General features: G+C 42.0%; 3 protein-coding genes across 3 annotated transcripts in view; 1 reads left to right on the top strand and 2 right to left on the bottom strand.

Annotated features, from left to right (window-relative positions):
• LOC133818953 (15-cis-zeta-carotene isomerase, chloroplastic) overlaps nucleotides 1-1254 on the top strand; it is a 2995-nt gene extending 1741 nt beyond the window's left edge. The window contains exons 2-4 of the mRNA XM_062252082.1: nucleotides 1-21; nucleotides 196-405; nucleotides 839-1254. The exon at nucleotides 1-21 is cut by the window's left edge and continues 126 nt beyond it. Coding sequence (XP_062108066.1) covers nucleotides 1-21; nucleotides 196-405; nucleotides 839-1174 — 567 coding nt within the window. The 3' untranslated portion in view covers nucleotides 1175-1254. The remainder of the gene's footprint in view (nucleotides 22-195; nucleotides 406-838) is intronic.
• Nucleotides 1255-1846: 592 nt separating this feature from the next.
• LOC133818954 (DNA replication complex GINS protein PSF2) lies at nucleotides 1847-5049 on the bottom strand. Its single transcript, XM_062252083.1, has 9 exons — nucleotides 4594-5049; nucleotides 4114-4192; nucleotides 3927-4001; nucleotides 3722-3836; nucleotides 3398-3497; nucleotides 3236-3266; nucleotides 3047-3142; nucleotides 2274-2438; nucleotides 1847-2180 (listed from the first exon to the last, which is right to left on the bottom strand). Exons 2-9 carry the CDS (start codon nucleotides 4159-4161, stop codon nucleotides 2160-2162), a joined length of 651 nt encoding a protein of 216 aa, XP_062108067.1. The 5' UTR covers nucleotides 4162-4192; nucleotides 4594-5049; the 3' UTR covers nucleotides 1847-2159.
• Nucleotides 5050-30036: 24987 nt separating this feature from the next.
• Nucleotides 30037-33138, bottom strand: LOC133816525 (amino acid transporter AVT1H). The gene is made up of 3 exons (XM_062248975.1): nucleotides 32783-33138; nucleotides 32022-32632; nucleotides 30037-30798 (listed from the first exon to the last, which is right to left on the bottom strand). Exons 1-3 carry the CDS (start codon nucleotides 33087-33089, stop codon nucleotides 30256-30258), a joined length of 1461 nt encoding a protein of 486 aa, XP_062104959.1. The 5' UTR covers nucleotides 33090-33138; the 3' UTR covers nucleotides 30037-30255.
• Nucleotides 33139-72089: the final 38951 nt, after the last annotated feature.

Genomic DNA, 72089 nt, shown 5'->3' with positions numbered 1-72089 from the left:
CCATTGGCTGTCAGTACTGTTGTGAGTACATGTTGCTCTATCATGAAACACCAGTATTTTTTTTTATAGAACGTCTTTGCTCAAGCTAACTTAGTGCCTTTCTATCATTCGTTCTTTGAATTATATTGTTCAATTTAGTGTGCAAACAAAGTTTATTTGAACTGACTTGTTGACTTTTAAGTGTTTGTAATTCAGGTGTACTTTATTAACCACAGATATGATGGGCAACAACTATGGCAGCTCCAGGGTGTTCCCGGGCTCCATCAGTTTCTATGGCTTTCTTCTTTTGTTTCCTTCCTCTTCCTCTATCCATCCACTTTTAATCTACTAGAGGTGGCAGCAGTTGACAAGCCCAAAATGCATCTTTGGGAAACTGGGGTAATGAGAATCACAAGGCATCCTCAGGTACAGAATTTATTTTCTATTTCTGTCAAAGTAGTAGCACTCTTATTGAACTCATTGACTAACTGCTTGAAGGATTTCTGGATATTTAGAATGAAACAATGCACGTACTGAATTTGGCAGTCATGCAACCAAGTACCCTAAATTAACTCATTGCCACTAAATCCATTTCACCTCTCCATGCAATTTGTTTCGAGGATCCTTGATCTCAACACAAAACTTTATAGTGCGTGAACAGTGAGATCATTTAAGAAACAGGGATTGCTAGTTGTTGAGCAAAATTGCCAAGGAACTTTAGATAAACTGATGGAAGTTTCCATTGTTGAAAAGACATGTCATGATTTTCACTAACTAAATCAAGTTACTCCTGTAAATTCTCTTCCCCTGCTTCCTTGTCCTCCAAATCCATTCAGCTAAGTTTTGTATTTCTTCTTAGATGGTTGGACAGGTTATTTGGTGCATTGCTCACACGATATGGATAGGGAACACTGTGGCAGTGGCAGCCTCAGTTGGCTTAATTGGACATCATCTTTTTGGTGTTTGGAATGGTGACAGAAGATTAGCCATAAGATATGGGGACAATTTTGAGGCTGTGAAGAGAAGAACTAGTGTCGTACCCTTTGCAGCCATTCTTGACGGGCGACAAAAGTTGCCGAAAGATTATTATAAGGAATTTCTTCGGTTACCATATGTAGCCATCACTGCAGTAACGATAGGTGCATATCTTGCACATCCTCTAATGCAGGCAGGCAGTTTTGGACTTCATTGGTAGGGTGACTGATTTTATTTTGTAACTAAAAGATGAACAAGATATGATTTACAATAAAATTAAGCATATAATTGTCTTCTTTACTTGGTTCGAGTCTCTGTTCTTTAATTTTTTACTTTAGGGGACCACAGTATAAAAGGTAAGTGGTCATGCCTGTGTTTATATATTTGACATTCACATAATTTCATCTTAAGCTACACAGCCGTATATACTTCAGTAGAGGCTACGAATCACGGTAATGTAATGTACGTCTTTTAAGTTAGCTGAGTATATCATATATGTACTGATCATTGGCAATTTGGCATAGTAACTATTATGTAATTAAGATCAAAAGGAACCCAATGAAGAAAAGGCAATTAAGACCTGAGCTGTTGGCACTTGGCAGTAACAATATTTTTAAGGGTTTTCAGCCGAGTATGTTTAAATTTAGAACATGTTAATCACACAAGAGTTTAGACCATCCAAAAGATAACGAGTATATGTTACTACATTCGTTTTCAAAAATATGTACATAAATTTATAGACAGATAGCAAGCAATCAACCACGTACTACACAAGGATAATCACATCGTGTGAAACAAGAAAGATTTGCTATCAGACACCGCAAGGGTAGGCCATCAACGCCTAAAAATTAGTCACGGAGAGATCAATTGTGGCAACGGAGATGCATTGTCCTGAGGTGAAGGCAGTAGTGTATTAATCATATTTGTTCTGTAAACATCATATACATTATGTTAAAAATTAAATTATCTCGGCCATGTTATCAGCATCCGAACCCCACTTAATTAATACAACAAATGAACAAATACCATCACCCTCTCAGGACCCAAGCCAGAACAGTTGCTATAACTACCAATGTTATGAAACGATTCCATTAATAAAGCCAAAGAAGACACAAGCATCTTTCTCATTAGGCATGCTGAGATTAGTGTTCCCACTTGCTTGGATGTGATTTGCGAAGATAACTCATCATCGCTACAGAACCCTTCTACCTTTTCCGAAGAGGACGCTGAGAAAGGGGAAGAAAAAAAAAACAGGAAATTAATGTCAAATTAGCAGCAAATAACCTTTTCCAACCACAATGTTCGAGTTTATAACATACTCTTTGTCCATGATCAGCTGGTGCTGGTTGTTGCCATCTGTTAGAGTTAGACATTCTCTCTGGATTTGGAATCAGATCTGGACTACCATGCTTATAGAATACCTGTAGTGCTCGCCCAACGAATGGGCGAACTATATTCACTTCCATAGCAGATAAATTCTTTATCTGTAATTTTCATGACAATAAAACCTTAGGATACATGGATAACAGAAGTCACATAGCGAGGGAATAATTGGAAATGCAAGCACGGGAAAAGAATTGGACATTGCTCTCCCTCATAAACAAGAAACATTTCATGAGTAAATCCACGTACCCAGAATACCAATGCAGAATGAGATAATCATTACTGAAACTATGCATACATGCGGGTTTGCATGGCTACTTGATCAGTATCATTAATTCACAAAACAGCTCTGGGTTAGTAGCTAGACTATTCACATGAATCCTCATTACTATTTACCTGAATTACCTTTATTCTTGTATATCAACACTTACTCAGCGCAAGGAAGTCTGACAATTGAGAGATAGTACACTATAATACTACCAAGAGAAAATACTACAAATGCAACATAATTGCCATTTAGTCTTGTTACTATGGGTAGTGTAATAGATAGTTGGATTTTGACTTGGAGAGAATGGCATACACACAAAGATTGTCAGTTCAAGAATATTAAACTTTTCTTTCTTCAATGACAACAAAGTCATGCGAATAAAAAAAACACTTGAAAAGACATAAGACAAACAAACAATAATCAGTTTCAAAGAATTCATACCCTCACAGCAGAAGAGCGAGCATCCTCAAAGGATTCTAAGCTGGTCTCAACTTTATGAAATCTTACATCTCTGATGTCCTCAATGAGAGATCTTACCTGAAGGTTATGTTTCATGGTAAAAGTTAAAGTGATAATTCAGTCAAATTATAAAATGTTAGGAAGAAAGAATGTTGAAAAATGAATACTCACCATATATATGTCAGGAATGTCATCGCGTGCACTATCATCAACAACATTAAAGCCGACATCAATATATATAAATATATGTATGTACTTAAATTTAATAGAATCATCTTTCAATACTTATGTACTTAAATTTAATAGAATCATCTTTCAATACTTAGCACTTACTGATCAAAAAGAAGTCTTGAGATTTCCACATAATGGAAAGGCAAGACTTGGAACGCTTCTTGAGACTCCCGCTCTGATTCCAAAATCTGAGTCAAGCTTTCTGTTCAAAAGTTCCAACAAAATTGTCAGAACGCAAAGGTATTCTAAGTTTCTATAAATCACATAAAGACATGACTACTATACAAAACAAACACTGTACAGTGCACAATTACATTATTTAGAAACTAAAAACAACATAAATGGGTTTCATGAAGCAGATGGGTCTAAGAAAAAGCCATGGTTGGTGCGTTTTTGCAAAACAATTTCTCAACAAGCTAAACTCACCAATTGACATCCATGAAGGAGGTCGAATTGCACATTTCCCTCTCTTCTTTAAAGCAATTGCAAGCCAAAGGGGTACCTGGGTAACCATCTGCGGAAAGAATGGACCGTAATCCCCCTGCAAAAATGCAAATTTGCAAAACAATCAAAATCTAACAAGTTACTTGATAAAATTACTTATAACGAAAATGACGATGGAGAAACATACCGAAATTAAATTAAGAGGTTCCATTCTCATATTGGGCACAATCTCGATCATTTCATCCTCGCCCATGAACTCAATCTTAGCATTCAACCAAAAAAAAATCAAAATCAACAAATATATGATATATTTATTTGTATCAAAAACTCCAATCAAACTAAACAGAGAGAGGGGGAGAGAGAGAGAGGGACACCTCCTCTGCAGAAAAGAGAGAAGGGTGAGGATCCGATTGACCAGCCATCTCAATCAAGTGTTTATGATTTTTAATAAACCTAATAGCAGGGAAAAAGTAAGTATAAATGTCAGTAGGAAAAAACTACATAGCATACAGAATTACAGAACCCAAATCTAATAAATCGCTACCCTAAGTATACAAACAGAATAAAGAATCGCTAAGCCCAAACAAAGAACAAGTTCCAAATTAAAGAATTCATTCACAAATATACATTATTAGCTATCAATTAGATTCTATGTTGACTCTATATTCCACCATGTGTAAATCTTGGAATAATTTTTCACCTTACATCTAATTTTAGTATCAAGGACAAAGTTCAATGAAGGAGAATTCTTCTCACCAACATTAGATTGTGATTTTCACATCTACGACACAAAAGCCCTAGATTCAGACCCAAACTCACAATTGTGCACACAAGTTCATAATAATAATAATAACCTTTGATATGGCGAGCAAGCTTTGGTGGGTCCAGGAGGCGATGTTGGCCGACGAGCAGCTGAGTACCGCAGTCTAATGTGAGAATGGAAGAGTGGAGGCGGTTTGTGAAAAAAGTTTTCCTTTTTTTGTTTTTTTTGTTGTTGTAAAAATTAAAATATTGGAGGGAAGACGTGAGGGGAGTGCCTAAAAACAAAAGTAACTTTTACTAGTGAGTGAGTGTTTTTGTCAAAAGAGGGAATATTGGTACATACATGCCACGAGCCTAGAAGCCAAGGCACACTGTTTGTTAGTGCTGCTGAACCGGGTCTGTTGGGTTTAGTTGAAGAATGCTCCACTTCGCCGGATCTGATTTGTCATCACAGATTTCACACACACGCCCGACGAGCGGTTCTCAGTCACTGATTAGGCCCCTCTCTCTTTGGCTCTTGCTTGCTCACCATTTCCAGCTCCCGGAATGAATTTTAAAATAGCAAACTGACAAAAGAAGTGAAAAAGAACGCTAACAGTTTGGTATTAGCTTTGGAATTAGTACTTGATTGAGAATAGAATTAAATACAAGAGAAATGGGGGAAAATAGTTTATTTGCATTCCGGCTTACTTTTTGATAATCTTTTGCAAAATGGCATCTGTCTAAAATTTGATTACAGTTATCTAAAATTTTCGATCACCTATCTAAATTTTTCGACCACCTGTCTAAATTTTCGACCACCTATCTAAATTATAAGACTATTTTGCAAAGAATTATTAAAACTAGGTTAGAGAACAAAATGACTTTAAAAAATAGGTCATTTTGCCAAGAAACCCTAAATACAATTTGTATTATTTTAATTTGACTGTCCAAACTTTTATAAATGAATTTTTTTATTAAAATACTATTATTTTTTAATGTTGGTTTTGATTTAACAAATTACTATTTTTATTTTAGAATCAAATTATCTCATATTAAGGATTATACAAATAATTAATTTATTACACAACTAATATTTTGTAATGAATATATATATATATGTTGATCATCGATTTGACCAACGACACGGAGTCAGAAATTCGACAATAAATTAGATGATAGTCAAGAATATAATCAAATGGTAAAGAAATGACACAGATGATTTATAGTGGTTCGGCCCCAATGAATGGTAATGCCCTACGTCTACTTAGTGTTATTATTGATATTGAATCCAAAAGTCGTAATCAAAGAACTAGGGTTCTTGAGTTTCACGAACCTTAGGAGAGTTACAACAAAACGATAGATAATCACATTTTCACTCTCCCTATGAGTCTATCGAAAATTGGTTCAAAAGTCCATTCCTTAAGCCCTCTCATGCATATTTATAGGCTCAAAGGGGAGTTACATGGGCCAATGGGCCTTAATTATCCTTAATATCCGCGTATTAAGGAAATAAAAAAGAAATAATCAATGTAGTTATTATAAAATTACAATCTTTTAAGGAAATAAACCGAAGCATACGACCAGTCTGGTCGCATCTAATCATGAGGTTTAATGAAGCAACAGGGAGTTGGTCGATAGGCGAACAACACTTCTTCCTTTTGACGCTGCCACGTGTCAACCATGTGTGAGAAATTCTTGCCATGTCATCAACAGCCTTCTTTGGTGCTCGATCCTCCACACTCATCATCTCAATGTCCTAGTCGTGGCGTAGGGTTCGAGCGTATCGTTCCCTGGCCTTCCCACTGTCTCCTGCAAGGTGTGGGCCACCATAGATGGTGAGTAACGTGCCTGCCACCGGAGCTGGCTGTAAAGGTGGCGAGCGTTGGCGTGCAGGCGCCTGCTCGTTGCCACCCTGAGCCTCTCGCTGAGACCCTCCTGTGGCCCGTACATATCTCTCCTCAAATATCCCTGTCTGATCAGGAACTCAATTTCGTCCTTCAACTGGTTACATTCATTAGTGTCATGTCCGTAGTCGTTGTGAAAACGACAGAATTTTGTTGTATCTCTCTTGGAGATATCCTTCCTTATAGGCGTGGGTCGCTTATAAGGCACACTAGAGCTGGTCGCCTGGTAGACCTCCGCTCGACTTTCGACAATGGTCGTATAGTTGGTGAATCTCGGCTCATATCTATTGCCTTTGGGGCGTTTATTTTCATATGCTGACGGCTCATTGCTCGCCTGTTTTCCACCATTTCTGCCATTTCTGTTCCCATTGCCCTTGCTGTTGCCATTGGATTTCTCCGACCCGTTGGCGGCCTTGGCGGGTTCTTCCTTTGGCCCCTTGTCCTTCGTGGGCGATTTACCCTCATTGGCAATCGCGTCCTCGAGCTTAATATATCGATCAGCTCGATCCAAAAACTCCTGGGTACTTTTTACCCCATTCTTTCTTAGGCTACTCTAGAAGGGAGAATGGCGTCTAACCCCAGCAGTTAGGGCCATCATTTTTCCCTCGTCCCCCATTGTCTTGGCTCCAGCTGCTGCTCGCATGAAGCACTGGACATACTCTTTTAGGGGCTCTCCCTCCTTTTGGCATATCTCGACCAGCTAGTTGGCCTTAGTGGGGTGTACGCGACTCGCATAAAACTGTCCATAAAATTCCTTCACGAACATTTCCCAAGATACTATATTAGTAGGAGGGAACTTAAAGAACCACTCCTGGGCGGTATCAGATTGTGTAGCGGGGAAGATCCTGCAACGGGCATCGTCCGACACCTTCTGAATGTCCATTTGTATCTCAAATTTGTTGACATGAAATACTGGGTCTCCGTACCCATCAAAGTTTGGTAGTGTTGGCATTTTGAATTTGCTGGGGGTTTCTGTCACAACAATCCTTTGCACAAACGGAGTGCCCCTCCTCTGATCGTACTCTATGTGGGACGTTCGACTCCCAACTAGTTGTTGCACTACTTAGTTCAGGGCATCAATCTGTGCCTGAACCGCGTCTGGGATCGCTGGGGTGACTGGCACCGGGGGAGCGTACTCATCATGCCTCTCACGACGGTCGTTAAGTATGCCCCTCAAATCTTCATCCCTATGCCTCTACTCGCTAACTCCTAGCCGATCAAAAACGTTGTTTTGTTGGGGTTTCCCCCCAGCATTATGGCTTGTCGGCCTATTTTCTCTAGGCGGGGGGTTTCTGTCTCCACCTCTTTCTTCATTCTTCTGACCAGAATTTCTCTTGCCAGAATTGGCCTCATTATAGTCATGCCCGTCTCTAAACTGTGGCCGACTATGGCGCGATCGGCTATTCACGTTGTTCCCTCCTCAGGCTGGCATCTCCCGAGCGTTAGGAGGAGGCCTGCGCTGGTCGTTGGGTCCTCATGCATTATTATGTCGTGGGGGGGCCTCTAACTGCAGAGCCTGACTCGTTGTTCCTTCTGTTAGCAAAAGGACGTTGCTCCCTGCTCGGCGGATTCAGCTCTTCGTCCCCTGGGCGTCTAGGGCTGTGGGGCGGTTGCCCGGCTCTATTCTGCCTTTGGCGTTGGGGATTGCCTCGACCAGCTTGAGATGGAGGCTGCTGCTCAAGATCCGGAATTGGGACATCATCCTGAGCCACAGGTGGCTACTCCAGTTTTTGGGGGCTTGCTGGCTGGAGTGGAGGACTTGGATTGGGAGCCTACTGTGGTGGCGCGCTCGGTGGCTGATCCGATTGAGAGGCCGACATAGCCTGTCCTCGAGCCAATTGAACGACTGCTTCAAGAGCGGCCATGGCATCCCTCTACTGACGGTCCATGTCCGCCTGCCGCCCATTTAGCTCCTGACGCTGACTTTCAATTTCTCTGTGCTGCAACGCCATTGTTTCCGTTGCGTTCTCCTGATTGGCCAACTCATCTTGCAACACCATCAGTGTTGCCCTCAGTGTTTCCGTATCCAACTCCTCCTCTTCGAACTCTAAATGTGGTTCATTCTCCGCCACATTTGGAGGAGGAGGTTGAGATGATGCAGCGCCAGCGGCCGATCCAGCTTTCTTAGATGTCTTTGCCATTTGATTTTCTTACAGCTTCTTGATCAAAGCTCTCAATGAAAGTACTAGAATGTTGACCCTCGATTTGGCCAACGACACGGAGTCAGAAATACGACAATAAATGAGATGATAGTCAAGAATGTAATCAAATGGTAAAGAAATGATACAAATGATTTATAGTGGTTCGACCACAATGAATGGTAATGACCTACGTCCACTTATAGCTATTATTGATGTTGAATCCAAAAGTCGTGATCAAAGAACTAGGGTTCTTGAGTTTCACGAACCTTAGGAGAGTTACAACAAAATGATGGATAATCACATTTTCTGTAAAGACTAAGAAAAAAAGAAGATATATATATATATATTTTAATGGGTGGGACCCACTTAAGTGAAAAGAGTCAATGGACTCTTCTTCTTTTTTTCTTTCTTTTCTTTCTCTTTCCTTGACTGCCCTCTCTCTCTCTTCTCTTTCTTTTCTCTTATCTTCTTTCTCTCTTCTCTCCACGGCAACACACCACCACCACCACTAAGACCCAACCTCCGGCAACCACCATTTTTGACATGCGGCGGCTCACTGGATTCGCCTTGCTCCGGGGACCTCAACCACCAAGCGGCACCACCCAACTCGCCGTAAGTTGTTCGGAATAGTCAGTCAAAGTTTTGGTCCGTCAACTTTGACTGTGTTTTCCGACCAAATCCGACCACCACTCGGCAAGTGGTTGGTACCTTTGGAACCAGCGTGAAGAGAGGAACAAAACCTACTAAACCATTCCAGTCAACTCGCTGTTTTTCTCCGACGAGATTTTGGGTATCTCCGCCCCTTTGGAAGCATTTTCCGGCGACACCGGAGGTCATTTGGGCGAAGGAGTTGTACTTTCATGATGTACTCATCGAGAGGATCGTTTTGATATATGCCATGCATATATTCGTCGATGTTTCCGGTATCGCCACCAATCGCTATTGTGCACCGCTTGGGTGAGGTTCCGGAACTTGAAATTTTAAATATGGTCATATTATATGTCATTGGACACGATTTTGAATAAGGAATGCTATGATGATAATCGTTTGCTCATTTGGTGCACGTAGGAAAAACGTGATATTAAAATCGGACTAAATCATTCTAGATCATCGTTAAGCTTAGGAGCGTCGCTTTGGGTTCGAATTAAATTCTAAGGAGGTATCTAAAGAGGTAGGGATTCAACTGGACTATTGGACTTATTTTACTCGTATTAAATTACATTCAACATATTCCCATTTTGAGATTTATAAAATGTTTGAAAAATTGAAACCTTAACCTGCATGTTTTCTGATCTGTTCTGAGGGCACTGAGTGCCAAATATATATATTTTTGTTCACTTATTTATGCAGATTATGATTTTTGGGTTTATTCAAAGGCAGCTGTTATGCTGCCCAATTTTCTAAAATATAAAGGGAATATGTTTCTTTCTTTTCATGTTTACCTGCATTTGGTTATACCGATGAGACCCACAATGATCATGATTGGTGCACGTTGTTGTTTCATGACCTAGTCTCTATGTCATCATAGGTAGATCAGGTGTTCACTCACCTGTAGGTGTAAAGACCTAGCATCTGTATACAGGAAGTGTTCTGAGCCTCCCCCTTGTGGTGGTTATCAGGTCCAGCTACCCAGTTTAGGATGTCAGATTTTCTATGGTGGGTAACGAGAACTAGGGATATAGTGGACGGTGTGATGTGCACTTGTAGCTATGCTCTTATGATTATTTGTGGTTTCTCTATTTTGGTTTATACATGATGATGTATGTTTTGTTTTCAAAGCTAACCATGCAGGGGTTGTATTAAACTTTTGGGTCTTATGTTATTAGTTGTTTTCCTACTGGGATTTATAAGCTCACCCCTATCTCTCCCATTCCAGGAGCCTAGTGACGCGAACGTGGAAAAGATGAATTATCGATGGGGCCAATGTGTTTAGCCTATTTCTATTTCATGTTATTGTCTTATCTGTTGAGCATTATATATGTATTCGACTTCAACTCTAATGATCGGTATATCTGAATGAGCTATGAAATAGTTAGGGATGAGGAATGGTGGATGCTAAGTATTATTTTGGGTGTTTATGACTTATTAAATTTAACTATTTGGTGATTACATAACTGTGGGAATAATATTATTTTATGTATAATGATAAATTATCATACTTTTATTACTAATATTTTTATATCTAATTATAAGAGTTATTTCATTATTTTAACTTATAATTATAGTACGATTTAATATAAATTAAATGATCATTTATAAAGACTATTTTTCAACGAGGGTCAAAGTTTGACCTTTGACCACCCAAGTTATGGATATTACAAATCTGCCACGGCCTAGGGCTCGGGTCGTGACAGAAAAATGGTATCAGAGCACCGGGTTCAAATACCTCGGAGTGTGTCACCAAATAGATTAAATTTATTTTAAAATAAAGTATTTTGATCAATAAAAGGCGTATGTATATAGATAGCATCCATTCCTCACTAACTGGTTAGCTTTTGATTTACTGACCTAAGAAAATGCCTCTGAAAGGAAGGACAACAAGGAGAAGGCCTGCAGATGATGTCCTTGAGGCTGAGGTTCCTTCTTCACCAGTTGCATTCCCTATGAACGCCATTCTTGAGGCTTTAAGAGGCATTCCTGCCAAACAGATGGATCCAGCTGCCCGACAGAGCAATCACTTCTAGATCTTCCATCAAATTCAAATGCCTAAGTCTAAAAGTGGAAAGGATTCCATGGTTGCTGAAAGATGGTCGAGGCATATAAAGAAGAGTTTAAACATTATGGGAACACCTAAGGAGTATCATGTTAATATTAATGTGCCCAAGTTGGAAATGAGCGCACCGGACTAGTAGGAAGCCTTAAGTAGGATGAGTGGAATTGATGGGATGACTTGAGGAAATTTTGAGATGGGTTTTCGAAGAACAACATTTTAACCCATCTCATAGGAGGACTTGATTGGATCATTTGATTGCTTAAGATCAATGACAGGTTGATGAGATCACAGAATGATTAGATAATGATGGATGTGAGTGAATGAATTCTACATGAAGTTTGTAGAGTTATCTTCCTATGTTTATGTTGGTATGGCCGATCAACCTCTTTTAATTGAGCAGTTCCTCCGTCCCTTACTCCCTTCAATGTTGGGTCCACTTGCTCTATGACCTTTGGAAATTTGAATGAGTGTGTGACAGCAGCCTTACGGACTGAGGCTCATCGAGAAGGAATCGAAAGAAAGATTGCCCACACGACAACAGAGGTTCCAACCATCCCATGGAGGACCCATCGGGAGTTATGCAAGGTCTACTCCTTTCACAGGACAACCTAAGAGTAACCAGTCTGAGACTTCATCCTATGGTTTCACACCCACACTAGGGCAACAATCCCAATATCAACATCAGTTCTAGCCCCAAGGTTCAGGATTCAAGCAGGGGTACTCGCAGAGTTTTCAAACTCCTATTTTTGCTAGAAGTTAGAGAGGGTTCAATCCCGAAGGAGGCTCTAGTGCAAGCACAAGCCATCCTGGTCAAGGAAAAGGGAAAGCAAAGGGAAAAGCCTCTGGTCAAGCCTATGCTCTTGGTGGTGATGATGTACAAGGAGGAGCTTGCCAGGGAGTTGTGGATGGTGTGATTCTTTTCTCACACTCTTGGGCTCATGTATTATTTGATACTGGTGCATCTCATTCTTTTATATCATTAATATTTGCTAGCATGTTGGGTTTGAGTTGGGAAACTTTTAGTCCTACATTGCAGTTGAGTGTACCTATGGGAGGGCATGGTGAAGTATCAACCATCTGCAAATCGGTTGTATTGTGTTTGAATGGCATAATTTATTAGGAAGCTTGATGGTGTTACCTATGTGACAAGCTGATGTGATTCTTGGTCTGGATTGGTTGTCTAAGTACCAAGCCATTGTTGATTGCTCACGCAAAAGGGTGACTCTTTTAACTCCAAGTGGAGATTTCATTGTATATCGAGCCAACATGAATGCAGTAAGGCAGGATCCTATCCTTAAGGCATGTTTAGGTGGGAAAAGAAACTTAGAGTGTTATGGGAGTCTGTTTGCAATTGAGGATGATTCTAGGCCTCTAGAAAAGTTTCCTTGGATATCAGTGGTTAGTGGCTTTCCAGATGTGTTTCCTGAGGATTTGCCAGGACTACCACCTGATAGAGAGATCAAGTTTTGCATTGATTTGATCCCCGGGACTCAACCAGTTTCTACTACCCCTTATCGCATGGCACCTACAGAGTTGGATGAATTGAAAAAGCAATTGGGAGAGCTAATGGATAAGGTACATCAGGAACAGTACTTCCCCATGGGGAGCACCAGTTTTGTTTGCCAAGAAATCTGATAGAAACTTGTGCTTGTGCGTCGATTATAAGAAATTAATTTAGATGGCCATTAAGAACAAGTATCCATTGCCAATGATATATGAGTTGTTTGATCAACTCATATGTTCAAAGTGTTTTTCCAAGATTGACTTAAGGTCAGGCTATCATCAATTGATGATTTAGGAAGAGGATATTCCTAAAACTAATTTCAGAACGCGTTATGGACACTGTGCGCCCTGGTTTTCCCACGGGCTGATTAGAAGGCCGGGCTACGGACTAATCATGATTAGTCCGTGAACATCCCCATGACCGGAGCTCCCATTTTGAGGTCGTATCTTATTAGCTCGAGCTATCCCTGAGGACTCGCCAAGGTCGCCCAGGACTGGGTGAAGGAATCCGAAGGCCGAAGGTCGGGTCAAGGGAGCAGATCGTGGCACGAGCTATGTATGGAGCTCTGACCCTCTGAAAAGTCAACACACGCAAGATAAACGTGCATATATCTGACATCACGTGTTCGATATCTCCCTGACTTCTCGGACACGCAGCAGGAACGTGCGTGTTCAGATATCCACGGCTGGGTTGGGCCGTGCGGCCCATTATCTCCTTACCTATCGATTTGACCATACTTATGTGTCAGGTTTAGGAATTAATCATGAATGTCACAGAGTTGATATGACAAATAATAAGGTCACGGGATGACCTCCTTACCAACTTCCAGGTGCCTTCTCCTATAAATATGGAGAACTTGGGAGTTGATAGGGGTTGGGAAAAATAGTATCTGAATAGATATATGCTTTGTAACCAAATACCCAGAATATATCAATAATATTGACTAGTGGAGTAGAGGGATTTTCAACCTTCGAACCACTTAAAAACGTGTCTTGGGTCACCTAGTTCCTACTCTAAGATTCTGTATCTGCGACGGTTCTATATTCAGCACTAATCCCTTTCTCTTCTTCTCTAAATTACCTGTTGCCGAAAAACCGCGTCAATTGTTTGGTGCTTTCATTGAGAGCAAGTTCGATTAGTGCTGCTGCAAACATCCAACTATGGTGACCACTCGGTCCAGGCATGGCAACGAAACATAGCAGCATGATGGGCAGGAGGTGCATCATATTGCCATCCCTGACGAACAAATTCCTAAAGTCCAACAGAGGCCAGGAAAGCAACCGGCAGGCCAGGACGATACAGGTAGTTCGGCGCCCCGGCCACCTAATCCGAACCCATGTTATTATACTGCGGTGGAGATGGAGAATGCTCAACTGAGGAGCCAGTTAGCAGCAGCCGGTCAGCAAATCCAGGATATTCTGGCCCGAATACCCCCTCTCACAACCAACGTTAACGTTGGAGAGAGGCAAGGTGAGGCTCCAAAGTCTCACCGGGGTAATCGGTCCAGGCATAGCCGTTCGGATAGACTTCTGGCAGCCAACTCCACCCCTTCATCACACCATCGAGAGGCCAGCTTCAGGGGAATGCCTGGGACCGGACAACAGCAATACAGCCGTTCGGTTAGGACGTCGACTCCTAGCTCTCAACCATCCTCGAAGACGCCCAGTAGAGCTCGAGGAAGTTCCCGGAGGAGATCCGGGGAGGGCCCACGACGTCAGCCCGTCTCCGAAGAACGTCCTGCACCTCGTCCAGATCGCTCGGCTCGGGACCAGCAAGTTGGCAGGGCTGAAAGGCCCCCACCAAATTTGATCCGTCCAGACGGAACCAGGATCGCTTCTCCAGTCAGGCATCCTCCATCTCCGATCAGATATCTGTCTCCTCCTCGGCCCGTCCGAGACATCCCAGCTTACGGAAGTAGTAGGAGAAACCCACCATCAGCGGGACCTTCCCGGCGTAGCAGGGCGCCCGAAGAAAGCTCAGGTCCTCACCACCAAAGGCAGACTCCAAGCCTATCCGGCAGGAGTCATTGGACCGGCAGTCGCCGGAGTGATCTCTCTGGAGGAGACCTACGCCAGCGGCTAAGTTCGGCACAAAGCCACCGGACCGCCCAGGGAGACGACCTTCGAGATCACCTCAACTCTCACAGAGAGGACCGAGCTAGAGATGGTAGCCAGGCTCGCTCGGGGGGGGGGGGGTCCGATCCGAAGTACATAACGGAGGGAATGTCCCAAATAACCTATCTCAAGATAGGAGGGGCAATAACCCACCTAATATGTACAATGGGTCCGGAGCTGTTGAGCAGCCCCGGAATGACCCAGGATCTCAGGACCAAACCCTCGAGCGCCTAACTCAGATGGAGGAACTGATGAGGAAACTCCTATCAGAAAAAGAAAAAGACGAATATGATTCGGGAGACGAGATGGAACTTTTCGCCCCCAACATAGCAGCGACGGCATACCCATCTGGTTTTCGTATGCCTCACTTGTCAAAGTTCAACGGGGACGGAGATCCGTCGGACCATTTGGGGATGTTCAACACCCTAATGATGGCCCATAACATCGGTCCGGAGCTGCGTTTCTTGATCTTCCCTTCCACACTGATTGGACCTGCCAGGCAGTGGTTCAAGCAGAGTAAAAGACAGTCAATCAGCTCCTGGAAGACCTTCTCTGCTGATTTCAAAAGGGCGTTCCGCGCCTCTCAGGCCGCCCGTGTTCAGGCCGACTCCCTAGCCAACGTAAGGCAACAGCCCGGTGAGATGCTGAAAGCCTACTTGAGCAGATTCGCAAATGTCGCTGCTCGAGCCAGGGACGCAGATGATAGCTCCAAGCTCATGGACATGAGAACCAGAATCCTGGTCGGGGGAGACCTGTGGAAAGACATTCAGAGGAAGGGAGTCAGCTCGGTTAACGAATTCCTTAACAGAGCCCAAGAGTGGATAAACTTGGAAGAAGCTGAAGCTTCAGCCGCGGGGACCAGCCAGGTTCCCGAGAAGCTCGCTGGAACGGGGACGGAGATCGTGATGGCGACCCTCGACGTCGCACAGAACAACCAGCCCGGTGGTGGCAAAAGAAAGGGGAATGGTGAAAACAGTCAGCACGGTCAAAAGAAGAATAAGTCCGTGGATAAGTTCAAGCCCATGTTCACAGCGTATACCGAGCTCACCCAGTCCAGGGAAAGTATCTTCCTGGCCAACTCTACTCGGGTCCCCTGGAAAAGGCCAGAACCATTGAAACACCACAAGGGAAAGAGAGACACTTCCAAATTCTGCCGTTTTCACAACGACGTCGCCCACAATACCGACGATTGCAGGCATCTAAAAGATGAGATCGAGACTCTCATCCGAGCAGGCCCCTTGGCGCAGTACTCACGAAACAGGGTCCCAACGAGTCGACCCGCTCCAGAAGTCCCAGCCAGTCAGCCCGGGCCTCGTGTAGATCAGGACATCCCTCCTCCCGTGATCGAAGGAGAGATATCCACCATCTCTGGTGGACCGCACATGGCTGGAACGAGTAGAGGCACCCAGAAGAGATATGTGAATGAATTAAAGACCCACAACGGAACGGAGTTCGTCCCAGAGCAACGTCAGTCGAAACAGCAGCGGTTAGAAAAGCAACCGATCACTTTTACGGAGGAAGACGCAGGTCATGTCCAGTTCCCTCATAATGATCCCTTGGTCGTAGCAGTCCAGCTCGCCAATCGGAGAGTAAGGAGAGTGTTGGTGGACAACGGAAGCTCGGTAAATCTCCTATTCCGATCCAGTTTAGAAAAGATGGGATTGACTGTCGCCGAGCTAAAGGCGACCTCCATGATGCTGTATGGCTTTTCGGGAGAAGGGTCGGCAGCGATAGGGACGATCGAGCTGGTGATCACCCTAGGAGAAGAATCTCGAACAGTCTCCAAGCTACTTGAGTTCGTGGTCATTAACTGCTCCGCTGCTTACAACGCCATTTTAGGCCGGCCTACCCTCATAACTTTCGAGGCTATCACTTCCATTCGACACCTCGCCATGAAGTTCCCTACTTCAACCGAAATCTGTACTATAAATGGCGATCAGCTCGCTGCCAGGGAATGCTACAGCATTTCCATGAAGGGAAAGTCTAAACCCCGGCAGCTGGCGATGGCCATTCAGGGCGAAGAGGAATCTCAGGGACCCTTGGTGGATCCTGATATTGAAAAACCTCAGAGCGCCGAAGAGGAAAAGGTCGCCTTGAGTGAAGACATTGACCCACGTGTAGGCGAAGACAGATCCGGGCTCCAGGCCATTGAGGAGCTCGAGGAGGTGAACCTCGATCCGCAAATTCCGTCACGGATGGTCAAGCTCGGGAAAAACCTATGTGGCAAGAGGAAGACGGAGCTGGTCACGTTTCTCCGGGCTAATTTAGATGTATTTGCCTGGTCCCACGAGGATATGGTAGGAATTAGCCCGAATGTCATCATGCACACGCTTCATCTGGATAAAAGCGTTCCTGCCAAGTCTCAAAAGCAAAGGCGTTTAGGGACAACCCGAGCTGAAGCCCTAGAAGAAGAGGTAGCCCGACTAAAAAAATGTGGCTTTATCCGGGAGGCCAAATTTCCAATTTGGGTCGCCAATCCCGTGCTAGTTCCGAAGCCCAACGGGAAATGGCGGACTTGCATTGACTTCTCCGATCTGAATAAGGCCTGCCCCAAGGATTGTTTTCCATTGCCAAGGATCGACCAGCTGATGGACGCCACGGCGGGGCACGAGCTCATGTCCTTTATGGACGCGTACTCAGGCTACAACCAGATCGCGATGAATTCGGCGGATCAGGAACACACTAGCTTCATGACCCCGACTAATGTCTATTGCTACAAGGTCATGCCGTTCGGTCTGAAGAACGCCGGAGCTACCTACCAAAAGCTAGTGAACAGAATGTTCGCGGACCAGATCGGAAAGAACATGGAAGTATATGTTGATGACATGCTCGTCAACTCAAAGACTGCCGACAACCATGTTTCTGACCTGGAAGAATGTTTTAAAATACTACAGAAATACGAAATGAGGCTCAATCCCCAGAAGTGCACTTTCAGTGTCGCGTCCGGGAAATTCCTGGGGTTCATAGTTAATACCCGAGGAATCGAGGCAAACCCCGACAAGATCAGGTCACCGCTCGAGCTTCCTTCCCCCAGGTCGCGGAAAGATGTCCAAGGCCTCACAGGAAGGGTAGCAGCGCTCAACTGGTTCATTTCCAAGTCAACCGATAAATGTTTGCCCTTCTACAACTTGCTCCGGGGAAACAAGAAGTTTGAATGGACAGTAGAGTGCGAAAGCGCATTCCTCGACCTGAAGGCACATCTGGCCGAACCACCTGTGCTATCCAAGCCCAAGGCAGGAGAGTCTCTCTTCCTCTACTTGGCCGTCACTAAAGACGCAGCCAGCGTCGTACTAGTACGAGAGGAAGACCAAGTTCAGAAGCCAGTTTATTACATCAGCAAGAGACTCCTCGGAGCAGAATCACGGTACCCACTGATGGAAAAATTGGCGTTCTGCCTAATCACGACCTCGCGAAAGCTCAGACCATACTTCCAGTCCCACTCGGTACACGTCATGACCGATCAGCCTCTAAGGCAGGTTTTGCAAAAACCTGAAGCATCGGGACGTTTGTTAAAGTGGGCGGTCGAACTCAGTCAGTTCGAGATTTTCTATACTCCACGAACTTCCATAAAAAGTCAGGCCTTGGCCGACTTCGTGGCAGAGTGCACGGGATTCCAGGAGGATCCATCAGAAGGCTCATCTCAGCTCACCTCGCCCGAGTCGTTGTGGGAGATCTTTGTGGATGGTTCATCCAACGAGAACGGTTCCGGGGCCGGAATCATTCTGATCTCCCCCGAGGGACATAGGTTCCACTCGGCGCTAAGGTTCGGGTTCAAGGCCTCCAACAACGAGGCGGAATACGAAGCTTTGTTAGCCGAGTTGAGGATAGCCAATGAGTTAAAAGCGAGCTCCGTCCAGTGCTTCAGTGACTCCCAGCTCGTGGTAAACCAGGTTCTGGGCGAATATCAGGCACGGGCACCCAAGATGGCCACCTATTTGGCAAAGGTAAAAGCCGAGCTGTCCGCATTTGAGCAAGGATCGATCGAACAGATACCTCGAGAACAGAACGCTAATGCGGATGCCCTTGCCAAACTCGCCACCTCGGGAGAGACGGAGACTCTGGGGTTGGTGCCAATAGAATTCTTGGAAAAACCAAGTATAGACGAAGATTGGGCAGAGGTCGAGATGATTGATGCTCGACCGACCTGGATGACCCCCATTCTTGAATATCTCGTCGAGGGCAAGCTGCCTGAAGGACGTAACGACGCGCGGCGAGTCCTATATCAAGTCCCTAGATATACAATAGTTGATGGGTTATTGTACCGACGTGGGCACTCCCTACCTCTCCTCCGATGCGTTCTTCCAGGTGAGGTGAAGGCCATCCTGCAGGAAATTCATGAAGGATTCTGCGGAGACCACACTGGGGGACAAAGCTTGGCCTTAAAGGTTCTCAGGCAAGGTTATTACTGGCCAACTCTGTCCAAATACGCGATCTCATACGTGAAGAAGTGCGACAAATGCTAGTGATTCGCTGCAGTTTCCCGAGCTCCTCCAGTCGAGCTGAGAATGATCTCGGCCCCTTGGCCGTTTGCTGTTTGGGGAATAGACCTAGTGGGTGCTCTGCCCACTGGAAAGGGCGGAGTCCGTTACGCCGTGGTAGCCATAGACTACTTCACTAAGTGGGCCGAGGCAGAGCCGTTGGCAACAATAACATCGAAGAAGGTACTCGACTTCGTAGTTAAAAGCATCATCTGTCGATTTGGTCTACCGAAGAAAATCGTCTCCGACAATGGCACTCAGTTCGATAGCGACCTGTTCACCGAGTTTTGTGAAAGGCACGGGATTGTAAAAAGCTTCTCCTCCGTGGCCTATCCTCAGGCGAACGGCCAGGTCAAGGCTGTCAACAAGACTCTAAAGGCGAGCCTCAAGAAGAGATTAGATGAGGCAAAGGGGGTCTGGCCAGAACAGCTCCCCCAGGTCCTATGGGCATACCAGACCTCGCATCGGACTCCTACGGGTCATACTCCTTTCTCCTTAACCTTTGGGAGTGAAGCAGTCCTCCCCGTAGAAGTTGAGGTTCTGTCACATAGAGTCCAGTCTTACGACCAAGATCGGAACCATGAGCTCCCGTGCCATTCCCTCGATCTAATTGATGAAAGGCGAGAGGATTCGCAACTCCAGCTCGCCCATTATCAGCAGAAGATCACTCGATACTTCAACTCTAAAGTCAAAAGGCGCACCTTTAACGTTGGCGACTTGGTCCTAAGGAGAGTTTTCCTGGCCGGGAAAGATCCCAAGGATGGAGTCTTGGGACCGAACTGGGAAGGACCATACCAGGTCATCGAAATCATCAAGGAAGGAACTTATAAGTTAGCACGACTTGATGGAGGAACCGTACCACGGACCTGGAACGCCATCCACTTAAAGAAATATTATCAATGATCCACTTGTAAGGTCTGGAAGGCCACTTTCTATATATTAATAAAAATCAGCTTTTTACGCACATTTGCAATTGTAATCTTAAAGTAACCACGAAAGACCCTTTCCCAGTTACTTGGGGGGCATATGGTACCTGGATATAACTAGGTCTCCTTAATGACTTAGATGTTGATTTTTATCTATGGATCGTTGCTCTTCTTAAAGAGCTCGAGACACGGATAAGGGTTAACGCCAACTAAGTCCTATCCTGGTTTTAACTAGGTCGTAAAACTTAGAAGTTAACTTAAATTTATGGATCGTGGTTCTTCTTAAAGAACTCAAGATATCGATAAAAGTTAACACGAACTAAGTTTTCAAAATAAGTTCCTGGTTTTAACTAGGTCGTAAAACTTAGAAGTTAACTTAAATTTATGGATCGTGGTTCTTCTTAAAGAACTCGAGATATCGATAAAAGTTAACACGAACTAAGTTTTCAAAATAAGTTCCTGGTTTTAACTAGGTCGTAAAACTTAGAAGTTAACTTAAATTTATTGATCGTGGTTCTTCTTAAAGAACTCGAGATATGGATAAAAGTTAACACGAACTAAGTTTTCAAAATAAGTTCCTGGTTTTAACTAGGTCGTAAAACTTAGAAGTTAACTTAAATTTATTGATCGTGGTTCTTCTTAAAGAACTCGAGACATGGATAAAAGTTAACATGAACTAAGTTTTCAAAATAAGTTCCTGGTTTTAACTAGGTCGTAAAACTTGGAAGTTAATTTAAATCTATTTATTGTTGTTCTTCTTAATGAGTTCAAGATATGGATAAAAATTAACTCGAGCTAAGTTTATCAAAAAAAAAAAAAAAGAGTTAAAAGCGCAAGGCAAATTGTCTCGAGGTAAGGACACCTCATGCAAAAGTTACAAAAAATACTTCAAAATATAAAAAGAGAAAAAGAGAAGAGCGCCCTAAGCTCCGTCAGTCGGCCCTTTGGAGGTCGTCGTTTCATCTTGCTCCGCCGCACCAGAGGCTTCCCCAGTCTCCGAAGGTGGCGCCTCTTTGTCGAAGCGAGCTTGGAACTTCACCAACAAGCGCACCCAGAAATTCGGTGGCATGAAAGAGAAGTCAGCCTCCGGATTATGGAGCCAACAATGGTAGAACAGATCCTGCATGGACTGCTCCGAGATGGTCTTCTCTTCCTCCAGGGCGGCCTGGACTTCTGTCCTCGCTGCCTCAAGGTCCGCCTGCGAGGTGGCAAGGGATGTCTCGAGCTCCTGGACCTTCGAACGAGTCTTCTCCAGGTCGACCTGGGCCCTCTCCAACTCGCCCTTCGAGGTCGCCAGGGCATCCTTGGCCGCCTTAACCTCCTGAAGGGTGGCCTGGTGCTCGGTCCTCATGTCACCGAGCTGAGTCCTGGCCCTGATGATGCTTCGGTGAAGGGCGACGACACCCTGCGAGGAAGGAAAAATAAACTGACTCAGAAAAAATTAGGCAAAGTGTAATGGTAAAAGCTTTAAAAGAATAGGGCAGCTTACCGTTTGGGTCATGCTCATGGAAGAATCCATGACGTCAACCGGGCTCATCGTCTCAATAGTCCGGAGTTCCTTCTCGGTGAACTTGTAGATATGGTTAACGGCGTAGCTCGCCGATTCGTACACCGTTCCCCGAAAGACCTATGGGATCTTCTCCAGGTCCTGGGGATTGACCGGGATGCGTACATCGAGGCCACCACAGGCGGAGTCCTGAGCTCCATCCCTGCGTCCTGGGTGACGGTTGGAGTTCGCTGAGGTGGCGGAGGCATTTGGCCTGCTCCGGCAGCAAGAAGAATCGCTCCCGCGTTCTGGGCTGGCGGGGCTTTCTCCTTCTCCTTTGCAAGAGATTTAGTGGAGACCCCGGCAGAGCTCTTGGAACCCCGGAGCCTTTTTCGTTCTTGGCCCGGCAGGGGGGTTCCCCCCAAAGACTATGCCTCGCAAGCTGTCCTCGGACTGAGACATCTCTTCTGTCGAAAAAAAAAAAATACATGGTTATTACAAGTTAGCAATCATACAAAGATAAAGACAAAAGGTTAAAGCTAAAATAAAAAAACACTTAAAAGGCGATCTAAGATCAGGGATTACTTACGAGGACGATTGAAATAGTGGTGGTCGCAGTTCCGGAACCCAGTTGCCATGAAGAATTGGTCCTTGAAGTCATTTGGGTGGCTGGGCAGCTCGATCATCGCCGCCGTATTGGGAAAACGGGTTAAATAGTAAAACCCGTCACCTCGCCCCCGCTGATCCGGGCTGGCTTTGAGGCAAAAGAAATATAAAATATCAGCAGGAGTAGGGACCTCCCACTCCTGCTTCTTGAATAAATACCTCAACCCTGCCAGCAGACGGTAGGAGTTGGGGGGGAGCTGAAAAGGGGCCAACCCCACGTAGTTCAGGAAATCAGCGAAGTACTGATCCAGGGGGAGGAAGGCCCCTGCCTTGAAGTGTTCACCGCTCCAGGCCGCGAACGATTCATCGAGCGGCGTGCAGCTCCGCTCGCCATCCGCGGCAGGTCGGGCAATAACGGAGGCTTTCCCCAGTGGAATGTTGTGAGTGAGGAAGAGTTTGTTGATCTTCGCCTGGTCGGTTACCTTTGAGACGATTCTCTCCGCCTCAAAGAAGGCGTCGGGGGCCACCTCGACCTCCTTCTTCACGGCCGGCCCGAAGCGGGGGATCGGGGAGCTAGGCATCACCGCCTTTCCTTTTTCCTGCTGGGAGGCCGAGCTTCCAACGTTCTTCTGACGGAGGTTCTTTTTTGGAGCCATTTAGTCGCCTAGCGAGCAAAAGAAAACACTTTAGAAAAGGCGACCCAAGCAGGAGGGAGAAGCAGTTATTATTTGCACGAGCTGAGGTAAGCCCAGCTCGTGGAGAGTGGAACCACGCGGTTCAGTGAACACGCGCGTATGCTCCCAACAGATCCCAGATTACTCAGAATTCGCGTGTCAGGGAGTTCAGAATAGAATTTTCCTTGGGGGGAAAGTTGCAATAGACAGAAAATTACAAAACCGCTTATGAGGCGTGTTCCCTAAGCTACCCGGTTTTGCACCCAAAAATTCCTAAAACTCCTACCCCGAAATTTGTCCAGAAAAAGCACCCTGAAACCCATACGCTAAAGCGATTTCTTACAACAAATGTGCTCTAACCTAAAAAGGGCTGTCACCCTCCATATCCACACAACCCAGAAAACCCTTGCATGCGACTACAGTGAAAATTTTTCCTAGGCTACAGTAGCATGTTTTCAAAGTGAACAGGGTCAGGAAACTTACAGTGTATGGCTAGGAGGTAGACGAGGGCGTTGCGTTGGTAAGAGCTTCGTCGGTGTAGTAGCTTCCAAAGCTTCGGAGAGATCCGTGCGCCTAAGCTTCGTGGACAATGAAAATGGCAGCAACAGGGTTGAGGGTTTCGTTCTTCTGAAATATGGAGAAGGAAGAGGAAAGGAGATTTGGAAAATTTTGAATGAAAGGGTGGCCCGTGCGTGGGGTGGCCACCCCCTTTTTATATACGTGAAGGATCACGTGTAGAAGGCACTTGGGTGGCCCTGGTGAGGGATCCGAGGCCTTCCACTCGAAATACGAAACGACGGCTGGGCATAGGCTAGGCCATTAAATGCGGTTCTCGTAAAACGTACCGTCACCACCCACAACGTTCCACGTATCAGACGCCTGCGTAGAGAGTGGAATGCGAAGAGTTTATGGGGAAGTCTAAAAGCCCCCACTGTGGTCTTATATGCGACGTCATATACCACGAGCAGGAGCTTGGGGGGCAGATGTGCGCCCTGGTTTTCCCACGGGCTGATTAGAAGGCCGGGCTACAGACTAATCACGATTAGTCCGTGAACATCCCCATGACCGGAGGTCCCGTTTTGAGGTCGTATCTTATTAGCTCGAGCTATCCCTGAGGACTCGCCAAGGTCGCCCAGGACTGGGTGAAGGAATCCGAAGGCCGAAGGTCGGGTCAAGGGAGCAGATCGTGGCACAAGCTATGTATGGAGCTCTGACCCTCTGAAAAGTCAACACACGCAAGATAAACGTGCATATATCTGACATCACGTGTCCGATATCTCCCTGACTTCTCGGACACGCAGCAGGAACGTGCATGTTCAGATATCCACGGCTGGGTTGGGCCGTGCGGCCAATTATCTCCTTACCTATCTATTTGACCATACTTATGTGTTAGGTTTAGGAATTAATCATGAATGTCACAGAGTTGATATGACAAATAATAAGGTCACGGGATGACCTCCTTACCAACTTCCAGGTGCCTTCTCCTATAAATATGGAGAACCTGGGAGTTGATAGGGGTTGGGAAAAATAGTATCTGAATAGATATATGCTTTGTAACCAAATACCCATAATATATCAATAATATTGACTAGTGGAGTAGAGGGATTTTCAACCTTCGAACCACTTAAAAGCGTGTCTTGGGTCACCTAGTTCCTACTCTAAGATTCTGTATCTGCGACGGTTCTATATTCAGCACTAATCCCTTTCTCTTCTTCTCTTAATTATCTGTTGCCGAAGAACCGCGTCAACAGACACTTTGAGTTTTTTTTGGTGATGCCATTTGGATTGACGAATGCACCTGCAATATTTATGGACCTTATAAATAGAATCTTTAGACCTTATTTGGATAAGTTTGTGGTTGTTTTTATTGATGAAATTTTGGTGTATTCCAAGACATCTGAGGATCATACAAACCATTAGACAGTTGTGTTGCAAACTTTGAGGGACCATCAATTATATGCTAAGAAAGAAAAATGTGACTTCTGGAGGACTGAGGTCAAATTCTTAGGGCATGTAAAATATCAAGAGGACATTGCTGTGAATTCATGTGAAGATAGATTCTATCTTACAGTGGGAAAAATCAAAGAACGTTACTAAGATTCGAAGTTTTCTTGGGTTAGTAGGTTACTATCGTCACTTTGTGGAGAATTTTTCTCGAATTGCTATGCCTTTGAAAAAGCTAACAAGAAAGGATTTAAAGTTCGTGTGGGATGACAGTTGTGAAGAAGCTTTCAGAGAACTTAAGCCAAGATTATCTACGGCGACTATTCTCGCCGTGCCTAATAGTGATGAACTGTTTGTGGTATTTATTGATGCTTCTGGTACTGGTTTAGCTGGAGTTCTCATGTCAAATGGCAAGGTTGTTGCCTATGTTTCACGCCAATTGCAGACACATGAGAAGAACTACCCCACACATGACTTGGAACTTGCAGCAGTGATTTTTGCCTTGAAAATGTGGAGATGTTACTTATATGGGGAAAAGTTTGAATTATAATCTGATCATAAGAGTTTAAGGTATCTCTTTACTCAAAGAGACTTGAATTTGAGGAAAAGAAGAAGGGTCGAGTACAGGGCAAATTATGATTTCACTTTGAAATATCCTCATGGAAAAGAAAATGTGGTTGCTACACAGTGCTACTTCAACAAGTTAAGCAATGTCAGTGGCAAGATGAGAAATTGAGACTTATCTAGAATCGAATCCAAAACGGTGAGCAATTAGATGGATGGACAGTAAATGCTGAAGGATTCTTATACCATAAGGGAAGATTAGTCGTTGCAAAAATCCCTGATCTTAGAGAGTCTGTTATGATTGAGGCCATAGGTCTAAGTTTGTTGTACATCCTGGAAGCACAAAGATGTACCAAGATTTGAAAAGACAATATTGGTGGGAAGGTATGAAGAGAGACGTGACTAACTTTGTAGCTAAGTGTATGGTTTGCCAACAGGTTAAAGCTGAGCACCAGAGACCTTCAGGGTTGCTTCAACCTTTACCTATACCAGAATGGAAGTGAGACAAGATCACGATGGACTTTGTGACAGGATTACCGTTAACACCATTAAAGCATGACATTGTCTGGGTGATTGTTGATCATTTGACCAAATCTGCTCATTTCATTCCTATTAGGAAGGACTATAAGATTTCTAAACTAGCTCAACTTTATGTGGGTAATATACTTCGACTGCATGGGTTTCCCTTCCAGTATTGTTTCTGAGAGAGATCCTCGATTTACATCAAAGTTTTGGCGAGCATTGCAAGAAGCTTTAGGAACTGCACTTAACTTGAGCACCACTCACCACCCTCAAACAGATGGACAGTCTGAGAGGACTATCCAAAACTTTGGAGGACATGCTTCATTCTTGTATTTTGGATTTTGGGGGTAGCTGGGGACAACACTTGTCATTGGTGGAATTCACTTATAATAATAGCTACTAGGCCAGTATAGGCATGACTCCTTATGATGCCTTATATGAGAGACCATGCAGATCACCTTGTGTTGGGCAGAACCAGATTAGCATGTCACAATTGGATCTCAAATTGCTAGTACTACTGGGAAGATCAAAGTATTTTTTTCCAAGCGAGACTTAAGGTTGTTCAAAGTCATCAGAAGAGTTATGCCGATCTCCTCCGATGAGAAGTTGAGTTTGAGGTTGGTGACTATGTCTTCTTGAAAGTTACTCCCATGCTTGGTGTATCGAGATTTGGAGTGAAGGGTAAGCTAGCCCCGAGGTATATTGGACCTTTCGAGGTTATCGAGAGGGATGGAGAGGTCGCTTATCGATTGAACTTACCAGCGCAGTTGGGGCATGTTCACAATGTGTTCCATGTGTCGATGCTGAGGAAGTATACTTCAAACCCATCGCACATCATTGAGTATGAGGCTATCCCTATTCAAGAGGACGTGACATATGAAGAACAACCTATCAGAATTCTAGCGAGAGAGTTAAAGGTGCTAAGGAATAGAGAGATTCCCGTAGTCAAGGTCTTATGGCGGAACCAAAGAGAAGACGAGGCTATTGGAGAGTCAGAGTCGGAGATGTATGAGATGTATCCTCATTTGTTTAATTTTCAGCTTGAGGTTGTACCTTGAAAATTTCGGGACGAAATTTCTTTAAGGAGGGAAGAATGTAAAGACTGAGAAAAAAAAAAGATATATATATATATTTTAATGGGTGGGACCCACTTAAGTGAAAAGAGTCAATGGACTCTTCCTTTTATTTTTCTTTTCCTTTTCTTTCTTTTCTTTCTCTTTCCTCGACTGCCCTCTCTCTCTTCTCTTTCTTTTCTCTTCTCTTCTTTCTCTCTTCTCTCCACGGCAACACACCACCACCACCACTAAGACCCAACCTCCGGCAACCACCATTTTTGACATGCGGCGGCTCATTGGATTCGCCTTGCTCCGGGGACCTCAACCACCAAGCGGCACTGCCCAACTCGCCATAAGTTTTTCGGAATAGTCAGTCAAAGTTTTGGTCCGTCAACTTTGACTGTGTTTTCCGGCCAACTCCGACCACCACTCGGCAAGTGGTTGGTACCTTTGGAACCACCGGAGGTCATTTCGGCGAAGGAGCTATACTTTCGTGATGTACTCATCGAGAGGATTGTTTTGATATATGCCATGCATATATTCGTCGACGTTTCCGGTACCGCCACCAACCGCTATTGTGCACCGCTTGGGTGAGGTTCCGGAACTTGAAATTTTAAATATGGTCATATTATATGTCATTGGACACGATTTTGAATAAGGAATGCTATGATGATAATCGTTTGCTCATTTAGTGCACGTAGGAAAAACGTGATATTAAAATCGAACTAAATCATTCTAGATCATCGTTAAGCTTAGGAGCGTCGTTTTGGGCTAGGATTAAATTCTAAGGAGGTATCTAAAGAGGTAGGGACTCAACTAGACTATTGGACTTATTTTACTCATATTAAATTACATTCAACATATTCCCATTTTGAGATTTATAAAATGTTTGAAAAATTGAAAACTTAACCTGCATGTTTTCTGATCTGTTCTGAGGGCACTGAGTGCCAAATATATATAGTTTTGTTCACTTATTTATGCAGGTTATGATTTTTGGGTTTATTCAAAGGTAGCTGTTATGCTGCCCAATTTTCTAAAATATAAAGGGAATATGTTTCTTTCTTTTCATGTTTACCTGCATTCGGTTATCCCGATGAGAGCCACAATGATCATGATTGGTGCACGTTGTTGTTTCACGATCTAGTCTCTGTGTCATCATAGGTAGATCAGGTGTTCACTCACCTATAGGTGTAAAGACTTAGCATCTGTATACAGGAAGTGTTCTGAGCCTCCCCCTAGTGGTGGTTATCAGGTCCGGCTACCCGATTTAGGATGTCGGATTTTCTATGGTGGGTAACGGGAACTAGGGATCTAGTGGACGGTGTGATGTGCACTTGTAGCTATGCTCTTATGATTATTTGTGGTTTCTCTATTTTGGTTTATACATGATGATGTATGTTTTGTTTTCAAAGCTAACCATGCAAGGGTTGTATTAAACTCTTGGGTCCTATGTTATTAGTTGTTTTCCTACTGGGCTTTATAAGCTCACCTCTTTCTCTCCCATTCCAGGAGCCTAGTGACGCGAACGTGGAAAAGATAAATTATCGATGGGGCCAATGTGTTTAGCCTATTTCTATTTCATGTCATTGTCTTATTTGTTGAGCATTATATATGTATTCGACTTCGACTCTAATGATCGGTATATTTGAATGAGCTATGAAATAGTTAGGGATGAGGAAATGGTGGATGCTAAGTATTATTTTGGGTGTTTATGACTTATTAAATTTAACTATTTGGAGATTACATAACTGTGGGAATATTATTATTTTATGTATAATGATAAATGATCATACTTTTATTACTAATATTTTTATATCTAATTATAGGAGTTATTTCATTATTTTAACTTATAATTATAGTACGATTTAATATAAATTAAATGATCATTTATAAAGACTATTTTTCAACGAGGGTCAAAGTTTGACCTTTGACCACCCAAGTTATGGATATTACAAATCTGCCACGGCCTATGGCTCAGGTCGTGACATTTTCACTCTCCCTATAAGTCTATCAAAAACTGGTTCAAAAGTCCCTTCCTTGAGCCCTCTCATGCATATTTATAGGCTCAAATGGGGGTTACACGGGCCAATGGACCTTAATTATCCTTAATATCCGCGTATTAAGACAATAAAGAGGAAATAAACAATGTAGTTATTATAAAATTACAATCTTTTAAGGAAATAAACTGAAACATACGACCAGTTTGGTCGCATCTAATCGTGAGGTTTGATGAAGCAACAGGGAGCTGGTCGATAGGCGAACAACACTTCTTCCTTTTGACGCTGCCACGTGTCAATCACGTGTGAGAAATTCTTGCCACGTCATCAACAACCGTCTTTGGGTAAACAATATATATATAAAATACAAAATAACAAACATTACTTTTTTGTTCTAAAATTTTAATAAATTCTTTTTAGAACGATATAGAATTCTATATTTGAAATAATTTAACCTTTTATTTTTTTATTTGAAATATATATACACACAAATATGCAAATTTATATTTCAATTAAAAAATATATATGTTTATATATTTATATAACACAAACTATAAATACTTAAATTTTTGTAAAATATATATAATATATACCAATTATTTATATTGAGAAAGTAAAAAAGGGCATTTCGGGAAAAAGAATATTTGTGGTGGAATGGAATTGTTTTTCCACCCAATTTTAAATGTAATATCAATTTCATCATATGAAGTAATGGCTTTTCCAATTATTATTTGGAATATATAGGACCCTACCAATTTTATTTAATTAATAGCATTTGTAATATATAAATGAGAATAAGAGTACATAACAATTGCTATGCTAATTAGGCTTGATGCACATTTCACTTTTTTTATTGGGTTGGAATATCAATTTGGAGTATAATCTATTTATAAATATATTCCTTTATATTCTCATTTTAATTATTACGTACATATATTAGAGAGAGAGAAAAAAAATATTTGCATATATAAGGCTACAAGAGAGAAGTACTAGTAATCATCATCGATAGATGGGGTACAAGAAGCTGGATTATATAACCATTCATTAACAAAACAGCTTAATTATTTATGCTAATTAATATATATATATATATATTCTTATAAATTAACAAGCAATATATATATGTGACCAAGTGTAGCTTGTCTCAAGTCAAATGATGAGTTCTCTTCATGCTTTGAATTAACATCTTGGAGGATGAAATAGTCCCAACCACCCCAAGATAAGTTCCAAAGCCGATCAAAATGAGGTTCAAAGCCACAACAGGTTTGGAAATCTGACCCCAACATATCTTGATGTAGAAGGCACAAGGAAAAATGAAACAGATGGCGGTGCTGAGAAGAGATCCAGTGAGGCCGAGGACATGTTCGAAGTATGGGACTGAGAGAGCTAGGGTTAGTATGACCAAAAGAAAGAAAGAGCCTAAGAAGCCCCTGGTGATGAGCTTTGTCCTAGTGCTCATCGAGGCAGGAAAAGCATGCTCGAGTTGGATGGCGAAGGGTGCGAATTCGAGTGCGTATTTGGTTATTGGTGTGAGGACTGTTGCCCAGAGTGCTGTCTTTGTTCCGATGAAACGGGGAGGCATGCTGAGGGTGATTTGAGGGTTTATTAGTAGGCCAAACAGTTTTGCTCCCAAAAAGGCTACCACTATGTAGAGTGCCGTCACTACACTGAAGCTAACTACGGTCACCTGCCCACATGCATGCATATATATTTAACCAACTATATATATTACATCATATCATAATATATAATACATGTACATACATAATTAGTTTATTAGTAGTTATTATAAGAAACATGCATGTTTTGTTGTACTTTGATTTTTATGTATTTATATTAAAGAAAATTTATCCATGATGTATATATATATGGTATATATATGCGCCACATCTTATTGTTAGTTTCTTAAGTACTGAACTATATTCTGTCGAATCCCTTTTGGCGTGGCATATATAACATAGCTGATCATATATTTGAGTGCATATAATATGGAACATATTCAATAGCATGGAGATACTATTATTAATTTCATATCTATGACAGAATTTTAAAAGTAGTACTTTCATTTGTAATAATAACGTATAAGGTATGATTACATATGAAAGAGCTTTAAAATTATAAACTCGTTTTTTCTATTAGAATATGAGGGGAAAGTGACTACATCTTAAAATTTTAAGATCAATTAGTGTTAAGTGGAGTAGTCTTTTTCCTTTATAAGGGTATTGTGGCTTGCTTCCCATATTTTTACAGGTGAGATTTTTTACTTTTAATATTTTCTTATAGAATTTTTTATCTTCATATGACTGGTTATCAGGGTCACTAGGAATTGGGTTCTATATTTAGGTAGCACAAACTAATTTTATTTTTATATAAAGCAGACTGACCTAGTGCCCAAGTGAGAGACAAAAAAGAATTGGGAAAGATCGAGCTAGCTGAGCTCGATCTTATTTGTATATTTATTTTTGGGGGCTTTTAAATACTTTTTTCTGACCTCATCATTGATTTGGAATTTGTAGGAATCTTGGTAAGAGGACGAAAATTATGTTTGTTCTTGTTTTTTTAAGCCTCTTAATTTGGTTGGAAACCTTGGCTTAATCTGTTGGTTGGACACAGTTGTTTTTTAATAAAAAAATTTATTTTGCAAATTTTATTTATAAAATTTATTAATTTTTTTTTAATAAATTTTTATCATTATTATATAAATTTTAAATAAATAAATAATATTATATATAAAAAAAGACAATTAACATATTAAATAAAAAATTAAACAAAAAAATATTTAAAATATTCGGTTAAAGGTAATAAAACAAACTGTTAAAAAAAAAAAAATTTATCTACACACTTTTTAAATAGAAAAAATATGTATTTATCAATAAATGTAGTGTGTATATATATGTATATTTATTATACCTTGGTAAACTTGGATGGATCTTTCATGGCAATATATAGATTAGGAAAAACGATATGTCCTGCATAGCTGAAAATATATAGCCCAGATATGGCAGGAATCTTATGGATCTGAAGAACTGGTATCCTATGGTCAGCTCTAACACCTCCAAAGATGGCTGTGGAAGCCACAGAAGAGAATATCACAGCTGACATGATAATTCCACCAAAGGAAAGGAAAGATATTGAAGACAGATTTTTCAGCCAAAGACTTGGCAAAGCTACCAAAACTGCTATGATAGTTAGGAGATGTGATGTTGATAACTTGGCCCATATTGGAAACTTAAGTTGAACCCCTGTAAACACTGTGATAATATTGTCGTGCAATGATATAGTATACGACACAAGAGTCATGAAAATCTCCAAGTATACAAATACTGCCACTAAGGCTTTTCCTTTGGCTCCAAAAGCTTGTTCTCCTATATCGCTATAGCTTTTGGATTTGGGATTCTTCTGAAGACATTTTCCAAGTAGAAGACAAGAATATGCACATATTATTCCCAGTAGTATGAGTAGGAACACTGAAGACCACCCCGCATTCTCTAGGGCATATGGTACTGATAACTGCCCTAACCCTGTAATATAACAAATATATATATATATATATTTATTAAACGGAGTCAGGTTTGTTGAAGTTTTACTAATATTCAACATATATATAAAAGAAAAAAAAAAATTTAAAGGCGGCCAATATAAATTTATGTAAGACAGAGCTAGAAATTCACCGATGAGCATTCCAGTCATGTTGATGACGGCATGAACAAAAGAGCTGTTGGCATGGTGATGGCCTCCATGGTTGATAGTAGCATTATCATCAGCTGAGATGACATGATCATGATTTTGATTTTGATTTTGGTGGTGGCACTTGCACACTAATTGGCTATCTTCAACACAAGTCTCACATATTGAGCTTGTTCGAACTCCCCCTAACTGATGAGCTGAGTCGCTTGCAATTTGGTTTTTGTTGTGGGAAGCAATAAGGCATTCATTATTGGATTTGATCCCTATGGCTTTGCATATTTTGTTCCACATGATAATATATTCTCTCAAAAGTGTATCTGTTCTCTCCAAATATGTGGGAGGTGTGTTGAGAATAATTATAAAATGGGTTCTTGGGTACGTGCATATATATAAGGGATGAAAAGCATATCACTAGTTGACACTGTGTGTATATGATGTAATATATTTAACAACTTTGTACTGTGGTGTGAGAATCTAAAGATACTCTTCAGCTAAGCTAAGCGAACAAAAATAGAGTATGAAAAAATTAAAGAGAAAAGAATAATATAATATTTATATATATTTGCTTGGAGGTGATTAATATGCTACACGTAATTCGCAAACTAATACCATTTGAAAGAATCTAATTTCTACTGTTCATATGACTTCAAATTTTCTACGTGAATTGATGTTATAATAGTAGTACTATATTTTTTGGTATGTGATTTGCGACTGCTGACTAATACTCTAAATTGGTGATAAATAATTTAGTATAATTGTATGCCACTTGAACTAGGTTTAAGTGGCACTACAACAACCTGCACTTTAATTTGCCGGCCTATTTGATGACCCAAGTTTATGATTATCAAGTGATTAGAGATAATAATACTGATTAAGTTGTTTAGACCGATTTCAAATTTGTTATCACAACTAATATGAATGTTAAGACAGAAACAGAAAAATAGGTAAAAATTAACACACGAGAATTTTTACGTGATTCGGAAATTATTTCGGATAACCTACATCCACAAGGCCACGCCTAGAGAATAAACCAATTAGTAAAGAAATAATGTGTACAAAAGCATTGACTTAAACAATGTAAGACTCTCTCTTAAACTATTGTCGAAATCTTGTTGTACTCTTCTCTACAAATCTGATTTTAATGAAACGTCGTGTCACAACCCGAGCCCTAGGTTGTGGTAGATTTATAATATTGATAACTTGGGTGATCAAAGATCAAACTTTGACCCTTGTTGGAAAATAGTCTTTATAAATGATAATTTAGTTTATATTAAATAATACTATAATTATAAGTCAAAATAATGGAATAACTCTTATAATTATATACAAAAATAATTGTGATAAAAGCATGATTATTTATCATTATACATAGATCAATAATATCCTCACAGATATTTAGTCACCAAAAAGTTAAATTTAATAAGTCATAAAACACCCAAAATAATACTTAGCATTCAACATTCCTCATTCCTAACTATTACATATGAAATTCCGTTTTTTATGATTACCAACTTAATTATTTAGATTAAATAATTAATTGTTAAACTGTTACAGAAATGTTTAAACAGATACCAAAACTGTTTGAACAGAAACCGGATATGTTTAAACAGTTTGTGACCAGAAGATAAAAACGAACATAAAGAAAAGAACACACGAATTTTTACGTGGTATCAGCAATCTTTGCAGATTGCTACTAGTCCACGAGGCCACGCCCAGAGAATGAAATTTATTAGAAGAATATCTAAATGATTACAAAACCAAATTGACTTATACAAATAAAGACTCCCTCTTAAATTTGTCGCAACTGTTGTAATCTAAACTTCTAATCAAATTTCTGAAGTGCTAAGATCTTGAACTCCCTTCAAATCATAACACTTGCACTTTTCCTCCCGAAAAGTGACTCACGAACAAGACTTCTCCCGAAGCTTGATGACAAAGGTCCAAGTGTGTTCAACCTGCACAATTAACACAAAGATAACAATACAGAAATACACTGTAATAAATCACTAAGAACTTGCTGGACTCAAGTTCTTCACATAACAAAAAGTCTCTCTAAAACTTGAGAAATATTTAGAAAATAATGCATCAAGAGAGATAATCAAAAACCAACGACCTAAGGATGATTATATACATTTTAGAATCCCTTTAGGTCGTGGAAAACAAATCAGGAATCAAACAGCCAATAAATGGAAAATCTTCCAAAACAGGAAAGTCAGAATCTGTTCAAACAGACTGGCAATCCGTTCAAACAGATTCATTGAACCTGGACAGATTTTCAACCCAGTTTCCTTAAATAAAAAAGGAAAAAATATTTCCTTTATTATTGCAAGCTGTACACGATTTCTGAGTAACCAATTCAGATAAATAAAAATAAATAATGTTTTTCCAATTCAAGAAAAAGATATTCTTTTACAGGAAAATATATATTTATTTTATTAACACATAAATAAAAATCTGAATATTACAAAACAAGTAACTACCCATTTTCGAAATTCACCACAAAATATTACAAAAGAGGAAACTATTAATTTCGAAAATATCCTTTTAATTAATTTTGTCATAATTATCAAAAATGCCAATAAAGGATTTTACAACATAGCTAATTTAGATATACAGACCATAAGGTTTCAAATCAAATACATATGTAATGTTCAAAAGATAGGACTATGGCACTAAAAAGAACTAGGATAAACACAATGGATCCATCAATAATTCACCTTCCACATTCACATAACTGGTTCATGGAATGGGAGAAATATATGGGGTGAGCTTATAAAGCCCAGTAAGAAAACAATTAATATCATAGGACCCAAAAAGTTTAATAAAACCCCTGCACGGTTAGCTTTAAAAATAAAACATACATCACCATGTATAAACCAAAATAGAGAGAAACCACAAATAATCATAAGATCATAGCTACACGTGCATATCACACTGTCCACTAGATCCCTAGTTCTCGTTACCCACCATAGAAAAACCAACATCCTAAACTAGGTAGTCGGACCTGAAAAACCACCACAAGGAGGAGGCTCAGAACACTTCCTGTATACAGATGCTAGGTCTTTACACCTACAGGTGAGTGAACACCTGATCTACCTATGATGACATAGAGACTAGGTCATGAAACAACAACGTGCACAAATCATGATCACTATGGCTCTTATCAGTACAACCAAATGCATGTAAACATGAAAAGAAAGAAACACATTCCCTTTATATTTTAGAAAATTGGTCAGCATAACGGTTGCATTTGAATAAAACCAAAAAATCATAACCTGCATAAATAAGTGAAAAAATATATATTTGGCACTCAGTGCCCTCAAAATAGATCAGAAAACATGCAGATTAAGTTTTTCGATTTTTCAAACATTTTATAAATATAAAAATTGGAATATATTTGATGTATAATTCCATACGAGTAAAATAAGTCCAATAGTCAAGTTGAGTCTCTACCTCCTTGGAATTTTCAATCGAAGTCCAAAGCGACGCTCCTAAGCTTAACGATAATCCTAGAGTGATTTTATCCAATTTTAATATCACGTTATACCTACGTGCATCAAATGAGCAAATGATTATCATCATTGCATTCCTTATTCAAAATCGTGTCCAATGACATATAATATGACCATATTTAAAATTTCAAGTTTTGAAACCTCACCCAAGCAGTGCACAGTAGCAGTTGGTCGTGGCAGTGAGTGGTGTATCGGAAACGTCGACAAAGGAAGGCGTGGCATATATCAAAACGATCATCTCAATGAGTACATCACAGAAGTACAACCCATTCGCCCAAATGATCCTCGATGTCGCCAAAAATTGCTTCCAAAGGGGTGGAGATACCCAAAATCTCGCCGAAGAAAAATGGTAAGTTGACTGGAATGGCTTAGTGGGCGACGTTCCTATCGTAACGCTGATTCCAACAGTGCCACCCACTCACCGAACAATGGTCGAAGTTTGCTAGAAAGTCACCTCAAAGTTTCAAACAGCGAAACTTTGGAGTGCCCATACGAGCGCGTCTCTGCTCCGATTGCCACCAAACTTTGGGGTTGTTGTCGTCGTCGGTCAGGAAAGCTACAGAGGCAGCGCGTGTCGAAAGTGGTGGTCGGCGATGGTTGGGTCTGTTGGCTACCGCGACTTTCCGAATAGAGAAGAAGAAAGAAGAAAGAAAAGAAAGAAAAAGAAAAGAAAGAGGAAGAGGAGGATGGAGTCAGGGAGAGAAAGAGAAAAGAAAAAAAATAGAGTCATTTGACTGTTTTTACTCAGGTGGGTCCCAACCACTTAAAAAAATTAATAATATTTTTTTTCTGAGTCTTTACATTCTTCCCCCTTAAAGAAATTTCTCCCAAAATTTTCAAAGTACAACCTTAAGCTAAAATTAAACAAATGAGAAACTTCTCTTACATCTCTGACTCTAACTCCCTAGTAGTCTCATCTTCTCTATGGTTCTGCCATAAGACCTTGACTAATAGAATCTCTCTGTTCCTTAATACTTTTAACTCTCTCATCGGGATTCTGATAGGTTGTTCTTCATATGTCACGTCATCTTGAAGAGGGATAGATGTGCGATGGGTCAGGAGTATACTTCCTCGGCATCGATACGTGGAACACATTGTGAACATGCCCCAACCGCACTGGTAAGTTCAATCGATAAGCGACCTCCCCAACCCTCTCGATAACCTCGAAAGGTTCAATATACATCGGGGCTAGCTTACCCTTCACTCCAAATCTCATCACACCACGCATAGGAGTAACTTTCAAGATACATAGTCACCAATCTCAAACTCAACTTCTCATCGGTGGAGATCGGCATAACTCTTCTAACAACTTTGAACAACCTTAAGTCTCTCTTGGATGTCTTTGCTATTCTCAGTGGTACTAGCGATAATTTGAGGTCCAATTGTGACATGCTCATCTTGCCCGACACAAATGTGATCTTCATGGTCTCCCATATAAGGCCTTATAAGAAGTCATGCCTATACTGGCCCGGTAGCTATTATTATAAGTGAATTCCACCAATGACAAGTGTTCTCCCCAGCTACCCCCAAAATCTAAAATACAAGAACGAAGCATGTCCTCCAAAGTTTGGATAGTCCTCTCAGACTATCGGTGATGGTTGGGTCTGGTGGCTGCCGCGACTTGCCGAATAGGGAAGAAGAAGAAGAAGAAAGAAAAGAAGGAAAAAGAAAAGAAAGAGGAAGAGGAGGATGGAGTCGAGGAGAGAGAGGGAGAAGAAAAAAAAATAGTCCTTTGACTCTTTTTACTCTGGTGGGTCCCACCCACTTAAAAAATTTAATAATATTTTTTTTCTGAGTCTTTACACGTTGATTCTCTTGAAATCCCTTCAAAGAATAGCGAGTGCTATCATCCTCTCGAAGTGAGACTTTGATGAAATCTTCACCCAAAGATCCTTAGAAACACATTCACAAGAGATACCACCTATTACAAGGAACAAGATAGATATATGGATAAGTGCAATTAGCACACACGCAAAGATTAAGGTGAACAACGTAATCTTTACAAAGAAACACTCCTAAAAAATAACAACAAATGTTTACAAAATACAAAATTTAGGAGGTGATTATTCCAAAGACCTTGACAATGTATTTGTAGCTGAGAAAAACATCAAATGCCAACTCTTCTGAAATCTTGCAATTAATACAAGGATATTTGCAAATTTCTTTAATTGAAAAAATCTGTCAGCCAAGTTGATTCTGTTCTGACGAAACAAGAAATTGCTGAGTCAGCATGATCATCAGTCTTGAATGGCTGTAACGACTTTGGTTATTTTTCTTGATCAAGTTCATTTTCGAATCTTTCTTATCTAGAATAACTTAATCTCTGAAAATACTCAGTTAGAATAAATCAAATAAATTATCCTTATCACAAGATAAGAGATTTGACTTTCTAAGAGCTCTTGCTATCTATTTATAGTTGTCTGTGTATGTTCTGAAGAGACTCTCTTGCAATCTAGAACAATAAAGAAATGATTTATAAATTTCTTTATAAGGAAACAATCTGCATGTCTATATGATTCTGTCGCGACAGATTGGGCATCCGACTGGGCAATTTCTGTACCTGGGCAGAATTGAGTCCAGATTCATTTGAAAAAATAAATCACATTCAGATAAAATAACATCTTGTGGATATGTGATTTAATCTGCATGAAATTATCATGATATGTTCATATTTTCAAGGATTGTAATTTCTATTTTAAGAATCTTTTTAAGATATAGATAAGAATTAAAACTTTTGACAACTCAATGATGAGTCACACAGGTTTTTTACAGCACATACAATCTAGTTTTAATTCATAAAAATCATTAGTAAATAAAATAAATGGTCTATAAAAATATTTTGCCAAGCAAGGTTTTTACAGAAACTTTAGGTTAAATTTTATTTTAAATTATTAAAATATTATTGAAAAAATAAATAAAAATGACAAAATAAAATAAAAGTGTGGTCACTAGCTCTCTTTCTTTCAAGTTTCATAAAATTTAATTTAATTTCGATTAATTTAAAATAAATTTTGACTAAATCTTGTTAAATGATATTTTTATTTATTTTGAAAAAGAAAATAAATTTATTAAATAATAAATAATGTTTGTTCATGATGTAAATAATACTTACTAGTTAATATAATAGAGCTTTCTCAAATGTATCATTTAGGTCTCTATTTTTTATATGATATGTGACATTTAGCGACTTTTAGATGAAAATAATAATAATTTAGGGACTGATGTGATACTAAATTATAAGTTTGAAATTTTAAACACTACAAAAATTAATTTGAAGATGAAAATGATACTCTATGATAAAGTTGGGTACTCCATGCTATAAACTCTTTTAAGTATAAGGGTAATAAAATGTGAGTGTTGACAAATCTCACTCTAGTTCTTATAACTTAGTGATGAGTGGATATATTGAAGGATAAAGACACTTGTGTTGTGTCTCACTGGCACGTGCGTAGCATGGACTTTGTATAACTAATTTATATACATAATAAACAAAATTATTCTACATATGTATTGTCATATTATACTTACTGTTTGGGTCTAAATCTTACTCCCAAATCTTTTTCCTAATTTCACGCGTTTAAGAATCTGAGATTGTTCCTTTGTTGATGAAGATTGTGTCTAACTTACACATTTAATTGGCAAGGTCAATGACATAAATGTGTTCTTCAATGTAATGAGTAGAGAAAACATAAGGGTTGTACTTGTAAAAGATAATCTGATGGTTAAGTCAGCACAAAATTCTCTTACTCAATCCCCATTCTATGCAACCTTTTCTTGAATTAAAGTCCAAAAATTTGGTCCCTCTTCTACTATTTATAGAAAAAATAACAAAGAAGAAAGTTAGAGAAGCTTATCAGGATTGATCCACATGTCTCGTTTTACTAACTTTCTTCCTGCCCTTTATTCTTTTCTTTATATTATGAGCTCAGATGCTCATCGGTCTATTCAATCACAATGATCTCAGAACTTATCAACTTGTTCAATCACATTGAGCTCGGAGCTCATTCATCTATTCAATCGTATTGAGCTCAAAGCTCATCAATATGTGCAATCGCATTGAGCTCAGAGCTCATCAATCTATTCAATCATATTGAGCTCAGAGCTCATCAATTTGTGCAATCACATTGAGCTCAGAGCTATCATCAATCTATTCAATCATATTGAGCCCAGAGCTCATCAATCCGTGCAATCACACTGAGCTCAGAGCTATCATCAATCTATTCAATCATATTGAGCTCAAAGTTCATCAATCTGTGCAATCACATTGAGCTCAAAGCTAATCAATCTAAACAAGCTTTGTTAGATTCTACTCCATGAATAAACTCTTGCTCGCTCTTTTCTTTGATGAGTATATTATGGGCTCTATTCTTTTATGAATTCACTTTTGAGCTCGGCTCTTTGATGTGCTCATTTGGAGCTCTAATCTGCAGTGAGCTCATTCGGAGCTCTTCTTCTTTCAATAAAACGATACGTTTCCATGATTTATATCTCCTATTGGGGAAAATCATTCCCCTAAACTTACTCTTGAAAGCACGACTTAAACAAATATATGATAGAAGATGATGTAATTAACACTACAAAATGGTATTATTATTCGTTTACATGTTACAAGTTAATAGTCCATTCCAAATTTTCTAATAATATTATCGTTGAATGTAACTTTAATTTTATTAGACAATAACTTTAGTAGTACTCACTAAAAGAACAGCCTCTAGCAATGACATATCTAGCAATGACACCCGCATGTCGTTGCTAGAGGAAATTTGGTTACAAGTGAGGATACTTTGTACCTTCGCCAATTGTTTAGTTAATCTAATGATGATGTTTAGACATCAAGTGTGATCACTAGAAGTGTGCGAGTCAATAACTACATCTCATTTTTCCCATGCTCTGCCTTTATTCTTTCTATGTTCCTCCCACATGGCGACCTCGTTTTCTCACCACCTCTTGGTCCACGACCTACCATCTGCCTAGATCAGCCTCCTCATAGTATGGTTGTATTTTTTTTTTTCATTTTTTGCTTCTTTTTTTCTTCTTCCCACTCATCCTCTCTCAACTATCTCATTAGTTTCACAGATCCGTTGTCCGCTGTTGCTTGCTTAATGGATCCTGCTCATGCCCTCCTCCTTATCTCTTTCTCGATATGTGTGTATATATATTATATTTATTTTATATATAAATGAAAATCATAACATGTTTTTTTATTAGATTGTTAGAAAAAATTCAAATCAGATTATTCGTGTTAATTTGATTTCTTGTCAACTAAGAATTAGAGGGAATGAGTGAGCTTAAGATAATGAAAGAACACATATCTGTATGTGGTTTAGGTTATTAATTAACTCTTGTTCATGAGTAAATTATATTGAGGATGAAGAGCTTGTAAAGAATCTAGCTCTCTTGAGAATTTAGCAGCATCTTAGCATGCATTAGAATTCGAATGATTAAGAGCTTTATTAGAGCCAATTTACATTAGTGTAGGTAATATGCGAGTAACTGTGCAGTTTACAAGGGATTTTACAAGGTGTTTAGTAGACAAACTTCACGTTCATGGCCCATGGGATTTACGTGGAGTGTGAGGTGCATGACAAGGCATTCATCCTTTTCGATAAGCTCCTTGGGGTGCCTGAGGTGCTCGATGAGTTGGCGTTGCATGGGGAATTTGTGAAAAGGTGTTACATGGTGGATGCACGTCCTCAAGGACAATTCCACCTTTTCTCAAGGATCTGTGTTGTCAGGCGTATGGAAGACAACACATTCCTCAAAGTCACTACTGATATCAAAGGCAGTTGGGCACGCATATCAGTGGTCCCCGAGGATCCTTATGACAATACGTGGAGGAAATTCCTAAGAGAGAGTACAAGTTAGTAGATTCTTAACGAAAGATAGGTGTACGACTCTGCGGTTGACCTTTGAGCTACTCTTCAAGGGGTTATTTTAATTTGGTTTCTCAGATGATCGTTCCTCGTGAGGTTATCGACTAGCAAGTATAGTTGGGAGATGAACGTGCCTACTAGAATACCCATGTGTTGAGTTACTCAGAAAATACAAGTAACTGTTAGAATATAATTATTAAAATATATGTTAGGCTTGTTAGTATTTTTTTTCTTCATTAAATCTTATTTGTTTTGTTGTTTTTAGTAAAAAAATAATAATATTTAGGAAATGTAATTTGTTTAATATACATAAGTTATTTATTTTATTTTATAATGTTAAATATAAATGAATTTTTTTCTATTAAAAAATGAAAAAATTAGATTGTAATAAAACATGTCATTTTGTTTTGTAAAATTTTGTTGTGTAATGATTTAGTAAAAATAAATGTATTTTAGCAATTAGATTTAATTAGTATTATTTTTTGGAATAAATAATTAATTAGTTAGAATTTTAAAAAAATATAATATGTTAAATTTAATGTTTAGAAGGTGACATGGTATAGAGGCAAACTGTTATAGAGGTAATACATCCAATTTATTTTTTGTCTTTCTGCATTAATTAGATTATAACCATTATTTATATATATATATATAATTTAATATTATATTATTTTAAAATAATAGTGCCAATAAAAAAAACTGTGGCCAAAACAAAGGGTTAACCTTGCAAGAGGAAAGGATGCAACTAGGTAAACAAATCCTTATGAATTGGGGCGTACGAGGGTGACACATATAAGGATATTGGTATATCAGGACCACTTGTCTATGGAGATAGACATTCTCATTCGATAATATGCTAATCTCAACTACCTTGTCTGGGCTATTTCTTTTCCATAGTCTCTCTGTATTCTCTCTCGCACTCTCTCGGTTTCGAAGGAAAAAAAACCCTCAAACCTAATTTAATCCATCAGAACCTAAGCAAATCAGAGAAGCATTGTCTTCCACAACCATGACCAAGCATCTGTGGCTCGGATTTCCTCGAAGTTGACAATCAGAGAAGGCAAAGGAGAGGAACGTCAAGCAAACATACCAAGCTTTGAGGAAACAACCCCAAAGAAGGCAAAGGTAAGGGATTTCCTTTTTAATATGCAATATGTATATGTCCCTGGTTTTTTTGTTGATTTTTGTTCATAGGATAGATCGGGACTGGGAAATAATGAAATCTGGGTTTTTTTTCTTCAAGTTTTTCGACCCACCTCGATAGAAATTGACATGCCTCGATGCTTAGTCACTTTATAGGCCTCGATAGACCTCAATAGAAATCGATAGGCTTATCTAGGTGTAGAATCTGACTGTGCCTCGATAGACCTCGACAAGTCTCGATGCAGCTCGATTGTACATAAATGTAGAGGTTACCTCAACAGGCCTCGATGGGCCTCGATATAAAGTTAACGAATTGGGAATTTGTAGGACTTTGAGTGTCTCGATAGACCTCGACAGGTCTCAATAGGCTTAATTAGGTGTAGAATTTGAATGTTCCTCGATAGACCTCGACAGGTCTCAATGCAGCTCGATTGTACACAAATGTAGAGGTTACCTCGACATGCCTTGATGATTGCTTTATTTAATTGTACCTCGATATGTCTCGAAAAGCCTCAATGTGCCTTGATAAAAATAGTTTTGCTTTGAACATGTATTGCCTCGACAAGCCTCGATGGTTACCAGATTGCTTAAAAATGTTATTAATAATTTTTTATGTTTCAGAGATGTCTGACCTTATTGTGTCGTTGGAGAAGCACTTTCCTGCTCAGGTTACTTATAGGGGTAGTGCTTACTTGGATACCCTTATAGAGCAGTTTAAGAGGCATGGGCTGATTGAACAGGCAAAGGCATATCCATTAGGACAGTTCTTTAATGCAAAGGCCTTTAGTTTTTCTAGGGTTCTACTGCACCAGTTGATGTTGCGTAAGGTGGAAAGCAAGAAGCTTGAAGAGGGTCAGTTCTACGTGGGCAACACTCTATGTAGATTTAGTATTGTGGAGTTTTCCCTGGTTACCAGCCTAAATTTAGCAAGTCATCGTCCATAGATGAGTTGAAAGAGCATCTTACCAATGATCGGATCATCCAGGAATATTTTAATGGTGAGGCGAATGTTAGTTTCGGTCAGTTGGAAGATGCTCTGAAGGATTGTACAAACCCTGAAGATGCATTTAAGCTAGGTTTATGCCACTTGATAGAGGGGGTGTTGGATGCCCCTAAGAAGACAACCAGCATATGGGGTGATTCACTGAAGCTAGTTGAGGATCTTGATTACTTTTTCAAGTATTTATGGAGGAAGTTTTCCTTTAAGAAGTTGATTAGAGGAGGTTAGAAAGACATGAAGAAACAATTGAAACACTACGAGGACAAGAAGAAAGAGGGTTAAGGGATACAACAGAAGGAGTCCAAGTGCAGTTTCTATGGCTATGCCTCCACACTTCAGTATTGAGCTTTTGAGGCCATGCCAGATATTGGGAGGAAATTCGGTGAAAAGAGTGGGAACCAGATTCCCAGGATCCTTAGTTGGTCTACCAAGACCAATATCTTTCCTTCCACAGCTCAGTGTGTTCCGTTGTTCGGCAAGACTCCAGTAAGTTCAACTATATCTTCTTAAATGTGACAAATTAATTTATTGACAATTTACTTTATTAAAGTATTTCTGACATATGTTATTTGTTGATGCAGTTGGTGGTATTTTCCATGTTGAAGTTACGTCCTGGTAAGGTAGACTACTACGATAGCCTCCCAAATGTTGATGGTCAGTTATTCTCTGAGTTGGGATTAGTTGTAATGGAGGCTGAGACTATAGTGGAGGAAGTAGAGCCTAAGAAGGAGGCACAAAAGCTGTCGGAGGTTGCAAAGGCAGCTTCTATTTTTTACGAGGATGTCCCGAGGGTTGAGGAGGGCACTACACAGGCCGCTGCACCTTCCCCTAGTCAGGTTGCCTAGCCTGATTATGAGCAGTTGATGCAGAGGCTCCAGATGCCCAGCCTTCCCCCAGGTGTGCCTAGGTCGTTGGAATCATTTCAAGGAGACTAGTGAGAAGTATACATGGGATGAGGACGTGCTTAATTATTTTTTAAGGGCGACCTAGATCAATACATCGTATCCTGTTCAGCTGTTGATGAAGTATATTTTTCCTTGCACATCCCACAAGCACAACATTGGGTCGCCATTGAAGTGTCCATTCCATTGTGGCACATTAATGTATGTGATTCCAAACATATCGTGCTTAGTCATTCTCTGTTGGCGGAAGTCATTAGGCCTTGGTGCTTATTGATGCCTTCGTTGTTGTACATGTCTGGCTTGTTTGACGACCATGAGGAGCTCCAGTTACAACCTGGCTAGAAACCAAAGCCATTCCAGTACTATCGTCTTGGCCCTGAGGAGGTGCCTCAGACTACGACAAGGTATTCCCCTATTTAATTAGTGGTATTTGAAATCTTTTTATTGAATTTAATTATACAAAATTTATTTATAATTAACATAGATTCACTTATATGCAGTGGGGATTGTGGTATGTTTGCCATCAAAGATATCGAGCATTTGATTGCCAGGATTCCACTCGATACCATTCTGATGCGAACATGCAACTTTTCAGAACCAAATGATGTGTGGACCTATTTTTCAGACATTGGCACTGTGATGATATATTTTTGTATATGGTTCAATGAGTGAACATTATTTTTTTGTACATCCTCGAAAAAAATATCAATAATTTTCTGCCTCGATAGAACTCGATTAGGCTTGACCCAAAATTTTCACTAGTATTAAAAAATACAACTAAAATCACATAAACATGTCTTCCTCGACAAAAATTGATAGGTCAAACAAACTGCCTCGATGGGCCTCGACAATGCCATTTAGATACCCTCAAAATGATAAAATAATTATGCCTTTGTACGCCTTAAATATCCACAGGCTATTAGCGAGCTGAGAAAGGGCATAATTATATCAGCCACGTGGATATCATGTACCCGGAGCTGCTGTTACAAGGTCCTACCTTTTTAGCTCGAGGTAACATAAGGCTTAATGGAGATTACCAAGGAATCAAGTCAGAAGTATGGACGCCACGGGCTGAGACTACATCAAGCTCGAGATACGAGCTTGAGTTGGCACCTCTGACTCCTTATAAAGTCAACCACGCAATATAAACGTGCATATATCAGACATCACATGTCTGATCCATCCCTGAATTCTTGGACACGCAGCATAAACGTGCGTGTTCAGGCACCCACAACTGGGTTGGGCCGTGCGGCCCATTATCCCCCTTACCTATTGATTAGACCACACATCGTTGTCAGGTTTTAGGAATTAATCATGAATGTCACAGAAGTGACATGATGGGTAAGAAGGTCACGAGATGACCTCCCTTGCCAACCCCCAGGTGCCCTCTCCCTATAACTATGGAGACCCTGGGAGTTGCAAGGGATTGGATTCTAATTTGTAAAGAAATACCCTGTAAGAAACATCAGAGAGATATCAATAATATTGGCTGGTGGACTAGAAGGATTTTAACCTTTGAACCACCTAAAAAAGTATTTGTGTTATCATTTTACTAAGAGATCATTCATCTGTTACGGTTCATTATTTAACACTAATCCCACTCTTTATTCTATTAATTATCTGTTGTCGAAGAACCGCGTCAACAGTTTGGTGCTTTCATTGAGAGGCTGTTAGATTGGTGCTATCGCAAATATCCAACCATGGTAGTCACTCACTCAAGACATGGTAACGAGGCGGACCAACGTGATGGGCAGGAGGCCCATCATGCCACCATGCCCGATGATCAGAACCCTGAGGTTCAGCAGCAGCCAGGCAAGCAACCAATAGACCAAGACGACATTGGAAGTTTGGCTCCCCGGCCACCCAATCCAAACCCAGATTCCTACACGGCGGTAGAAATGGAAAATGCTCAGTTGAGGAGTCAGCTGGTGAAAGCTAACCAGCAGATTCAAGAGGTTTTGGCCCGACTACCCCCTCTTACAACCGACGCTAACGTCGGAAAGAGGCAAGGCGAAACTCATAAGTCCCGCCGGGGTAATCGGTCCAGGCCCAGTCGGTCGGTCAGACCCCCAACATCAAACTCCACTCCCACATCACACCACTGGGAAACCACTTTTGAGGAACTACTAGGGCCGAGCAGCAGTACAGCCGATCGGTCCGGACCTCAACTCCCAGCTCACTTCCGCCTTCGAGTGCGCCCAGGAGGGCTCGGGGGAGCTCGCGAAGGAGATTCGGGGAGGGCTCACAACGACAACCCGCCCCGGCCAGCTGTCCTGCGCCCCGCTCAGACCGTCAAGCACAGGACGCGGAGGATGGAAGAGCGGAGCGGCCGCGACCTAACTTCATCTGCCCTGACGGGACTAGGATCGCATCCCCGGTCAGGCATCCTCCTTCACCAATAAGATACCCGACTCCTCCCCGGCCAGTCCGAGACATTCCAGCTCATGGGAGCAGCAGGAGAAATCCTCCTTCTGTCGGACCTTCCCATCGTAGCCGGGTGCCTAGAGAAATCCTGGATCCTCGTCCTCAGTGGCGGGCCCCGAGCTTCTCAAATGGAAGCTATTGGACCGGAAGCTGTCGAAGTGATCTATCCGGCGGAGACCTGCGCCAGCGCTTGAGCTCGGTGCAAAGTTCTCAAGACGCCCCTAGGGACGACCTTCGAGATCGCCTAAACTTTCGAAGAGGAGACCCAGTTGGAAACGACAACCGCACTCGCCAAAGGGAAGACCTGTCCGAAGTACAAGACAGCAGGAACGTCCCATATAACCTATCTCAGGATAGGAGGGACAATAACCCACCAAACGCGTACAATGGATCCGGAGCTGTTGAACAGCCCCGGAACAACCGAGGAAGTTAGGACAAAACCCTTGAGCGTTTGGCTCAGATGGAGGAGCTGATGAGGAAGCTCCTATTAGAAAAAGAAAAAGATGAATACGATTCAGGGGACGAACTTGAGCTCTTCGCCCCCAGCATAGCAGCAACGGTGTATCCACCTGGTTTCCGTATGCCTCACTTGTCCAAGTTCAACGAAGACGGGGACCCGCCAGATCCTCTGGGTATGTTCAATACCTTGATGATGGCCCACAACATTGGTCTCGAGCTAAGATGTCTAATTTTCCATTCCACCTTGATTGGGCCGGCCAGGCAATGGTTCAAACAGAGTAAGAAGCAGTCAATCAGCTCGTGGAAAAATTTCTCTGCTGACTTCAAAAGAGCATTCCGAGCTTCCCAGGCTGCCCGCGTCAAGGCCGATACCCTGGAAAACGTAAGGCAACAACCCGACGAGCCTCTGAAGGCTTACTTGAGCAGATTCGCGAACGTCGCTGCTCGGGCCAGAGACGCAGATGACAGCTCCAAGCTCATGGCTTTGAGGACTGGGATCCTCGTCGGAGGAGGGCTTTGGGAAGAGATACAAAGGAAGGGAGTCAGCACCATAAATGAATTCCTAAATAGGGCCCAGGGATGGATCAACCTGGAGGAGGCACGAGCCTCAGCCATAGGAACCAGCCAGGCCCCTGAACAGCTCGCTGGAGTGGGAACGGAGGTCATGACAGTGACCCAAACCGTTACACAGAATAACCAGTTTGGTGGAGGCAAGAGAAAGGGGAGCAGCGAGGGCAACCAGCACGACCCAAAGAAGAATAAGTCCATAGAAAAATTTAAGTCGGTCTACGCGACTTATACCGAGCTCACTCACTCTAGGGAGAACATCTTCCTAGCAAATTCTACTCGCCTCCCCTGGAAGAAGCCGGAACCGTTAAAGCACCAGAAGGGTAAGCGAGACCCTTCCAAGTTTTGTCGGTTCCACAACGACATTGGCCACAATGTCGATGATTGTAGGCACCTGAAGGATGAGATCGAGACTCTCATCAGAGTCGGACCCTTGGCTCAGTATGCGCAGAATAGAGTTCCCGGCGGTCATCCAGCTCCGGAAGTCCCGATAAGTCAGCCCAGATCTCGAGTAGATCAGGACGTCCCTCCTCCCGTGATAGGAGGAGAGATTTCCACAATCTTTGGAGGTCCCCATCTGGCTGGCACGAGCAGAGGTGCCCAAAAAAGATATGTCAACGAACTTAAGGCTCATAATGGAGTGGAGTTTGTCCCTGAGCAGCATCTCCCAAAGCAGCAACGATTGGAAAGGCAACCGATCATATTTACTGAAGAAGATGCCAGCCACGTCCAGTTCCCTCATAGCGACCCTCTGGTCGTAGCCGTGCAGCTCGCTAATCGAAGGGTTAGGAGAGTGCTGGTCGATAATGGGAGCTCGGTAAACCTACTGTTCCGGTCTACGCTGGAGAAGATGGGTTTGTCTGTCACCGAGCTGAAAGCCACCTCCACAATGCTTTACAGATTCTCTGGAGAAGAATTAGCGGCAATAGGAACGATCGAGCTGGTGATCACCTTGGGAGAGGGACCTCGGACAGTCTCGAAACTCCTCGAGTTTGTGGTCATCGATTGTCCCGCCGCGTACAATGCCATTTTGGGTCGACCTACACTAGTAGCATTTGAAGCCGTTACCTCCATCCGCCACCTCGCGCTAAAATTCCCCTCTTCCACGGGGATATACGTGGTCCGTGGTGATCAACTTGTTGCCAGGGAATGCTACAGCATTTCTATGAAGGGAAAATTAAAACTCGAGCAGTTAACGATGACCGTCCAGGGTGGAAATGAGGAATCTCAGGAACTTGTGCCTAATCCTGAGATTGAAAAACCTCAGAATGCCGAAGGGGAAAATATCATCTTAGGTGATGATATCGACCCCAGAATAGGCGAGGATAAATCCGAGCTCCAAGCTGTCGAAGAGCTCGAGGAGGTAAATGTTGATCCACAGAATCCCTCGCGGATGGTAAAGCTCGGGAAAAATCTATGTGACGAAAGGAAGGCGAAGCTGATTAAGTTCCTACAGGAGAACCTGGACGTGTTCGCATGGTCTCATGAGGACATGATGGGGATCAGTCAGAGCGTCATCATGCACACCCTCCACTTGGATAAGAGCGTGCCTGGGAAATCCCAGAAACAAAGACGCCTGGGAACAACCTGAGCTGAAGCCCTAGAAGAGGAAGTAGCCCGGCTATTAAAGTGCGGCTTTATCCGTGAGGCTAAGTTCTCGATCTAGGTCACCAATCCTGTGTTGGTCCCAAAGCCCAACGGGAAATGGCAGACCTGCATCGACTTCTCCGATCTGAACAAAGCTTGCCCCAAAGACTGCTTCCCCTTGCCAAGGATCGACCAATTGGTGGATGCCACGGCGGGGTATAATCAGATCGCCATGAACCCAGCGGACCAGGAGCACACTAGCTTCATGACCCCGACTAATGTTTATTGTTACAAGGTCATGCCCTTCGGGCTGAAGAACGCTGGTGCTACATACCAAAGGTAGGTAAATAGGATGTTTGCCAACCAGATCGGGAAGAACATGGAAGTGTATGTTGACGACATGCTGGTCAAGTCAACAACTGCCGATAACCATGTTTCCGATCTGGAGGAATGCTTCAATATATTGAGAGAATATGGCATGAGGCTTAACCCACAGAAATGTACTTTCGGGGTCGCGTCTGGAAAATTCCTGGGTTTCATTTTCAATACCAGAGGAATCGAGGCAAACCCCGATAAGATCAGGTCGTTGCTCGAGCTGCCCTCACCTCGGTCACGAAAGGACGTTCAAGGCCTGACAGGAAGGGTGGCAGCCCTTAATCGGTTTATCTTTAAATCTATCGACAAGTGTCTGCCATTCTACAACCTGCTCCGGGGAAATAAGAAGTTTGAATGGAGCGAGGAGTGCGAACGTGCCTTCCTCGACCTGAAAGCACATTTAGCCGAGCTGCCCGTATTGTCCAAACCAATGGAAGGAGAGCCTCTTTTCCTTTACCTAGCTGTCACGAAAGATGCAGCTAGTGCCGTATTAGTCCGAGAAGAAGACCGATCTCAAAAGCCAGTCTATTACATCAGTAAGAGGCTTCTCGGGGCTGAGTCTCGGTATCCATTGATGGAAAAGATGGTTTTTGTCTCATTACGGCCTCCCGAAAGCTCAGGCCGTATTTCCAGTCCCACTCAATACATGTCATAACCGATCAGCCTTTAAGGCAGGTTTTGCAAAAACCTAAAGCATCAGGACATCCGTTGAAGTGGGCTATTGAGCTCAGCCAGTTCGAGATTTTGTACACACCGTGAACTGCAATAAAAATCCAGTCCCTGGCTGATTTTGTGGCAGAATGCACAGGATTTCGAGAAGATCCTGTGGAAGATACAACCCAGACCGCCATAGCCCAGGCCTCCTTGATCCAGGCCTCATGGAAGGTCTTCGTAGATGGCTCGTCTAACGAGAACAGCTCCAAATTTGGAATCATTTATATATCCCCAAAAGGACATCGATTCCACTCGGCGTTGAGATTCGGATTCAAAGCATCCAACAACGAGGCTGAATACGAAGCTTTACTGGCCGGGCTAAGGGTGGCCCAGGAGCTGAAGGCCAGCTCCGTTTAGTGTTACAGAGATTCCTAGCTCGTGGTAAACCAAGTGCTAGGTAAATACCAAGCACGGGGAACCAAGATGGCTGCTTACCTGGCCAAGGTAAAGAGCAAGTTGTCTGCATTTGAGCGTGGCTCAATTGAGAAGATACCGTGGGAGCAGAATGCCAAAGCGAACGCCCTCGTAAAGCTCGCTACCTCCGGGGAGGCGGAGACTTTGGGGTTAGTGCCGGTAGAGTTCTTGGAGAAACCAAGCATAGGAGTCGGGGCGGAGGTCGAGATGATCAACGCCAGACCGACCTGGATGACCCCCATCCTCGAATATCTCACAGCAGGAAAGTTACCCGAAGAGCGAAATGACGCAAGGCGAGTGCTTTACCAAGCTCCAAGATACACAGTGGTAGATGGGATATTATACCGGCGTGGACACTCCTTACCTCTCCTACGATGTGTCCTGCCAAACGAAGCGAAGACCATTTTGCAGGAAGTGCACGAGGGCTTTTGCAGAGATCACACTGGGGGGCAAAGCTTGGCCTTGAAGATCTTAAGGCAAGGATATTACTGGCTCACTCTGTCAAAGGACTCAATCTCCTACGTCAAAAAATGTGACAAGTGCCAACGATTTGCCACAGTTACTCGAGCTCCCCCAGTCGAGCTGAAGATGATCTCGTCCCCATGGCCATTCGTGGTCTGGGGAATTGACTTGGTTGGCGCCCTCCCTACTGGAAAGGGAGGAGTTCGTTATGCGGCAGTGGCTATCGACTACTTCACCAAGTGGGCAGAAGCAGAGCCCTTGGCAACAATCACTTCAAAAAGAGTCCTCGATTTCGTGGTCAAGAGCATTATCTGTCGATTCGGGCTGCCAAAGAAGATCGTATCAGACAATGGAACGCAGTTTGACAGCGACCTCTTCACCAAATTCTGTGAGAGGCACGACATTGTAAAAAGCTTCTCCTCCGTGGCCTATCCCCAGGAAAATGGGCAGGTCGAGGCCGTCAATAAAATGCTAAAGGCAAGCCTTAAGAAAAGATTGGACGAAGCCAAGGGAGTCTGGCCAGAACAGCTCCCCCAGGTACTGTGGGCATACCAGACCTCACATCGAACGCCGACGGGTCATACTCCTTTCTCCCTGGCTTTCGGGAGTGAGGCAGTCCTTCTTGTTGAAGTAAAGGTAGCCTCGCATAGAGTCCAGGCATTTGACGAGGACCACAATCACGAATTGCTCTGCGCGTCCCTCGACTTGATTGATGAAAGACGAGAAGAGTCACAGCTACAGCTCGCGCACTATCAACAAAAGATCACTCGTTATTTCAACTCAAAGGTCAGAAAACGCGCCTTTGGCGTTGGCGACCTGGTCCTCAGAAGAGTCTTCTTAGCCAGTAAGGATCCCAAAGACGGATTATTGGGACCGAACTGGGAAGGGCCATACCAAATAACCGAGGTCATAAAGGAAGGAACCTACAAGTTGGCTCGGCTTAACGGAGAAGCAGTCCCACGAACTTGGAACGCTATCCATTTGAAGAAATATCATCAATGATACCTTTGTAAGGCTTAATCAGAATAGCCATCTTTTGTTTATTAAGTAATGAGAATTAAATCTTTTTACATTTGTGGATGTAATGTCAAGTAACCATGAAAGACCCTTTCCTAATTACTTGGGGGGCATATGTATCCTGGATATAACCAGGTCATCCTAAAATACTTAGAAGTTAATTCAAATCGATTGATCGATGCTTTTCTTTAAAAGCACGAGATATTGATAAAGGATTGACGCGAACTAAGTTATATCTTGGATTCAACCAGGTCTTAAAAAACTTAGAAGTTAATTCAAATCGATTGATCGATGTTTTTCTTAAAAAGCACGAGATATTGATAAAGGATTGACGCGAACTAAGTTTTCAAATTAATGTCCTGGATTCAACCAGGTCCTAAAAAACTTAGAAGTTAATTCAAATCAATTGATCGATGTTTTTCTTAAAAAGCATGAGATATCGATAAAGGATTGATGCAAACTAAGTTTTCAAATTAATGTCCTGGATTCAACCAGGTCCTAAAAAACTTATAAGTTAATTCAAATCGATTGATCGATGTTTTTCTTAAAAAGCATGAGATATTGATAAAGGATTGACGCAAACTAAGATTTCAAATTAATGTCCTGGATTCAACAGGTCATAAAAAACTTAGAAGTTAATTCAAATCGATTGATCGATGTTTTTCTTAAAAAGCACGAAATATCAATAAAGGATTAGCTCGAACTAAGTTTTTAAATTAATGTCCTGGATACAACCAGGACTTGTCTTAGAAGTTGGTTCGAGTTGATTAGCATGTTTTTTCCCAGAAGAACATAAGATGCCAATCACAACATCAACAAAAACTAAGATTATTGACGAATGCATAGAAGAGAAACAAAATAGAGGCAAAAATATGTAAATCAATTAAAATAAAGTTGAAAAAGTCAATTGTCTTGAGGTTGAAAAACCTCATAATATAAAATTACAAAAAAAAAGTGATAAAAGAAAGGGAGAAAAGTCCCACGCCCCGCCAGGCCGCTCTAATGAGGTCGCCCCCTCGCCATCCTACTCGGTGGCAGTGGAAGTCTCCCCGGTCTCGGAGGGCGCCTCTTGTCGAAGGCGAGCCTTGAGCTTCTCCAAGAAGGACTCCCACGCGTCCGGCCCCAAAAAGGAGAAGTCACCTTCCGGGTTGAAGACCAAGCAGTGGTACAGCATAGCCTCCATGGAGGAGCTGGAAGCTGCCCTCTCCACCGCCAGGGCAGCCTTGGCCTCTTCGTCCTCAACCTTCGCGGCGTCCAGTGCTTTGGCCTCCTCGAGCTCGATCTTCGCAGCGGCTAGGGTGTAACGCCCTGGATAACCAAGACCGTTACACTGTGTGTTTGAAATAGTGCAAGACTTGCTAATCAAGTCATTTAATTCAAAATGTGTTTCTAATGACACAAACAAATTAGGTTAAAAAGAATTTTGGTTATAAATGATTAAATTTTTTTAAAAACAGATGTTTAGTACATGGGATCCCAAATCAGGGTTTGAATGACGTAAATACAAAATTCTTAATCACAAATAAGTAACCCAGCCACTCTAATGGAAAAATATACGTTTTAGGTCCCTGTCCCTGTACAAATCCTCGACCGTGGTGGCCGAGCAGCTGACAATGTACACCTCGCCCCCAGAGCTCTCCAACCCATGGTAAACTTGCCTTACCTGCACCATGTAGCACCCGTGAGCCGAAGCCCAGCAAGAAAACATAATATCATAACATAACAGTATTAGCAGCTAAACAGTTCACAGATCATAGTCCAATAATCACAAGCATTAATCAGTTCCATCAAGCTATAAAATACATTCAAGGCTGCACACTGGTCAATAACCAATAATTCAGCTCCAAACACTCATCAAATCATAGACAATAATCCACAATAGACACATGCCAAGCAATAACTAGGGTTAATGCCCGCAGGCCGCACCCTCTATTTAATTCACTGCCTTTGGCTCACTTAGGCCATGCCCAGTGACATACCCACTGACTTCGGCCAGCTTAACCGAGCTCAGTGATTAATAAGCTGTCCTCGGATACCAGTGTCCGAGCCGCGCCATGTGCGCAAATATTGATTTCAACACCCTTAGGCCGCTTATCTCTTGTCCCCGTGGCATTATACCACATCATGACATTTATACAATTATAGGGAACTCTTAGTCCCAACATATTCACATAGCAATACATTCAAATATAGGGAACACATAGTCTCATCCTATCCACCTACACAGGTGCAGTTTTCTTACCTTGATTCCAAGTGCTTTAATTAGAAAGGATGACCCCCGAGCACGATCCATTTCCCGAGCCCTAGCTTATCACCTAGTCACAACCAAGATAATGGATTCCATTAATATTCAAATATAGGTTTTCATGTACAAAACTAGCTTCTGGGAAGTCGAATCCCACCAAGCACGGTGGTGAGATTGATCCCGAGCACCGTAGGCTCGATCCCCGTACTTTAAAACCTTGAACGTTCAAGTATGCGTCTAAGGGCTGCGGCCCCTAAAGCTTAGCCGCGGCCCTGCCCTTAAAACAGAACCAAGGCCCTCCCTGAGAGAAGGCACGCGCCGCGGCCCTTGCCTTGGGCGCCGCAGCGCTCCCCCTTGGCCGAGCCCTCCTGGCTCATCTTCATCCTATGGCCGCAGCGCTCTAGAACTGAGTCGCGGCCCTTCCCTTCGAACCCATAATTTCCACCATTTCCAACCTCCAAACCTTACCCAAAATCATACCAAAGCTCCCTATTTCAATATCAATCATTCCCAACACTTTTAAGACAACTTTAACATCATAATTCAACAGAAAACCCAACCTAAAACTCATTGCAATCCATATTTCAATCTCTAAAACTCAAGAACATTAAACACTAAAACCAACCATACAGAACTCAAATTTAAGCTTCTAAATCATAAATTAAAGTTTACCACTTCAGCTGAACACCTTCTTTAAGCAGAATCCCAGCTAGTTCCCAAGTTTCTAGCTTCAATTCAACCTTAAACATCAAAGTTATAATTATCTTACTACTTAGAAAAACTCAGAGCTTCTAACCTCAAAAACACAGTTTGATTCTCACCTTGGCTTTGATTAAATGTTCCTTGGATAATCCTTGAGCTAAGCTTTTAGATCCCCACTGAAACCTTTTGAAATCCCAGCCCAAATCCTCCAAGTTTCCTCTATTTTCCTTGTGTTTTTTCTAGTTTCCTCGAGAGAGAAGAGGGAGAGAGAATGAAAGTCGGTCTAATCTTCCTTTCCACTAGCTTCTGTTTTAAATAAGTCTATCATTTATCCTGTTAAGTCAATCCCGAGCCTCGGGGTGCCGGAAACATCCCCGAGGGCAAAATGGTAAAATTCCCCAATATTCACACTTAGACTTCCTAACCTTAAATATATCTCCATATATTTATTTTCATAACCCGATAGTCTAAATAACAACCCGATACCTAAAACACCCCTGACTTGTCCAAAGTCAATTGTTAAACCCCTTTGTGACTTCTCCCGCCATCAAGCTCTAGGATCGCCTCGTGCCGAAAGCTACAAACACACACATATATGCATATATATATATCCACCTATCCACATAATAATGTGGTCTCAAAAATTTTATCACACACACAATCACGTTTACGCCCTAACGGGCCAAAATTACAATTATGCTCTTACCAGCCAAACGGGGCCCACATACTTATCCAATACCCATATTCATGCTTTCTTACCATTAATTCTCTTAACCTCCAATTATGCCCTCCCGGCACACTAATCAAGGCCCTTAAGCCTTAATAGTAATTTTGGGTCGTTATAACTATCCCCTCCTTATAATAATTTCGTCCTCGAAATTTACTTGAACATATCAAACGGTAAACCTCATACGTTTGACGAAAATTCCCAAGGTCCAATGTCCTTACTCTTAATCTTCGATAATACTCAAACTCGAGTAACCATATCGTTCCATAAGATCTTGACTAATATCTGTACTTCCTTTAACTTTTACTTGCACACCAAATCCGCTGTAATTCCAGAGTCTGTTAGTTCCCAACGATCTCTTCATTGATTTGTTCTTACTGCCAGAAATACTTATGAATCATCACCCTTACCAGGGTGGGATCAGTTTATAGGCCCTCAGCCAAACCCTTGTTACAACCTAAAAACTCTTGTCGAATCGGGAGTTAGAACTCTTCTTTCTTACCCCAACTATCATACTCTTTCTCACTGTCCAACTTGGAGAGATACAAATCTCTCATCCTGGAACCCCGTACTCGAAAGTTAACAGTTTACAGGTTCCTATATACTTTTAGATATGCAGACATCCCTGCCTTAAGAATTCCAACATCCTCTTTGGTTGTTCTCTGAAGCAAAACTGAATCGTAGTATCCATTGACTTCCAATTCTTTGCTTTTATCTTACCAGGTTCTGAGCCCTGTCACCTTAGCTATACTCCAACATCCAATACCGTGACTGTCACATCAAAGAATACACTTCCCTTGATATCCCAAATGTTGCACATTCAATGCCTAATCCCTTAACATAATTGTTAAGCCCTCAGGTTGCTATCTTATCTAAAATTAATCAGTAATTCCAGATTCCTACTTTATTTTCTTTATTCTCTGGTCCCTTTTCAAAACTTAGAAAGTTATAGGGTCTCAATTTAACATTATCTATGCTCTACTGCATTACTATTTAAACAAATCAAATTATGCCATCTCATTCAGCTGAGTTACAACTTCTTCTCTGTTCAATCACATCCACCATCATATCATTTTACCTTTCAATATTTGTGTATCCCAGATTCTACCTTCAGCTAAAACCTCCCGGTACAACAAACCCTAGGAGATGAAACGACATCCACTTATAGTTCCCATCTCCGCACCAAATTCTCTGTGGATCATTCATCCGGTCCTTGAACCTTATATTGTATTATACCCATAGGGTTCTTCCCTGTTTCCACAGAACCATCACTCTGGATTCCATTATCCAAAGAAAACGTATATGATCACCACCACACACTATTACTTTACCCATCTCAATCGTTACCTTGCCCATTTCATTGTAATCTGTGGCATTCTTTTAACTAACACGTACCTTTCAGATAAGAGATCCGCCTCCAACTAAATCCCCTCCTCGTATAGTCAAGGACTTCTGACATCAACCACCCATCTACTGCGTTCATTAAATTTTAGTCCCAAAATTATCTTTCTTACCAATAACCAAACACTCAAGTACCTTACACTATGCATAAACTGTCAATTCAACATTCCATGTGTATCCACTATGTTCCCATTCTTCTACCTCCTGTGAGGCTCAATCCATCCTTGCGTCAGTTTGAGCTTGGGTATTCCCCAACCTGTGGTGTACCCTCACAATTTTATATCTTTACCAGAAATTCGCTTCTTTATGCTACTCTTCCACATCCAACCATAACACGTGTATTCCTGCATTACCAAGTGCTAATCCATTCTTACCCTATCTTCTGAACTCTGGTTTGACACTATCCATTCAGTCTAACTTCAGGTTTTACCGTTCCTCAAATCTCTGGTGTAGTTGTCTGCGAAGATACTTATGTGATAGATGACACATTTTCCAGTCTCGTTGTGCTTCTTGTTCTTCAAACGTTATTCAGTAGCTTCTTTATGGCTTCAGATCAAATCTCCTCATACTTGTCCCTTCTTCTTGTAGCTTTTCTCTGAGTACCCCTGGCGAAACCCAATCTGACACTCCATAGAACCTTACCTGTGACCCTGCTTCCTTGGTGTTAACGTCTTCGGCATAATAGTCGTTCGCTTTCCACTTCTGTCTGGAAGTAGTCCAACATACCGCTCGTGAACTTGAAGGGGGCTTGTCCCCACCATTCTTGTATTCTCTACTTGAAGAACTTACCTGTGTTGCTGAAGCTTGAACCAATTTAGAAACCTTTGTTACCAACTCCTCACATCCTACTCGGTACAAGTAAAAATTCCTGAAATGTCTCTTTTCTTGATCCCCAGATGGTAATAACCAGATCATAGATCAATTCCTGGAGAATTTGTCCCGTCTTGTACCCAACATTAAAAATTTTCATTCTTAACCGATGATACCAACAATTCCCACAATACAATGCTCCATCTGATTCAAGATCAAACTTCTTCGACTGCTTAAGTAATTCTTCCTGTCAAGTTATTACCATCTTCCATAATGTTTCTAATATCAAACTTGTTCGTAGTCCAGTCCTGAAGTATACCCATTCCTTCCTTGTACCCATCTGAATGCCTACTGGTCGGCTTAGTTTCCATTCAGTCAAACTAATATTTTCCAAGTAATATCCCCTACAATACATGGTTATCTCTTAACAGATTAACTCTCTCACTCTAACTCATGTTGAAGCTTCCATACAACGAGCTCTATTGTTCTCACTACAAATCTCTTGATTACTTGTATCCCAAATCCTTTGCCAGAAGTTTCCAATTCCTCCTCGGTAAATACTACTTTCTTCAGCCTCTCGCGTTGTACCCATGAGGCATACTCTCTCTATGTCTGAATCTTTCTTGAGAGATACTCAACACTGAACTCTTCCAACTTGTTATGTAACCAGGCATTCCAGTCTTCTGTTTCCCTCACCGTGGGAAACCCATCCTAACATATTAAATTATTTCATGTAGAGGTCATGCCCTCACCTGACATCCTCTCAGGTGGCGCCCTCTGCCTCAGGTACATACCAAATAACCTCCCTGGTTCCCGCCACCATCTTGACAACTATCTTTTCAGCCAGACCCCTTTCCTATCACAAACTAGGTGCCCAAGCACTATCTGGGGTCCTTCTACCTCAATAATCGAGAATCCGTCCTTACTGAATTCTACCAATAGAAGTACAATCTTCTGCATCCCTTGCCCTGCGCATTCATGCTCTATACCTCATTCCACAGATCTCAAATAACATGGCCCTCTCTGCTACTCAAATGCAACCGAAGATCTAATACATTGGAGCGGCCATGTCACCCTGGACCATTCCAGAATTTAACCTCTACATGGGTCATTATTCCCAACTACCACCGCTTGTATAAATTTCCAAAATGAAGTATCCAATTTTTAACACTCATTAACACATGTTGTCGCTGTCTTATCATTTCAAATCAAGCTCATAGATTTATTAATCTCCGCAGCTTAGACTGTGTCCTTATAACTTCTTTTATCGAATCCCCACTTGAGTTCTTTCCAGCCCATCATGCCAATGTCTCAGTCTGAGTACCATTTCCTAGCATCCTCCTGCCACAAGTACTTAGCACAATCCCTTAGTTATGACCTCTCACCTTTATATAACCAAGAATAGAATTAGCTTTGCCCATCCACTAAATAATTCTTAAGCAAACCCAAACCTTCCTCCTAAAATCAGAGGATAACGCCTTTTAGGCCTTCCATTTAATATCTTTTATCCGTCTGTATTCCCATACTGGACCAACACCATTACTCATACGCTAATGAACATCTCTTTCAGGGTAGATGGAGGTTTCCAACCCCAGTCATCATCTGCAACCCTCCTGTATTACAATGCCAGGTCTATGAAACCATCCCGGATGCAAACAATCTGAGTTCATCTGCCACTACTGACTAAACTTCTCAACCCTGAGGTTCACACCCCGAACCAAACCATATCTAGGTCCAAGTAATCACAATATTCATACACACATAGAACATAATAGACATTAATTCGCATTTCTATGCACTTAGCTACCAAATTTATTGCTGCCACGTTTATTCACACCTTCTCATGCTTCCTGTAATGCCCCAAACTCCAGGGACCATTACGGTGTGCCTTGTAAACAGTGCTAAACCCGCTAATCGAGTCATTTGGCCAAAATCGTGAACTAAGTATGATTAGCGGTTTAGGGATTAAACATTATGGCTAAGACGTAACGTTTTACTTTAACGTTTAATATAAACATTGGGATCCTGAAAATAAAGTTTCAGAGTTTATTACAGAAAGTATTTACAAAAGGCCGTTCTAAGCGGCAAAACAGGGTTCAACCCTAGTTCCACTTTAAACCTCGGCCGTGGCGGACGAGCAGCTGCATATGTACACTTCATCACCTAAGCTCTTCAACTCAAGGATGGCCCAGCTTCCTCTTGCCTTTACCTGCACCACGTAGCACCCGTGAGCCGAAGCCCAGCAAGAAGACACAATATAACATGATATGATATCAACAATAACCACAGTTTCCATTCGGAACCAACGGTCCATACAGATAGGTGACAATAGCCAAAAGTCACAATATTGAGCATCGCTTCCTCTAGCCATGTGACGATAGGGTCACCAGGGCTTAACCGATAAGTTAAACTTTTTTAAGTTTGATTAGGACAGGTGCAAGGTGATTAGTCACCAACATAACCTTCCTCACGACTCTAGAGTCGAAACTATGGACAACGTCCCTTAGCCATGTGACAAACAGTCACCGGGGTCATATACCTTGGCTATAGTCATCTGGTCGTAGACCAGGCAAACGCTTATAAGTTCTTCGACCCTAGGGTTGGTCTAGCATTAATGCCATAGAGCCATTCAATGCGTAATTCTCGACTTTAGAGTCGGTTCCTATCTAGTCAGTGCCATACACAAGCAAGTCATGCCACCAATCGTATACCACATGTTCAATATCCATAAACAAGGTATTTAGCATGCTTACTAAACAGATACCAGTACAGTTAGGACCATTCACAACCACAGAGGCTCAAGCTCTGAACAATATCATATCCAGTATACAAAGCATGTCCTAATCACATGTTTCTCATGCATCATATGCAATATATCCGGCAATCTAACATGCATCAAGAATAGCCATGCATGTCATACATAATAATCAACCGACATGCATCAATAATAACCACACATGTCATACATAATAATCAACCGACATGCATCAATAATAACCACGCATGTCTCATATACACAGGGTGCAGTTTTCTTACCTCAAAGTCGAGCTAGAACAATTTAAAGAACGACCCTTGAGAACGATCAATCTTTAGTCCTTTAGCAGTTACCTAGTCATAACTAAATATAAGTTATCATCAATAAAAATGATCATTGAGGGTTCCCAAACCAAATCCCAGCCCCCGAGACATCAAATACTAATCAACCGGGTACTAGGTCCAATCCCCGAGGCCTATGGTTTGAATCCCCAAGCTAAAAACCACATTTTAGCAAGGCTCCAAACAGAAAGGCTCCCCCCCTGCCAGACGCCAAGGGCCGCGGCGCACCCCTGCTGAGCCGCGGCGCCCAGCTCAGACCAGCTAAGTCGGCCACACGCACCAAAATCTTAACCCTGTGTTTTCCCTCTCAAACCAGTCCCTCAAACCATCTCTAAACCTCCTCCAAACATATAATTAAACCCCTAGACAACACCCATAACCTCCCCTCATCAAAACCCAATCCTATCATCCATCAAAACCCCTTTGAATCCAAACTTTTAGTAAGAAATCAAAGCTGAAAAACCAAAGAAGAAAATAGAGTATCACCTGAGTTCAAAGGCTAAAACTCACCTCAAACACAACTTTGAATCCCCTTTGATGATTGTTACAGGTTCCTTAGCTGCCACCTTTAATCCCCTAGCTCAACACCTCCATTTGAGCTCTCAAAATCCAAAGAAAGATGAGGAAGGAAGCTTGTACGGGATGGAAGGGAGAAAGAGAGGATAGGCTCTATTTTACTCTGCCTTCTACAGCCTACTAAACCTCATGTATATCCAAGCCAAATGACCTAAATGCCCCTACATCATTTAAAGGCTTCTAAGCACTCCCAAGGGTAAAATCGTCCTTTACAACCTATACCGTTAATCATAATTAACGCTCTCCAATTCCCGCTTTTCTCAATATTCTCAATCATCAATAAATCATATCTCATTACCCTTTAATTCCCGATAATGCTCTAATCATTAAATTCACCCCGAGACTCACCCCGAGCCCCGAACTTAAACCCGTTATGACTAGACCGAACACTTACACCCCATGATCGTCTCATGTCGATAAGCTCGAACCAATCCACCTTATAATGCAGCTATATTAATTAATCACAACCATGCACCCAAAATATACAATTACGCCCACAGTGGCCAAATTACCAAAATACCCTCACAATAATAAATTCTCCCATATGCATGCATTCACCATCATATGATAATATAATTCACGTAAACATGCATATAATCATTAAATACTATAATAAATCAATTATGGCCCTCCCGGCCTCCTAATCAAGGTTCTAAACCTCATTAGGAAATTTGGGGCATTACACTTCCTAAAAATCAATAGACAAGCATAACATATAAATTCATCTTGGGCAATCACCCATAAGCAATCAATATGCAAACCATTGTTCAAATATTCATTCCCATGCAACAACAATGCTGATCAGCACGCCTCCATCTCACCATGCGATACCAGTCAAGGGCCAGGCCCTATCAGTTCTCATACTCCCCATGGTCATACAGCATAATACATTCACATTTTAATCAAAAGTTTAAGCATATAGTCTCAAATATTCAATCATAGAACCCTGAGTCGAGCTTGTCTTCAGCGGCAAGTGTACATGTCCAGCCTATCTTTAGGAACCCTTAAACCTGGGACGCTCTGATACCAAGTTGTAACGCTCTGCATAACCAAGACCGTTACACTGTGTGTTTGAAATAGTGCAAGACTTGCTAATCAAGTCATTTAATTCAAAATGTGTTTCTAATGACACAAACAAATTAGGTTAAAAAGAATTTTGGTTATAAACGATTAAATTTTATTAAAAACAGCTGTTTAGTACATGGGACCCCAAATCAGGGTTTGAATGACGTAAATACAAAATTCTTAATCACAAATAAGTAACCCAGCCACTCCAATGGCAAAATATACGTTTTAGGTCCCTGTCCCTGTAACAATCCTCGACCGTGGTGGCCGAGCAGCTGATAATGTACACCTCGCCCCCAGAGCTCTCCAACCCATGGTAAACTTGCCTTACCTGCACCATGTAGCACCCGTGAGCCGAAGCCCAGTAAGAAAACATAATATCATAACATAACAGTATTAGCAGCAAAACAGTTCGCAGATCATAGTCCAATAATCACAAGCATTAATCAGTTCCATCAAGCTATAAAATACATTCAAGGCTGCACACTGGTCAATAACCAATAATTCAGCTCCAAACACTCATCAAATCATAGACAATAATCCACAATAGACACATGCCAAGCAATAACTAAGGTTAATGCCCGCATGCCGCACCCTCTATTTAATTCACTGCCTTTGGCTCACTTAGGCCATGCCCAGTGACATACCCACTGACTTCGGCCAGCTTAACCGAGCTCAGTGATTAATAAGCTGTCCTCGGATACCAGTGTCCGAGCCGCGCCATGTGCGCAAATATTGATTTCAACACCCTTAGGCCGCTTATCTCTTGTCCCCGTGGCATAATACCACATCATGACATTTATACAATTATAGGGAACTCTTAGTCCCAACATATTCACATAGCAATACATTCAAATATAGGGAACACATAGTCTCATCCTATCCACCTACACAGGTGCAGTTTTCTTACCTTGATTCCAAGTGCTTTAATTAGAAAGGATGAACCCCGAGCACGATCCATTTCCCAAGCCCTAGCTTATCACCTAGTCACAACCAAGATAATGGATTCCATTAATATTCAAATATAGGTTTTCATGTACAAAACTAGCTTCTGGGAAGTCGAATCCCACCAAGCACGGTGGTGAGATTGATCCCGAGCACCGTAGGCTCGATCCCCGTACTTTAAAACCTTGAACGTTCAAGTATGCGTCTAAGGGCTGCGGCCCCTAAAGCTTAGCCGCGGCCCTGCCCTTAAAACAGAACCAAGGCCCTCCCTGAGAGAAGGCACGCGCCGCGGCCCTTGCCTTGGGCGCCGCAGCGCTCCCCCTTGGCCGAGCCCTCCTGGCTCATCTTCATCCTACGGCCGCAGCGCTCTAGAACTGAGTCGCGGCCCTTCCCTTCGAACCCATAATTTCCACCATTTCCAACCTCCAAACCTTACCCAAAATCATACCAAAGCTCCCTATTTCAATATCAATCATTCCCAACACTTTTAAGACAACTTTAACATCATAATTCAACAGAAAACCCAACCTAAAACTCATTGCAATCCATATTTCAATCTCTAAAACTCAAGAACATTAAACACTAAAACCAACCATACAGAACTCAAATTTAAGCTTCTAAATCATAAATTAAAGTTTACCACTTCAGCTGAACACCTTCTTTAAGCAGAATCCCAGCTAGTTCCCAAGTTTCTAGCTTCAATTCAACCTTAAACATCAAAGTTATAATTATCTTACTACTTAGAAAAACTCAGAGCTTCTAACCTCAAAAACACAGTTTGATTCTCACCTTGGCTTTGATTAAATGTTCCTTGGATAATCCTTGAGCTAAGCTTTTAGATCCCCACTGAAACCCTTTGAAATCCCAGCCCAAATACTCCAAGTTTCCTCTATTTTCCTTGTGTTTTTTTTAGTTTCCTCGAGAGAGAAGAGGGAGAGAGAATGAAAGTCGGTCTAATCTTCCTTTCCACTATCTTATGTTTTAAATAAGTCTATCATTTATCCTGTTAAGTCAATCCCGAGCCTCGGGGTGCCGAAAACGTCCCCGAGGGCAAAATGGTAAAATTCCCCAATATTCACACTTAGACTTCCTAACCTTAAATATATCTCCATATATTTATTTTCATAACCCGATAGTCTAAATAACAACCCGATACCTAAAACACCCCTGACTTGTCCAAAGTCAATTGTTAAACCCCTTTGTGACTTCTCCCGCCATCAAGCTCTAGGATCGCCTCGTGCCGAAAGCTACAAACACACACATATATGCATATATATATATCCACCTATCCACATAATAATGTGGTCTCAAAAATTTTATCACACACACAATCACGTTTACGCCCTAACGGGCCAAAATTACAATTATGCCCTTACCAGCCAAACGGGGCCCACATACTTATCCAATACCCATATTCATGCTTTCTTACCATTAATTCTCTTAACCTCCAATTATGCCCTCCCGGCACACTAATCAAGGCCCTTAAGCCTTAATAATAATTTTGTGTCATTATATAGGGCGGCCTTGGTGGCGTCGGCCTCCTGCAGCTTGGTCCAGGATGCCTCCAGCTCCGTTTGCGCAGCGACCGAGGCGGCCTACACGACCCTCTCATTTTCCCGGGCAGTTGCCAGGGCCGCCTTGGCGTCCCTTTCCTATTGTTGAGCAGTCGCGAGGGTGACCTGAGCAGCTTGGTGCTCACCCCTGATCTCCTCGATCCTAGCCCTAGACCGAGATATGCTCCGGTGGAGGGCCAGAGCCGCCTGCAAAACCAAAAGATAATAATGCAAGTGCCTTAGGAAAAAATTTATGACACAAGCAAACAGGGAATACTAGTGGCAAAGCCAACTTACCGTGAGGGTCATCCCCAACGAAATGGCATTGTAGCATTGTAGCAATGGTCCACCATGTAGATTGCAGTCTCATTGACCATCCCCCTGAAGACCTCGGGGACCTTCTCCAGGGCCTGGGGGTTGACCGGGACGCGAACTCCGGGGGTCGAAGCAGCCAAGGTCCCAGTGGACACCTCCGATTCCCGGACAGAAATGGGAGCTCGCGGAGGAGGTGGGGGCATCTTCTCCATGGCAGGAGGGTGTGGAGGTACTTTCTCCTGAGCAGTCGGGGCTTGGTTTTTCCCCTTCGCAGGAGACTTGGAGGTAGTCCCAATGGCTTTCTTCGCCATCCGAAGCCTCTTCACCATGGGTCCAGAAGCCCCGGAGGAAGGGTTCCCTCCAGGGAACATAGCTCGCAAATCATTGTTCCCGGGCTGTGACATCTCCTCTGTTGAAATAGACAGCAAAGCATTAATATACATGTAAAAATATTTGTGCAAAACAACAAAAGAAAAGAAAGCATTTCTTAAGTATGTATTGAAAAGGGTCCTACCCTCCGAGCTAGAGGAGGAATCTATGGTCACGACCTCCGGCCCCGGAGCTTCAGCGGGGGAGTCTAAGATAACGACTTCGCGGGCTAGAAAAGGCTCTGGGTTCGGATCCACCTTGGGACTAGACTCTTCTACGTACTGCCTAAGACCTGGAGCTACTACACCCTCCAGGAGAGAGGGCCACGACCTAAGATTGGTCCCGTACTCCTCGAAGAAGGCCGACCTAAAGGCCAAGGTATTATCTACAACTATAGTACCCCTAGGACGACTCATGTCATAACACAACACGAGCTGGTCGACGCATTGGAGTAGGGTGATGATGCGATCCGGGTCATTTTGGTGGCGATGAACGGGTTGGCTGGGGTTAAACCTAGAAAGTCGTAGGTCGGCAGTGGCCCTATCTAAATCCCTAAACAAATAAGGATTACCTTGGCCGGAGGGGCCGGCTGCTACCCCGGACTAGGCCCTCTCCACATTCACTTCTTGGGCGATCTCCAGAGCCCGCTTCCACTGCACCAAGGGGACCTCGTCCTCCTCGTCCTCATCCTCGCCCGCGGCCTCCTCCTCGGGGATGGGCGCCATCTCGTGAGCAGGTGGAAGGGTCTGCGGTCTCCTCAAGGCCAAAGTCTGGCTCGGAGAGATTAACTTGCACTCCAGCATCGTCTCGTCGGACACGAGCTGGCGATAATCCTTTTCACTTGGGGGGAGCCCCGCCAAGGTCTCGTATTGACCCCCAAGGGTCATTGACTTGGCCGTCCTCACGAAAATAGCTGCATGATAGTTTCTAAGTCAGGAATGAATAAAAATAAGCTAATCAGCACTCAACTCACGAGTTGAGAGTAGAAGGTACTTACGAGGACGGTTGAAATAATGGTGTTCGCAGTTGCGGAACCCCGTTGACATAAAGAACTAATCCTTAAAGTCATTGGGGTGGCTGGGCAGCTCGATGACCGTAGCCGAATTTGGAAAACGGGTCAGATAGTAGAACCCGTCGCCTCGCCCCCGCTGCTCCGGGCTGGGTTTGAGGCAGAAGATGTAGAGGACGTCCGCCGGTGTGGGGACCTCCCATTCTTGCTTCAGGAATAGATACTTCAACCCTGCTAACAGGTGATATGAGTTAGGGGGGAGCTGGAAGGGAGCCAGCTTCACGTAATTTAAAAAATCCGCGAAGTACTAGTCCAATGGGAGGAAGGCCCCAGCCTTGAGATGCTCATCGCTCCAGGCGGCGTATTCCTCATCGAGCAGCGCGCAGTTCCGCTCACCTTCAAGGGGAGGTCGGGCGTCCAGGGCACCCCTCCCTATCTCAATGTTGTGGGAAAGCAAGATTTTGTTGACTTTCCCTTGGGTGGTGACCTTCGAGGTGATCCTCTCGGCCTCGAAAAAGGCGTCGGGTCCCACCTCGACCTCCTTCTCCACGGTTGGACCAAAGTTGGGGATCGGGGAGTCCATGACCACCTCCTTTCCTTTTTGCTGGGAAGACGAGCTACCCGCACTCTTCTTGGGTGTGCTCTTCTTAGGTACCATCTGATCGCCTAACGAACAAAGAAGAAAATTTAGAAAAGGCGACCTAAGTATAAGAAAGAATCTAGCGCGAAGTGTTTCCTTTACACGGGCTAAGGTAATCTCAGCCCGTGGTGAGTGAGACCACGCAGTTCTATGAACATGCGCCTGTGCTCCCAACGGGTCCCCAATTACTCGGAATCCGTGTGTCAGGAGGGTCAGAGTAAAAGTTTTCCTTGGAGGGAAAGTTTCAGTAGGCAACAGTAGGCAAAATCGACTGAGAAGCGTGTCCCCTAAGCTACCTAGTTCTTGCACCCTAAGAACTGGTTATTCCAAACAGGCATAAAAAAATTTTACCCAGAAAATCACCCCAGAAAGTGTATCCTATGAGTCATGCTCCTAAATGATTTTTCCTACGGTCGATACCCCTAGGATAAAAACCTACACATAAAATACCAGCAAAAAACAAGCAACCTACTGCATGCGGTTAAAGAGAGAGTTTACCTAAACAACAGTGAAGGAAAACATTTAAAACATGCACAAACGGAGGACTTACAGAAATGTTTTGCTGTGATGAGACTGAAAGGGTCGTCTGGGGTGAAATCCTGTTGGGATCGCTGGTACTGAAGTCTTGAATGAGCTCTCATGTCTGAATTTCTGGAACGCTAGGAACAGTGACTTGAAGAAAGGAAGGATTTTGAGACTAAGAAGAAAGAAGTAGATGAGAAAATTTTCAAATGAACGGGTAGCCCATGCGAAAGGTGGCCAGCCCTTTTATATACGTAAGAGGCCAAAGGATGAGGGTTGTTCGATCGCCTTGATGTAGGATACGAGGATCACTACTCGAAAGACAAAACGACGGTCGAAGATAGGCTAGGCCATTTAATGCGATTCTCGGAAGACGGACCGTTACCAACCACGATGCTCCACGTATTCGATACCAGCGTAATGGGCGAAATGTGAGGAGTCCACAAAGAAGCCTAAAAGCCCCCCCTGTGGCCCCAGGTGATGTCATGTGCCACGAGCAGGGGCTTAGGGGCAAATGTACGCCCTAAATATCCACAGGCTATTAGCGAGCTGAGAAAGGGCATAATTATATCAGCCACGTGGATATCATGTACCCGGAGCTGCTGTTACAAGGTCCTACCTCTTTAGCTCGGGTAACCTAAGGCTTAATGGAGATTACCAAGGAACCGAGTCAGAAGTATGGACGCCACGGGCTGAGACTACATCAAGCTCGAGATACGAGCTTGAGTTGGCACATCTGACCCCTTATAAAGTCAACCACGCAATATAAACATGCATATATCAGACATCACGAGTCTGATCCATCCTTGAATTCTCGGACACGCAGCATAAACGTGCGTGTTCAGGCACCCACGACTGGGTTGGGCCGTGCGGCCCATTATCCCCTTTACCTATTGATTAGACCACACTTCGTTATCAAGTTTTAGGAATTAATCATGAATGTCACAGAAGTGACATGATGGGTAAGAAGGTCACGGGATGACCTCCCTTGCCAACCCCCAGGTGCCTTCTCCCTATAAATATGGAGACCCTGGGAGTTGCAAGGGGTTGGATTCTAATTTGTAAAGAAATACCCTGTAAGAAACATCAGAGAGATATCCATAATATTGGCTGGTGGACTAGAAGGATTTTAACCTTTGAACCACCTAAAAAAGTATTTGTGTTATCATTTTACTAAGAGATCATTCATTTGTTATGGTTCATTATTTAGCACTAATCCCACTCTTTATTCTATTAATTATCTGTTGCCGAAGAACCGCGTCAACAGCCTCGATAGGCCTCGACGAAGCTCGACAAGCCTCAATGGGGCCAAATCAAGCTATGAACATGATGACCTCAATGGGCCTCGATGCTACCTTGAAGAGCCTCGATGGGGCCAAATTAAGCTATGAACATAGCGACCTCGATGGGTCTTGATGCTACCACGACAGACCTTGATGGGGCCAAATCAAGCTATGAACATAGCGTCCTCGATGGGCCTCTCTGTTACCTCGACAGACCTCGATGGGACCAAATCAAGTCATGAACATAGCGGCCTGGATGGGCCTCGATGGTACCTCGATAGACATCGAGGCCCCATCGAGGCGTATTGAGGCAGGCAGGGAAAATTGCTAAGTTTTTTTTTCATTTATATCATAACCAACAAAATAACAACAGAAGAACCTGAATGAAATAACAACAATATCCCAGTGACATCAATTCATACACCAGAAGTTTGCATAACACGATAATGTAATGATAGACAAGTAATTAAGTAGTCAACAACACGTTGATAGGAATTTTTTTAAAGTGATAGGACTAATGCCCTAAAAGCATGTAAAGAGATTTTATTGGTTTTTAAATAAAAGTACAATTTTATTGTATTTGAATGTTATAATTATTGTTTGAATTAATTATATAATAATATCAAGAAAATTTCCTATTCATTTATGATAATATGATCTTGTATTAGTACGAGAGAATTAATGTCATATAAAATGAATAAAATAGTCAGTAATATATTAAATTATGGAATCTTTAGTGAAAGGTTACTAGTACGGTTTGCTAAGCATACATGATACGAGTAATCTAGATTATGATTACTGATGTGGATAGACATCTTAGTAAATGTGTTATATATAATAGATATTATATATGACATGACCAATGAGAATTAATTATCTTTATAAACTTGTGGTTTGACATGAAGATTTAATTTTATCATAATAGATGATCATTTGTAGATCAGTCTAAATCCTGAGTATTCATGAACTCTTGTTTGTGTTTATTGGATCTTTTGATTCACTCGTTAAGCTCTCTTAGAATAATGAGGCTAATGACTTTTGTTTTTTGAGATTCAATATCATGGATGGTTGGGAACATGAATTACAATATTGGAATCCATGCTTTCCTAACAGATTGAATATTTGTTCCCTTAAGGGTTAATTCTGGAACTGAATAGTTATTGAGCTCAAATCTATAATTAGATTATAGATTAATTATTCGCTAGTGAATTAATGGTACTTAAGGATCAAGAGATAATTAGAAGGGTAAAACATTAATTTTTACCAGCTCTAATTAACGAACCAATAATGGAGGACATAACTACATATATTGATTATATCAATGGGCTACAAGAGAAAACTCTGTAAATATAATTCTATAAATACTTAGAGTGCAATTTTCATATTTATAGTGGAGTAATCATGGAATTAATAAATAAGATTATTATATTAAAGAGTTTGATTAATAATCTGGTTTATTGGAGCTTCGTATTATAGGTCCATGGTCCCTAGATCACATATGTCCTACACTGTCAACGGTAAGGATGTCGAAAGATATATTTGTAGAGAGAATGATTAAATTGCAAATGAATTAATTTTCCAGGG

This window comes from Humulus lupulus, chromosome 2 (genome assembly GCF_963169125.1).
Source record: "Humulus lupulus chromosome 2, drHumLupu1.1, whole genome shotgun sequence".
Classification (NCBI taxonomy): domain Eukaryota; kingdom Viridiplantae; phylum Streptophyta; class Magnoliopsida; order Rosales; family Cannabaceae; genus Humulus; species Humulus lupulus.
Note: the sequence above shows the minus strand (reverse complement) of the source record. Positions and strands in the feature narration are given on the sequence as shown.

Bases quoted from the DNA above. Each gene is read 5' to 3' on its own strand.
- LOC133818954 (XM_062252083.1), bottom strand. From the start codon at position 4,161: ATGGCTGGTCAATCGGATCCTCACCCTTCTCTCTTTTCTGCAGAGGAG. The intron at 3,498-3,721 runs GTGAGTTTAGCT...ACTTTTGAACAG, and splicing joins TCCTTCATGGATGTCAATTG to AAAGCTTGACTCAGATTTTG. The intron at 2,181-2,273 runs GTATGTTATAAA...CCCCTTTCTCAG, and splicing joins CAGCTGATCATGGACAAAGA to CGTCCTCTTCGGAAAAGGTA.
- LOC133816525 (XM_062248975.1), bottom strand. From the start codon at position 33,089: ATGTGGAACAAAATATGCAAAGCCATAGGGATCAAATCCAATAATGAA. The intron at 32,633-32,782 runs GTGAATTTCTAG...GTTATATTACAG, and splicing joins CATGACTGGAATGCTCATCG to GGTTAGGGCAGTTATCAGTA. The intron at 30,799-32,021 runs GTATAATAAATA...GCATGTGGGCAG, and splicing joins ATCCATCCAAGTTTACCAAG to GTGACCGTAGTTAGCTTCAG.